This window comes from Micromys minutus (assembly GCF_963924665.1).
Source record: "Micromys minutus genome assembly, chromosome: 11".
NCBI classification, from domain to species: Eukaryota; Metazoa; Chordata; class Mammalia; order Rodentia; family Muridae; genus Micromys; species Micromys minutus.
In genome coordinates, this window is record NC_137980.1 from 55,055,806 (window position 1) to 55,113,867 (window position 58,062).

Below are 58,062 nucleotides of genomic sequence, written 5' to 3' on the forward strand. Positions count from 1 at the left end.
GGAGGCCACCTCAACCGCTAGCCCAGTAGTCCTCTCTACTGCCCCAAACACACTTGAGCTTCTTCATAGATGTGATGTGTGAAGACAGAGTATCCATCACTTCCTTAGACATCAGTCTCTATGGGTACACTGGGCCGCGGTAGCAGGACGTTGAATGGGACCATCTCTAAGTTCCATTTAGCTTCAATAGCCTTGGGATAGTTGAACAACAGGAATCACAGTCCCACCTGATCCTGTGTGTGGGTCTCCAAAGACCTTGAGAGGCTGGTCAACTGCTGAAAGTTCATGGCACTATGAAAGAGAGACCAGAACGGGGTGGGGTGGGGATAGAGAGGTGGGAGGGTGATCAGAGGGTGGGTTGCAGGCACTTCCAAGGGGATGTGGAGGTGGGCCTGAGGCCACTGTCTAGCCTAAGGACCCCTCGTGGCTCTGATACCACCATCCCGGACAAGGGGTTCAAGCCAGGCCTTTGGAAATCCTAGGACCTGTCTCTGGTGACCTCGTCTAAGAGGCAATGGCTGAGTGCTGCAGAATCTGCCTTGAGGGCCTGGCCTGGTGAATGGCTTCTAACTCTGGCTGCAGGCTCTCTCTGGCTAGAAGCAGAGCTCTCAGGACTTGTGAAGTTGCACCTAAACCTATTCCTCCTAAATGTAACTTTGCGAAGATGGAGTCAGGACAGAGTCATAGAAAGATCCAGGAAAAGAGTTTGCTTTAAGGTGCAGAGAGCCTCATAGAGGACATAGCTCAGGCTCTCTCTCATGTCCGTCTCTGTGTGGGGGATGGGCAGTGAAGAACAGAAAGGAAACAGAAGGAAATGAAGAAAAAGGTATATGGGAAGAATTGAAGTTCCAAAGAAGAATGTGAAGAAGGAAGTGAGGGGGGAGGGGAAGAAAAGGAGACTGAAGGATGTGGAGAAAGAGCTGGGCCGGGGAGACGGAAGGAGCCCACAGTGGAAGTGCAGCAAGCCAGAGGCAGAGGCCAGAGCTTGAGATAGTCACTGTGAGCCACGCTGGTGCTGCCTGCGCTCCAACTTCCTGCCTTTGCGCTGGCGCCGATCCTTCCTGTTCTTCTGCCTGGGATTTCTTTCTGCAAGAGAACACAGGTCCCGTCCAGGGAGGTCCTGAGAGATAAGGAAACTCCAAGTAGTCCCAGCAGGCCGCAGAGCTGGAGCTCTGGGCTCAGAATCACCCTGTCTTAAATTTGGGCCTGTCGGTGAAATTGTTCCAGAAAACTCCTTGGTGATTCCCAGGGCTGGGAGGACACTGATCTAGGGAGTGGCTGCAGTTGAGTGGAGCTGGGAAGCAGCCTGCGAGGATAAGTGCTCCTCAGGACTTAGGAAGGCTTCATGGGGGTCCATATGCTCCCCCCCAAGTACTACCTCACTGATTATAAGGCTTCCTGCTGGAGACTGATTTCCTTCTGCTCAACCCTCTGCCCCATTCCCCAGCCCCACAGCCAGAGACCCTGAGGTTTAGCTGCTGCTTGGTGTAGGCAGGATGTCACAGAGAGTAAATCCATGCAGTGGGAGCAAGAGCTTTCATTTCTATCTCTTTTGGTAAGTGGGGAAAGAGGCTGGGAGTGGGGGCGGGGCACAATGCAGAGGGCTAGACCCTGGTCTCATCTAGACTCCAGTGTGTCCCACAAGTCCTGGAGGAGTACGCACATGTCCAAAGTGAGGAAAGGTTAGTCTTTCCTCAGAGAAGGCTGGCCAGATGATTAACTTGCTCAGGAGCCTGGAGTTCCTGGAGCCGGTTCTGGTTTCTCTTTAGACAAGCTCATCTGGACTGAAGGCTGGCTGGGTGGCCAGTGGATGATGGCGGAGTGTGTGGACAGAATCTCAACATGTGTCTGTAGAAGAGCCGAATGTCCTCTGGCAGGGTCCTCTGCTGGCCTCTCTCAGGATCTCTGCTTAGCTCACGGTCCCTAGCCCAGTCTGTGTTTCCCTACACTGAGCCACACTGTCTGAGAGCCTCTGCAGGGACCTACCTGTTCCCTGGGGCCCCGCTTTTCCCAGCTGCTAACTGTTGTTACTGATTGACAGGAGGAAAGACTGAGGTTCCTCTTGGAGCCATAACAACCCTAAATTTCTAGTTTCTAAGGTGTCTCCTCACCCACGCCATTTTCACCCACTCTTTGTCTCAAGGAAGTCTCCTGGGGAGCTGTGTGTCCTTGGAACTGATGGGTCCATTCAAAGCACTGCTTTCCAAGGACATGCACAGACGGGACACACTATCTCTCCAGGGATAACTGTGCTTTTGCAAGGAGCCAGGGTCTCAGCATCTCCCTTTGCAGGGCAGACTCAGTGTTAACCCATAGACTAGGCTGCCCACTTTTGGGGCTCCCCACCAAACCTAAGTCCTTGGAGGCACCGCACAGGTCACAGGTGCGGAGTGGATCTGGGGACGTGTGAGAGCACTGCCTGAGGGTCCTTGTCAGCTCTGAGGGCTGGGATTGTGGATCTGGGGACGTGTGAGAGCACTGCCTGGGGGTCCTTGTCAGCTCTGAGGGCTGGGATTGGCACAGATAAATTATTAATGTCTTTACCCTTCCCCTATGCCAGCCTGTGAGCTGCCCATGTACAACTCTGTTCACACCACCATGATCCCACTCACCCACACCCCCTCCCATCTAGCATCCTATCACCTACCCAGGTAATCTCCCACCCATCCATATACCTTCCCACCCATATAGCGATGAACTCCCCAAACTACCTACCTATTAACCTACCCACTCACCCCTGCAACCTCCAACCATCCATCCATCCATCCACTCACCTCATTTTTTATTTACCCATCCACGCAGCCTCTCGCCTCCCATCCATATGCCCACCTGCTCACACAAATATATGCCTAGCCACTCATCCCCCATCTACCTATTCTCCCTCCGCCCAGACATCTACCCATCCACCAAAGTTAACATCTGGGTCCTGTCCAGCACCAGAGAGAGCCTTCATTTGAGAAAGGGCTTTCCTTGGGTTCTGGATGTCTGGTCTTGTCTAGGATCTATTCTCTGTCCGAACGGCTCACCGTGTATGTGTGGGTAGTGCTGAGGGGAAAAGAAACCCTGGGTTCAAATTCTGCCTCCACCATGTCACAGCTGTGTGTTCCACATGTCCTGGTTCCAGGTCTTTCACTGTTGACTAGAACATAGATTCTTTGCCTACTGATCAACACTGGGCTTCTAGGTCCACCTAGTCCTGGCTGTATGACCCTGGGGCATGGGCCTTAAGCTCTGTGGCCTTCCATCTCCTGAGATGGGATAATAACCACACCTACATTACAGTCACTGGTTCAAAGGCACCAGTGACTATAGAAAGTTTAACACATTATGCTCACATGGTTAACACCGCTTTTCTGTGTTAATGCCAACTCCTTCACACTTTATGACCCATGCAGCTGGCCTCTCTTATGTGGCTCTTATTGGTCTCCATTGGAAATCTGTGGTCTTACCCAGGGAATGGGTCCCTGTGGTACTTAGTGGGGTGGTACAGCCACAGGCCCCTGTACTACTGTTGCATAGTTGACAACATCAGTTCTTCAGCTGAGATCTCTGCGCATGTGTGCCTGTGGTTTTAATGGTTTGCTCAAACCTCTGTGGCTACCCTGGCTTTCTGCATCTGGGGACTGCCTTAACCGACCCATGGATGTTGGGCCAAGCACCTCCTTCTTGGCGTCTCTTGCCTTTTGGATTCCAGTAGGTGCTCCATTGTAGCCACAGCCACAGTTTGCAGGCTTTCCTGGAGACTTCACTAGAACAGCGGACTAAGTCCTTACAGTGCAGAGGTCTGGGCAATGCAGACCAGTCTTACTACTGGATCTCTTCTCAAGAAGTACCCAACAGGGGGATGCTTAGCTCACAGGAAGGGTTGGCAGGCAGGGGCCTTTCAAGTGGCCTTGCAGATGTCATCTATGTGTGTGGGGGGTATCTCTCTCCCTGGACTCAGTATTTGGGTATTTGGGTCTTTCCCGGTGAAACCCTACAAGCCTGGTGCTCACCTCCTGGGCAGGGCCTCTTTATAGGACATTTCCTGGACTCAGATAACACTCGGCAACTTGGCATCTCTTCCTGCTTGGCCTGGCCAGCCTCCCGCACCCGGGTCTCTAGGCCCCAGCCTGAGCCACAGGTCTTCCCATTGTGTATGCATGGACTCCAGCTGCCCCAAGGGCTCGGCTCACACTCCTCTGCGGGTGAAGGGAGAGACAGACAGGTAAATCAGTTGGCAGTGTGTGCTTCTTGGATTCAATAAACAGGGGTATGTGTACCATCTCTACATGCAAGGAACTCAGTCTGTTGCTGGAAGCAGAGAACTTACTGAAGGCTGTGCTAGAAGCCAGAGCTGGTTCCTGCCAGTGAGGCAGAAGGACCCCTGCTTCAGAGGAGGTAACAGAACTGAGTTAATATCCTTGGCCAGCAGGACTGGAGAAGCCAAATGGCTGGAATTCAGAAAGGTGCAGGAATTGGGAACAGACATAAGTAGCTGGTTGCTAAAAGGTTCTCAAGAGCAGAGCTCTAGCTTTGAACTTGACCACATGCCTTCGATCAACTGTAGAAGGCCAAAGCCACTGAAGTGGTGTGGTGAGGGGAAAATGTGCTCATGGACAGAAAGTCCTCAGAAGAGAGAATTACAGGTACATTCCACTCATTTCTGAGTGGAAGGGAGCACCCAGCCCCAGGGACAGTAACGTCCCATTATATAGTCCTAAATGCTGAGACCTGGAACAGAAACAGATGTACACAGCAGGACTGGGAACAGGTCTCCAGACTTCAGGTAGCTATTCTATCACCAGCCAATGGCTTCACCTGACCAGTCAAGACTGAACACCTTCTGTGAGACCAGCAGAAGGGCTGCTGCATTTAAGAGAAGCCTGCTTGCTCCCAGAACACACCATGTTGAGACACTGCACCAGGAAGGCAGGGTGCTTTGTGCACAGAAGGGGTGGGAGCTCAGAAGAGGCACTGGGTCCAGGAAGACTTCTTGGGGGGAGGCTGTGTTTCTGAGTCTCCAGTGGAGTAGAAAGGGAGGCAGGAGGTGCTTCTGGTAGATGAAGTCCCTCACAAAGTCCCCAGAATGCTAGAGATGGATGAAGAGGTCACAGATGGGGACCAGGCTCTGCCAGCAGCCAACAGGAACCACAGAAGGGCGTTGAACAGCAGAGGCATATTCTGGTCACAGGTGGGTGTGCAGGCTCAGAGACAGACCCAGGAGGCCACATCAAAAGAAAAAAAAAAAAAGATGTAGGGAGTGATTGATGGGGTGGGCCCAGGAACTTAACAATGCTTCAGAATTTCTCTGAAAGATTCCAGAGACCAACTGTATGTCCCCTTTGTTTCCCACTGATGTGAAAAGACAGTCTTAGCTCCCTCCAGGGATCCACCTGTCTCTCACATTGCTGGAGTCAGAGAGTGCCCACCATGCTTGGCTTTCACATGGGTGCTAGAGATCTGCATCTGCACAGCAAGCCCTTCCTCTCAGAGCCACTTCCCTGGCCCCATGCAGTTACTTTTTAAAACAATCTTCAGATGAAGACTTTCTTGAGATGGCCACGGGGTAACTCTGATCCTTGGTGCCTTATTGGTGAGAATACCCTTGGTGACAAAGTAGTGTCAGAGATGGTGTCACAGTATCCACGATTCTGATGGCACCAGCAACCCGAAGACCCCGTAACATTTCACTGATTGTTTCCAAGGCCCATGCCCTTCCCCCAATGCTAGGACAGGTGGCCAGGGCCTCACTCACCCTGGCATTCCCGGGTACTCTGGTGGGTCAAGGTGCCTGGTGGACAGGTGGGCAGACACTTCCCCTTGTATAGGTGGAACCGTCTTTTGCAGCGGATACAGAAGTCCTGGCTGAAGCAGCTCTCACATGTGGCCCCACATTCTGCAACAGAGGAGGGACCACATAAGTGAGCTGCCTGAGATGGGGTCCCACTGCCCTGCCTGAGGTGGGAAGGTCTCTGTGCAGCCCCAAGCTCTGGAACACTGGGGTCAGCATGCAGTAGCCTGTCAGCAGCCCTGACTTGGCCACTGAACCAGGTTACAGATGAGGAAGCCTTCCTTTCTCATCTAAGCTGAAGCTGAGCATAGCAAGTGATCCACGAAGCATCACATAGGGAGGGAGCCTCACTCTGGGCTGGGAGCGAGGCTCCCTCCCTTTACCCACAAGACTCAGAGATTAATTTGTCCTAGGGCACAGTAAAAATGGAGGAAAGGTTAGGGCTATTTTTCCTACTTGAGCTAGACCCAGAGAAGGGGAGGAACCTGCTAGAGGAACCATACAGAACCCAGATCAAAGTAAAGGTCCCCTGCCCTGTTAGTGCTGAGACAGATGGCTCAGAGGAGTCTCTTTGGCCTGGGGCTGCAGAGATGGTTAGAACTGGCAAGCTTGGGGTTGGGCCTGGTTCTGCTTCCTCCTAGGGTCTGTTTGAGGAGAGGGTGGGATACAGGAGACGTACTCTTGCACCTGTTGGCCTCCTGGCCACGGATCCCGAAGAAGCCGAGGGGACAGTCATGCACACACTTGCCGTACTGACGGATACCTTCCCTGCGGATGAAGAGGAAGAGCCTCTGCTGGCAGGTGGAACAGCCGTTCTCCTCTGAACATATGACACAGCCCGTGCAGTTGTCCCCAAGACCAGTGCCTGCTGCAGCCACAACAGGAGAGAGAGAGAGAGAGAGAGAGAGAGAGAGAGAGAGCATCAATCACACACGTGAGCTACCTAGATGGACTCATTGAACTACAACAGAAGACTACATTTCCAAGCATCTCTGACTACTAGATATCACATGATCAAAATCTGGCCAGCGGAACATAAAAGTAGGCAGTTAGAGAGCATTGATATGAGAAAAATCAATGTGTTCTTTGCTCTCTCACTGTTACCTGGACTTTCTGTTATAAGTGCATTTCCTCTTTACTAAAGCAATAGTGTGTGTGTGTGTGTGTGTGTGTGTGTGTGTGTGTGTGTGTAAGTATGTGGTGTGTGTATGTATGTGGTATGTGTGTGTGTGCGGTGTGTGTAGTATGTGTGCATGTGCGTATGTGTGTGTAGTATGTGAGTGTGTGGTGTGTGTATGTATGTGGTGTGTGCAGTGTGTGTAGTGTGTGTGTGTGTGTGTGTGTGTTGTACATAGGGATGAGTGAGACCATCACCTTCTTTCTCAGTTTCTGAACAACACTCCACTGTTACCCTCAGGTCCAGGAAGTCAAGGGGAGGAAGGAGGAGGAGGCTGCAAAGCTGGGGAACAGGTGAGTGATGCTCAGTAGGAGGGCTGGATGCTCTAGGCCAAGGCTCTCGTGGAGATCTTTGCCAAATCATGTGGAGTGCTAGTCTTCGTGTCTCAAATATGCTACCAGTCTCTTCTTGTGCCTCTGAGCAGAAAAGGGCCCCGAAGAGTGGGGCAGAGCAGCAGCAGGAAGCCAAGCAGTCTTCATGGCATGAGGAACCTGCAGCGAAGGAATCCATGGAGGACCCAGGTCATAGGGTCTGATTGTGTCTTCCAGAGGCATGTGCAGGAGAGAGGGAACACTGCAGACCACAGAGTTAGGAGGTGGGAAGAGTTGGAATCGCCAAGCAGGGGTCACTGAGAGCGGGTATAGAAGTTTCCAGAAGGCATCACATTGTTCTATTTTCACATCTCATCAAGCTGGGATACTGAACAAGCTGGTTGCTCACCTGAGCCCATGACTCCCCACAAGAGGACATTTTTGGCTTCTCGAGCTCCCAGCCCTCCTGTTCCCTCCTGTATTTTTCCCACTGAGGTGCCTCTGGTGTGTGAGGTACCAGGTCCTCCCTAGAGTAGAAACCAGGGGCCACCCTTCCTCCTGCCAGCAGAGGGCGGTACTCCCAAGGCCGGGATGATATCAGATTCTCCCATACACAGTCAGGGACTCATGGAACTAAATTGTCTCTGCTTAGACTTGGTTGTTTTCTCTCTCTCTCTCTCTCTCTCTCTCTCTCTCTCTCTCTCTCTCTCTCTCTCTCTCTCTCTCTCCCTCCCTCCCTCCCTCCCCCCCCCCTCTCCTATCTCCCAACTTAGAAACCTGAGAGTCTTCCACCTTCTCACCCTTTTCTGTTGCTTACACCTAAGGAGCTGACTGATGTGGGTGGCCCTCACAGGTCACACTGTAGCACGTGTGAACCCTATGACACACCCTGCTTGGGCACCAGACAAAGGTGCCAGTGACTTGGATGCTCTTCTTCCAGAAAAATGAATGTGCAGTGGGACGAAAAAGTAGACTTGTCACTTCCGAAAGTGTGACGCCATGATAGGGCCCTGGACTAGAGAGAGCAAGCCACATCGCCAGAGCCAGACGGAGCCAGACGGAGCCAGACGGAGCCAGACAGAGCCGGATCCCCCAACTCCTGCAGCAAAACCTGCTCAATTCAGCTAACACCAAGGACAGACAGGAACGAGAGGAAACCCTTCCCTCTGCTAGGTGTCTAGTCCTGGAGAGAAACCTAACGGTATCCAGTCAATTTGAAGGTGTGCCTCCTCACACCCAGTAGCACAGCATCTGAGCCTCACTACAGAATGGCTGTGTGACTGGTTAGTTCCATGTTGAGTTGAAGCAGGATAGAAAAAGTACGGGGACAGGAGGAGGGGAAGAAACCCCTCTCTCTGGGGTCTGGCTGAAGACACCAGCTGAGAAGCATTAATCTCAATGTAATCAGCAGTGTTGACTTGAGGCCTTTTCTCCTTCCAGAAATTTTCTAAAACCTCCTTGTGTAGCTCCAGTGGCTTGTGGTTTCACTTTATCAGATTATAACCCCACCCAAGAGACACCCCAGAATCTCAAGGATCAAAAAGGAACTGGATATATGGGAGAGTCAGGTACCTTATGAACCCATTGAGCAAGTTCTAGGGAGATGGTTTAATAAACAAGAGCATTTGCTGTGAAAGCAAGAGAACTGGACTCAAATCTCAGCACCCACAGAAAAGCCACAGCAGGCTGTGTACCCTTAGCGCTGGGGCGCAGAGACTGGCAGATCCCAGGACTTGATGGCCGGCTGGCCTAGCCAATGGTGAGCTCTAGGTGCTGTGAGGGACCCTGTCTTGAAAAGACAAAATGGAAAGTAAAAGGTGATACTCCATCTTCTCTTCTGCCCACTGAATGGATGTGCATATCACACACACACACACACACACACACACACACACACACATATACACATGCACACAACACACACACATATACACACATTTACAACACACACATATACACATGCACACAACACACACACATACACACACATTTACAACACACACATATACACATGCACACAACACACATATATACATACACACATACACATACAGACATACACACACACACACACACACACAGAGAAGCTCCTAAAGTCCTTTACATCATCATCTTTAGGACACTACAGTGTGACTCTTCTTTATGAGCTTCCCTCCCTCAATGACCTTGGGAGAATCATATTGTTTCCCCCAGTGCCTCTCTATTTCTTAATAAACTCCACTCCACTTCATACTAGATTGTCCTGAAATGCTTTTTTTTTTTTTTTTTTTTTTTTTTTTGTGTTGAAGCCAAGGGTCTGGTTTTATCTAAGGTGAGATTAAGGGAACTTCTTAGATGCCAATGGTGACTGTGGGGGACTGTTCCTATGTCCCCCAATAGCTGGCAACTCTAAAGGAGGAGAAGTTTACCTCAGCCCAAAGTTGCAGAGAAATCACAGTGGAGCAGAGCAGTTCCTGAGTGGGATAGTGTGGCAGAGGCTGTGTGCATCACAGTTCGACAGAAAGCACAAAGGGAGACAGGAAGTTGGGCTAAGGAAAATCTTCAAAGGCTACTTTTAGTGACAGGCTTCTACCGGGCTGGCCCCATCTCCTAACGGTTCGACAGCCTCTAAAGTTTCCTAGCTACGGAACAGCTTTCAGAACACCAGGCTGTGAGAAACTTTTCAGACTGAAATCGTAACAGGAGGTGGAGGATAAAGCCTGAGAGTCTGCGTTGCTGCCTCTCAGCCGCCCTCACTCGGGAAACCACAAGGCCAAGAAACTCTTGCCTATCTGTGCCAAAAGACCCCGAGGGAGATGTTTACTTCAGGGTGGCTTTAATAGCACACAGTCACAGAAGAGAAGCCACTGTGGGAAGAACAGATAAACACGAGGTGGGGTCGTCATACGCCATAGCTGAATACCCCACACACAACGCGGCCATGTGGATGCAGCTCAAAGCCAACACGGAGAAGAAAGAGCAAGCTGTGTGGTGAGTCGTGTAGAAGACACCATCTGTATCATTCAACAGCAGAACCATGACTTGTAGTATTGCCTATACATGAGGTATCTGAGAGATGAGACATATAAGGGGAACATGCACGCTTAATTCGGGATGGGGCACCTCCAGGGCAGAGGTGGGAGGAGCTGGGAAAGAAGAGACCTCACACATATTTGTCACATTTAATTCGAAGCAAATGTGGGCGTGGAGAGACCCGGTCAGTGGCTCAGTGAATCGCCTGCCATGAAAACGTGAGGAACCAAGTTCTGACTTTCAGCAGCCACACAAAAAAGCCAGCAGTGTAGACTGTGGCTGTAATTCCAACGCCAGGGAGGTAGAGACACGGGCTTGCCAGCCAGGCAGTCTAAGCAAATCAGAGAGATCTGGGATCACCAAGAAACTCTGGTAATAAACAAATGGGCAAAACAACAAACCAGGCAGAGAGTGACCAAGGAAGACATTGAGTGTTGACCTCTGGTTTCCACACACAGGTGCACATAACACAAGCACACACACACACACACACACACACACACACACACACATACCAAAACATTTATTATATTCATTTTAATCTTTAGCATAGACTTGAAATAGTTTGCAATAAAATCCATTTAAAGAAAAAAAATTTAGCTTCTCTGGTGCACCGGAGTAAGGGGGTACAGAGTTTTTCAAAAGCCTATTGTTTTGTGTGTGTGACTGTTTTGCCTGTGTGTATGTTCATGCACCATGTGCATGCCTAGTGCCGCTGAGGTCAGAAGAGGGCCACTTGAGTTCCCTGGGACTACAGTTAGCAGATAGTTGTGAGCCTGCCCCGTTGGTGCTGGGAATTGAACCAGGATCCCCTAAAACAGTGGCCAATGATCTTCACCACTGAGCCACCCCTTTAGTCTCATAGGAATGCATTCATTCTTCCCCATTTCCTCCAGACCCCTCCCCAATCTCCATCCCAACCTCAAGCTTAGGCAATAGGTGGGAAGGAAGCACCGTCTGGAAGAGAGGATCTGGAAGCAGTGGAGACCCAGCCTTGGCTACTCACCGCTCACAATCACCCCCCTTGCCCTCAGGAAGAGACCGCTGAGTTTTAACAGGTTCATCTAAGGAAGGTCATTTCCCAGGCCCCCTTGCACTGTTAAATGGTCACATGTCTAACCCTGGTCAGTGAGATGGGCAAGTCATGGGCCAAGAAGGGAGACACCGCTCTTCTCTCCTCTGTTTCCTCTGTCAGAGTTGCGGTTTCAATGGCGTGAGCCTTGGCGGATCCCTGTGGCAGTGGAATGTGGGACAGGCACTAGTGCATTCACCACGTGGACCCAGGGCTTTCATGGGAGAAGGAGAAAATCTCACATAGCTTGTTTAGGCCATTGGTCTTGCCAGTCCAGCAAGGCTTGTGTTGCTGGGCAGGTCAGCACAGTAGTGTTGGCAGCAATGGGGGTGCTTGCTCTGTTCTACATCTGAGGGAAGCCTATGGAGCTCAGCTGACACCCCAGTGACAGAGGGCAAGGGGCCCTCAACTGGCACAAAAGTGTTGCCATGGAAATTTAGACAAATTGCAAGTTACATCGTGTCATTGAAAGACCAGGATAAAGCCTGACCCCCTAACAGGTAAAGTAGAAGACCCCTAGCAGGTAGAGTAGAGCCAAAAAATGCAGGCTAGCCAGTTCTGCAATACTATTCTTCGATTCCAGGAACTGGCTGACCATAAAGAATTTATGGTCTTAAGGTCAGGTGACTCTGTTTCAGAAACTGACTGACCAAAAAACATAAAAGTTAAATAACACATTATAAACAATCTCGAGAAACCGGATGTTCCCCTCGCGATTCTTCACTGGTAATTTTCACCTTATAGGCAATCTTGAGAGACCAGGTATTTCCCTTACGATTCTTCACTGGTATTTTTGGTATTCTCCAATGACATACTCCCCCCCCCCATTGTGGTTTTCTTCTTTAAAACCCCCTTCTCCCAGCCACTCATGGTCAGACTCCTCTACCCCTGCGTGGGATATGAGTCTCGACCCCAGTGCACTGGTTCATTAAAAGACCTCATGTAATTTTAGCAAGGACAATCTCTCGTGAGTTCTTGGGGGGGATTCGTGTTATCCCGAGTCTTGACTGAGGGTTTCCCCTCTTTGGGGGTCTTTCATCATCAGAGTGCAATACTGGTTTTCCCTGCAAACTGAACTTGTGGACTGAGATACCCTGCTATCGGGGAGTTGCCATTTTCCAACTGAGAAAATCCAGGCCTCAGAGGAATCGCTCAGGGCAATACAGAATCAGGAGGCAGAGACCTCCGCTGGTGTCCCCTCCTAACCCCCAACCTGAGTGAGTGTGCAGCACCTGTCTGTGACCAGCAGCGGGGGACGAAGCCATGGCCTGGCTTCCATGGGATTAAACATAGCAGGAGTGGCAGCCACAACAATTCTGTCTGAGAAGACAAGAGTACCCAGAGACCTAGGCAGGGCAAAACTGTTCCCAAGGCCAGAAGAACTTACAGATTTCTCACCCCGACACTTGAAGTTTCACTGCAGACCCCGAGACTACAAGGGGCAGAGACTTCCTCAAGGGAAAACAAAGTCTCAGATCCAAGGAAACCCCTACTAGAACCACAGCATCCTACAGAAGATACTGAGTGATCATGCTGAAGGCAAAAGAACCCTATAGGAACCTTCTGGGAGGTGTGTGTGTGTGTGTGTGTGTGTGTGTGTGTGTGCATGCACACATGAGAAAGGGGGTAAGGAGGAGAGAGAAAGAGAGAGAAAGAGAGAAGGAGGGAGGGAGGGAGAAGGGGGTGTTCTGATTGCATCCTTGACCCAGAATTGGCTAGTACGCCCTCTAGTGTTTCTAGGTTTCAATGGCATCTTTTGAATGTTCACAGTATCACATCTTTATCATTAGAAAGAACAATGGTGTCCCTTCAAGGTCAGGGGTATACGAACACCCATGTTCGTAAAGTGCTCACATTATGAATGAAAAGTGATGACTACTGGAGTTTGGACAGAGCTGCTCCAGAAGGATCTAAACACTGGTTCTTAAACTTGACGGTATCAAAGTCCCTGTGAGGCTCAAGAAGTGGTTAGTTTGGGTTCAAGTCTGAAATGAGCACAGTGTCTTCACATTTCACAGTGTCTTCCTTGTTACAGTTTCCTTTCCCTGAGCAAAGGGGCTGGCCACCAGGCACGTGCTGTTTTGTCCTGGCTCTGCTCTGGCTCACCCAGGCCAGTCAGACATTCCTTTGGAAAGTGACTTTGGATGAAAGCTGGTGGTGTGGTCAGGACTGTGCTCGGTAGCTAAGGGCAGTGGCAGGTGAGGCGGTCCCCGGGTCTTCCCCAAGGTAAAGTGACCACTGGTGGGCACTGGCACCTTTTCTAGTAAAGGCTAGACCTCAACTCACTTGACGTTTGAGGCACATGTGGGGTCATGTACACTTTGGCACCATTATCTGGCTTGAGCAGACAGACCCACCATCTGTCATGAGCATCATCCCCTTAGTGACCGCTGCTCCAGACCCAGCTGTGTGTCCCAACATGTGAGAGAGAATGTTGTGTGTTGTTTGTGTGGTGTGGTATGTGGTGTGTGTATGAGTGTGTGGCATATGTGTTTGTGTGGTGTGGTGTGTGATATTTCAGGCATGTTTTCTTTTCTGCTCTTTAGACCCACGGAACTGTGGATGGTGGATGCTGGCAAGTACCACACACACCAAGAACCTTTTGAGAGTGAAGAGCACACAGCGGCAGAGCCAGGAGCTCCATCCAGGTTTCAAAGGGAGCCTTCGTCCCACTGGCCTGTCCCAGTGACCCTGACCACTCCCCTTATTTCTCAGGGCACTTTGTCAGCTTTTCTGTTACTTGCAACCAAATGATTTCTGACTAACACAGAAGCAGAGGGAGAAAGAGAAATAAACAAATGAGATTCAGAGAGGGAAGCATCAGCCAGGAACCTCACAAGCTCCAAAAAGCAGCAAAGCTTCTAAGGGCCATCCAGGCTCCCCCGGGGCTTGGCTTCCTCCTGGCTCCGAAGAAAGGCACCAATTTCCACTGATGCTTCTCTGTCAGCCTGGAATCAGAAAAGACCTAGCTCGATAGGAAAAAGACCCCGGTGGGCAGTCCCACTGCCCTCCATGGCACTCCGGGGAAACCCTGGGTCCTTCTTCATGACAGGTGGATCTTGGCCTGAACCCCTACCCTATCCTGGATCAGACACAAGCCTATAAGTAAGCACAATTGGGCTCTAATTGCAACCTCATGATGTTTCTTGGAGCATGAGAGTCAACACCCATGCGATTCTCTCACAATTGAGACTGGCTTCCCCCAGTGGAAATGCCAGTCGACCCCACAAGTATTGCTCCACCTCGTGCTAGCAGCTGAAGAGGTCTGAATGACACCTGAGCCACCTGTCTTTCTCCCAGTGCCTAGGGCACAAGTTAGCACTTGGAACTTTACTCTGTAGGACATGGTAACCACTTTAGGCTTCGTGATTTACAAGTTGACTCTGGCTTTTAACTCTGAATGCACTAAGAAACCCAGTGCCGAGCCATCCAGCTCCTCTCTCACTCAATGGGCAGTTGCTGAGCTGATTTTGGGGGGAATTCAAGGGAGTCAATGGATTCATGCTTTGGGGGTGGCACAGTGTGCACCTGGGAAAGGTCTGTCACCATCCTGAGCCCCACCTTTTCTAGGTCAAAAATAGCATGGTGGCACTTATCTTGCAGGGCTGCAGTGATGGAGGGAGACAGTGCGTGCTGTGAGCTCAGAGGCCAGCACATAGTCAGCATCTGAAAACCTGCAACCATATTTACCAGGTTGAAGAGGATGGTGTCATTTCTGCCTCCCAAAACATTTACAGATGTGTGCAGGTGACCAGATGGACATCCTGGTTCTTCTGCTTGGTGAAAGAACGTAGACAAGCCCTTCCCACTGATGCCTTGGTTTCCCCACTTGAAGACTTGACGTAGCAACTTCCAGCCCCAAAACCTTAAAGGGGCATATCAGCAACCCGGCAGACTACTCCACATACAGTGGAGTGCCCATTCTGTCTACACTGTCACAGCCCACAGTGGAACTGTGAACCACGGTGTAGCCACTTGTCCCATGTAGGGCAGGAACATGGGAAAGACTAGAAGATAAAGATCAAGGACTGGGGACACGGTTTTCTGTTACCACTGGTCTTATCAGGTGGTTTTGGTCTTGGATGAAGGGCGGGTTTGTTCTTTCCTCTGGGGACAAGGAATGGCAAAGACCCTAGGGTCAGAGTCATCTGTGTCCTGAGATTGGGCCCTAATGCTTCATCTAACAGGAGCCAATGCCCCTGTTAGATTTGACCATTTGGAAACTGACTTAAGGTCACCTCAATATCAACATACACCACAGTCATCTTTTCCCCAGGGCTCATGTGGATTCCTGGGACAATGACACACTGGCCCAAACAGGTTCATCTCAGCAGCCCACAGTGTGTCTGACATTAAAACGCCCTTGGTACTCAAGCCAAATATACAGCCTTACACCTTTTTTTTTAAAAAAAAAAAAGAATAATTGGAATAGATGGCCAACTTTATAAAATCAACAAATTTCATATAAAAAGCTGGAATTTGGACTTCTGGAAAAATCCAGGGCATCTGCCAGTTCACACTGCCGTGACTGAGGCTGCCCACAGTGATGGTCTCGGGTGCCATCTGCAGACCCTCCAAGTCCTATGCCCATCCTGGTGCCAAGCATGAGGGAAGCTCCAGGTCTCACTGTGACTGGGGGGTCAGTCACACCCACTACCCTCTCACAGACAATGGGACGCAGAGGATCTTCTGTTAGTTTTGATTCAAGATGAAGGATTTTGCTGTGCTGCTGAGGCTGACCTTGAATTCTTGGGAACCCCCCTTCAGCCTTCCAAGTATGTGGAATAACAGGTGTAGGCCACTACACTGGGCCAAGCAGGATCCATTCCCTTTGGTCATACATAGCTTCTCCTGAAGGCGGTGGATCACCTCCAGCTGGGCCTAGCTGTCGACTCTATACTTTGGAGGGCTGTCAGGACCCGGAATGCACATAGTTTATGGATCCTTCCTTGTAGTCTTGAAGCTGCACTTTTAAATCTACTAGTGGAGAGCAGGTTCAAGGCTAGACTGCATAGGTTCAAATCCCAGCTCTGACCCTCCCCTCTTATCTGTTACCACGAGCTGGCATCCTAATCTCTCTGTGCATCAGCTTCTCATTTGTAAATCAGGAATCCTGTGAGTTTGGCTCACAGATATGTGTGAAGCTGCTGGGTAGGACAGACAGATAAGAGGGTCTCAGTGACATCGCTGTGACCTTTCCCACCTGCCCTGCCTCCACCAACTGTGGCTGTGTTTCCGACAATCGCTGCAGAGTTGTTTATTTCGATGCCAACATTTTTGGGGGCAGAGTTGCTTCATAATTGGGGTGTGCCCAATGAAGTATGCCTTGCATGAGAACATGGTTTGTCATGGTGCGCTAAAGACTTAATACAGCCAGCCATCCTCGGGACTCCCAGGGTGAGAAGGTGGGGGAGGAGGGCAGGCAGAGAAAGATTGTGGTCCCTGCTCCAAACTAGTCTAAGGAGGACCAGGACAGGACCTGGTCCCTGCTCTGCCCTTGGGAAGAATCCAGAACCCCTAAAGAGGAGCTGCAAAGAGAGGACTAGTCAGCACATCCCAGATATCCTCTTGGCAATGAGGGATGCATGTCACTGATGACCAAGGGAAATGAACAACATCTGGGCGCCCGCCTGCCCACTCTGACTGCCACATATGGGAGGCAGTTGCCACCGCTGGAGGCTGGCTCCAAGGGCCAGCACATTCCAGCCTGGGGGGCAGATTGCACCATCCAGACTCTGGAGATAGCTCCCAGCTTGGAGGCTCCCAAAGAGTGCAGGCTTAGAGGCTTCTAGACCACCAGTCCCTTCTCAGCACCAGGATGGGACATGTAGAGGTTACATACTCAACAGAAACCAAGGGTCAGGCCATCACCCATTGCTTCAAACCAACACTTAGTGAGAGCCACAGACCCTTCACCCAGGCCTTGAGAGCCTTCCTAATGGCAGGCCAACTCTACTGACTTCTCCAGTGTTAAGCTGACCTTAATGGAGGTAGAAAACCTGTCAAATGAGGGCAGGGACAGCACTGGCTACCCAGGCCCGACTCAACCTCTGCCTTTCTAGTCTCTGTTTGTCTCTCCCAGGAACCATGGAACAGGTCAGTAAGGGCTTCTGAAATGAGAGGACAGTGGCTTGGGATCACTCTGTCTATAGGAGGAAACTCAGTTGTGGACAGTCCCTCCCATACCTCATATGACAGGAAAGACAGGGTTTGGTTGGGTCCCTGTGTTCCCTCAGTTGGTGGATACTGGAATCTGTGAGCACCTCTATCAGACTGAGATGGCCCTGGAATCAGCATGGAGAAACCTTTAGCCTGTGCTCAATGGTGCCCCTGCCTGGTGGGGTGACTAGGATATAGACTAGAACAAGCTGCTTATACCCAACACCAAATCTGATTTCTTCTCCTATCTCTGCACACCCTACCATGGACCACTGTTAGCTACTCAACAGGAGAAGAGAGACTGGTGTCCCGGATGGGAAGGAGCAGCACAGAGCCCAGTCAGCTTCTGAACCAGCTGTAGAGACAGGATCCCTCTTCTCAGGGCCTTGCTGGTGTGAACACACTGAGATAGGAAGCCAGATACTACAAGAGCCATCAGCTGGCTTCTCCCAGGTCGCCTCACCCCCAGCTCAGCCTTCCGATAGCTTCCAGCGTAGAATCACCACTGAGCTGTTCCAAGGGGAACCGCTGGAGAAGCAACCAGCCTGCCCTATATGTCAAGTGTGTAAGAAGTGTGTAAGAAGAAACTGAGAAAATGGACCACAGAAACAGCTTGTGTTGTCAAGTGCCTGGGGTGTGAGCATGAAGACTAAGGCTAATCCTAGAACCCACATAATAAGTGGGACATGGTGCAAGCTTGTTATCTTGTACAGTTGACAAGTGGAGACAGGGGGATCCCTGGAGTGTGCTGGTCAATCAGCCTAGTCTAACTGGAGAAATCCAGGTTCCACGAGAGACCCTGTCTCAAAAAATCCAACATGGATAACTCTTGGAGGAGTGATATGAGGTTGACCTAAACCCTCTACATACACAGGCACACATGTGCACCTGCACACCCACTCAGGAACCCACATGAGTGTGTGCATGGCCCTAGGTCATCACAGACTGCAGTGATTGTGTATGAAGCACAGCAGTGCAGAGGCCAGAGCCCTCCAGCTGCCCCTGGGGGTTGATTCCACTGGCCTTTCCCAGCTGTGAAATATAGAAGGCAGGATGGGGAAAGGGAGGAGCTCGTGCCTCAGTCTACCTCTAGAGCAGCCCAGAGGTTGAGCTGAAATCCGGGCACAAGAAGAGGAGGGCTGTGCTCAGGTCAGCAAGAAACATAGGCTTCAGAGGCAGACTGCCTGAGTTCTGCCCCAGATGAGTCTCCCTAAGCCTCAGTTTCCCTTCCTGTAAAAGAGGGATCACTGCCCCCCAGACGTAAGTGTGATGGCCTATGTGGTATGCTCAGAACATCTGTCAGGTGGCTGGCAATGGGAGCTGTGAACACATAACCCTCATACTTGGGTTTTATTAACTCATAGGCCCCAGGAGGCTAAGGCACATCGAAGAGTAAGTTACCTGGGGCTACACAGACTCTGAGTGAGTGGGTGTAGAGCCAGGCAGTCTTAGAAACTGGAGGTCACTATTATTTTAAGTGCTGAGAATGTAGACTCCCACATAGCTTCTACCCGAACATCTACCCCTCATGAAGTAGATGGTGGCTTTGGAACATCTACTTACAGCATTGAGGGAACCTGGCCCTACTGCCAGTGAGTGGCAGGGCAAGAGTCACGGTCAGGCTCAGGCCGATACAAGGGTGGACCCTGTCCATAAGGATTGGGAAGACTGAAAAAGATGGCAGAGCCGAGAGTCACATTTGGCTCTCCACTACATCCACTCCAAGGGGGAATATTTAGAATCTAATCTTTCCCTATGGGTTCCCTCCTCCTCTCAAATCCTACAATTAGGAGAAGCCCTGATGTGACCTCTTTTCCAGGGCTGTGTGTTCTTGGCCTAAGGTTAAGCTATGCTTCATTTTTTTAAAAAAAGATTTATTTATTTTACACATGGGAGTGCACTGTCACTCTTTTCAGACACACCAGAAGTGGGTATTGAATTCCCAATACAGATGGTTGTGAGCCACCATGTGGTTGTTGGGATTTGAACTCGAGACCTCTGAAAGAACAGTCAGTGCTCTTAACCACTGAGCCATCTCTCCAACCCTAAGCTATACTTCTAAGGATGAGGTTCAGTTATCCATCCATCTCTCCATCCATCCACCTCTCCACCCATCCATCCATCTATGCATCCACCCATTCATCCATCCACCCACCCACCCATCCATCCATCCATCCATCCATCCACCCATCCACCCATCCACCCATCCATCCATCTATGCATCCACCCATCCATCCATCCACCCACCCACTCACCCACCCACCCACCCATCCATCCATCCATCCATCCATCCATCTATGCATCCACCCATCCATCCACCCACCCATCCATCCATCCATCCATCCATCCATCCATCCATCCACCCATCCACCCATCCACCCATCCATCCATCCATCCACCCATCCACCCATCCATCCATCCATCCACCCACCCACCCATCCATCCATCCATCCATCCATCCATCTATCTTACTGTTCTTCCATTTACTCATCCCTTCATTTATCCATGCATCTACTCTCCCTTCTATCCGCCCATTCATTCATCCATGCATCCATCCACCCATTTGTCCATTCAGTATTTCTTGAATATTTACCTCATATCAGGCTCTTTCTAGGCTATAGGAATCCGCGGGGGGGGGGGGCGATGAAAACAAGAAACTATATTTATATAGTTTTATACTGTATTTATTAAAGAAAGGTAGGACAAAACAGATTTTGCCTGTAAAGGCTTTGAAAAAAATTACATGTACTAGACTAGAAATGTAAACGTCCACCAGACTCCTCCTTGTTTGCCAGTGGCCCTCACCCCCACCCTAACTCCCCACCATGCCTGCTGCACGTGCATGTTTTGTGGGTGTTCTGTTGAATAACCTTGCTCCTCTAAAAACTAAAGCAAACAAACAAACAAACAAAAAACCTCCCTGTGCTTTTCCCTTAGCCTAGAATTGGGGTCCACCCCCCTTGGGAGGAAACAGCTCTCTTTGGCACCTTTCATCCCTTCCCCTGAACCTCTCTAGCCTGGAGTGCCTGTCCACAGAACACAGAAGAATGGCCCAGTTGTGACTGGGGCAGCAGGCACAGCCCCTGCTCCCACATGCAGGTAGGCTTCTGATTTGGAGGGGCCTGGAAGACGGGGAGTCTGGAACGCCACACCCCAACTACACCAGCATTTGCTGTCTAACTTGATCCACTGAGGACAAACAAACTAGCGAGAGACGGAAAGGGTGGGACAGGTGGAACAACCATATTGTCATTTGGCTCATTTATCTTCCCAGCATCGGGATGCCAGTGTAGGTGACAGTTTCTACCTGGAGGGGTTCGAGGACCACAGTGGGGCGCTGCCATCCTCGGAGCACAGGTGCACCTGGCACAGCTCTTCCTCTCGCTCACCAGGACAGGCCCTGAGTTTTTGAGCTCTGGGAATTTTGAGGTGACAGCTGTAGCTAATTTGGTCCCCACTATTTATGCTCACAACACAGTTTGGACATCATCTCCAAGGACCTGTATGTGAAAGACCCAGTCCCCTAATGAGATGTGGGGGAGTCTTTTGGAAGCACGATCTAGGTTACTGGGGCACACGTTTGGCCTCCCCCTCTTTCTCAGATTCTCCCTTGTGAGGGGAACAGTTTCCCTACCTCTCCACCATAACTGTCACATACCCCATATGGTGGAGAGGTAGGAAAACTGGGGTATGGAGCTGCCCAGAGGGGACTAGAAACTTCAGAACTGTGAGCCAAGCAGAACTTTCTGGTTGTGAGTTAATTCCCTCAGGTTACAGGGAAACCAGCTGGAATGGTAAAACCTGCTACAGCTATGTCCCCACGGGGAAGAGGCCTGTCTGTGACGAGGGACACAGGCATGTGGAGATGGTACAAGAGGCCAGTTGGCATCTGGCATCCTGTACAGGAAAGAATTCTGAATCAGACGTCCGCTTTAAAATGTCAGGACCAGTCTGGGTTCTGTTGTGTTTGTTCTTGATAACCTTAAATTTGCCTGAAAGTTTTGAGAATGGCTCAGTTACCAAGGATTGCGTTTTAGGGTTAAACTGAATTAGAGGAAAAAAAAGGTGTATATTTCCTATTGCGTGTTCAGTCTGGTCATGAAGCCAGCTACAAATCAAGCCATGGATAGTCATCTGCATTATACAAACAACTTTAAAATTTCATTTTTCCAAGACAGAGTTATTCTGCATAGCTCTGGCTGCCTTGGAACTTGCTCTGAAGACCAGGCTGGCCTTTAACTCAGAGATCTGACCTAAAGGCCTTTGCCTCCACCATCTGGCTACAAGCAACTTCTATAAATCAGTAAGAAAAACACAACCCAAGGGTGAGCAAAGAGATTCCAAGCAATTAAAAAAAAAACCAGTTTAGTTCCTACATGGTAAGTGACTCTTTATCACTGACAGGTTTCAAGTTGAAGATCAGAACAAGGACAAAGGCTAGAAGGTGGCTCAGTTGGTGAAGCGCCTACCTCTCACACATCAGGACCCACATTTGATCTCCAGAATCTACATTTTAAATGGTCACATATGAAGGCATGAGCTTTTACTCCTAGTGCTGCAGAGATAGAGACTAGGGGGTCCCTGGGCTCACGCCCCTGCTTGGTGAGCTCCAGGGCAGAGAGGGTCCTGGTCCCAGAGCACAAAGTAGGTGATCATGTGAAGAAAACCGAAGTATATGTATGTGAAAGACTCTGTCTCCCACTGAGAGGCTGGGGAGCCATTTGGGGCAGGATGTAATGCAAGGTTGTCAGTTACTGGGGCGCATGTTTGGCCTCTCCATCCTTTCTCTTCAGCTTTCCCCATCATGGGCTTCTCCACTACTGCTGCTCTGTACCCCGCCAGGGGCCTCTAGAGACCCATGCACACACATGTTATAAAAAAGCAAAACAGACAAATAGTACTGTGACCTATTGTATAGGCAAACTGAAAATGACCAGCAACACCTGCCACTGTGGCAGGGGGCAGCATGGCAGGGAACAGGATTTTACTGAGAGCACTCCTTCAGTAAAGGGTCCTCAATGAAGGACAGAAACTTTTCAGAGGCACTCAGTGAGTCCTTGGAGTCCAGGGTTCAGATCCTTAGACTTGGATGCATGCTTCTTGCTTTTCATCTCTCCAGCTACCATTTTCTCCCTATCTGGACAGTGGCCAGCTCTGCCACATCCATTGCCACAGCCTGTTGGGCCTAACAAAAAATTGGGCTTTGCCACTCCAGCCGGACATCAGTGTGCAGACATGCAGAACAGGCAGGACACATACAGATGCCTACAGGGGACTTACTGTAGTTGACTTGTTCAGGTTCTGCATTAAAAATATTAAGAAAAAAATATCCATGCACAGAACATGCAGAGACATTTTCTTGTTTTTCCATAAACAATACAATGGAATTATTTACAAACAGTTATATTGTCTCTGGTCTTGTCTGTTTGACCTCAAGTTTATAAGGTGTCTTAGTTATGTTTCAATTGCTCTGACAAAACACAATGACCAACACAACTTAAAAATCAGAACATTTAATGTGTGGCCCATGGTTTGAGAGTGTTACGTCCATGACCGTCATGACAGGAAACATGGCAGCAAGCAGGAAAGCTTGGTACAGGAGCAGTAGCTGAGAAGCTACTTACCTCTTGATTCATAAACATGAGGCAGAGAGAGCTAACTGGAAATGGTGTCGGCTTTTGGAAACCTCCAAGCCTGCCTCTATGGTATACCTCCTCCAACAAAACCACACCTCCCAATCCTTCCCAAACAGTTCCACCAACTAGGAATCAAGCATTCAACTACATGAACCTATGGTGGCTATTCTCATTTAAACCACCACATATGCCCATGTGTTGTGTTACGCAAGAGGCTTTCACACCTGCAGACTGGGGTCTTGAGGTTGTGGAATATCACCACAGAATGATTGTTTTCTGTCAAATACTATTCAAGGCCCAGGGAGACCTTAGTTAACAAGATAGCCAGTTCACAGTGAAGGTTTCCACCCTGAAGGAAGTGGGATTCCAACACTTCTTTGTAACATACATTTTCGGTAGAGGGACCAGCAAGTATAATGGTCCTTAGGCTGGAGAGATCAGAGAGCAGTGACCAGGAGGAGGAATGATTTCTGAGGGCAGAGGGCAGAGGGCAGAGGGCAGAGGGCAGAGGGCAGAGGGCAGAGGGCAGAGGGCAGAGGCCCAGACCATTAGAGTGGGCTTACTGTAATTGATTTGTCTAGGTTTTGCATTAAAAATATTACAAAAATACATGTTGACAAAGCAGGCAGGGACTTTTTGTTATTCCCTAAACAATATAACAGATCTAGTTACAATTACATTGTTTGTGGCCTTGTATATGACCTCAAGGTTATAAGCCAGGTTTATTTTAATTTTCCTGGGAAGTCACTGGACAGGCATGCTCAAACCAGTCTGCTATCCTGAGCACACATCCTATCCCCTACCCCAGGCACTGAGGAGAGGGGACAGGAGAGGCAGCGTAAGGAGGGATGCCAAGAGCCCTGGCAGAGACATGGTGGTCATCCATGGAGTTGGGAAGAACAGCAGACACAGGAAAAAGGAACCATCAAGCTTGCTTGTGTGTCAAAGAATTAAAGGGTAGGTGGCTCTGTCCACAGTGTCATACCCAGCAGATGACAGGTCCTTTACCTCTTATCCTGAGCTTCAAAGGGACTTTGAAATTCATTGTGCTAGCTAGTTTCACATCAACTTGACACAAGCTAAAGTCATCTGAGAGGAAAGGGGCTAAAATAAGAAAATGCCCCCAGTAGAGGCTGTAGGCAAGCCTGGTAAGGGCATTTTCTTAATTGGTGATTACTGGGGCAGCCCAATGTTGGGTGGTGCCATCCCTGGGCTGGTAGTTGGAAAGCAGGCTGAGAAATCCACAAAGAGCAAGCCCCTCTGTGGCTTCTGTATCAGCTCCTGCCTCTAGGTTCCCACCCTATTTGAGTTCCTGTCCTGATTTTCTTCAGTGATCAACTGAGAAGGAATTGTCTGCTTTTTGATCGTGCCGTTTCATCATAACAATAGGAACCCTAAGACAGTCATGGTCACCCCTCTCAGAACCTCCGTGCCCCAGACACCCTCACTCCTCCCAGTCAGGGATTTTTGTTTGTTTGTTTGTTTTTATAGCAGTTCTTGGCTTTTAGGAAACCACCAGGCAGAAACGGACAGGGAAAGGTTGGAGTCTCTACTCCAATCTGCGTTCCACCTGTCTGTTTGCTGTGCATGCTTTGACCAGCCTTTTACCACTCTTCAGAACCTGCTTTGTGCCTTCCAGATGAGCCACAGCCAGTGACCCTCAGGTGTCCGCCGCTATCACTGTCTGTTATCCTGACAGACAGCAGTGACATTCAGGAGTGACGTATTTGCATCCAAGCAGAGCTGGGAAATGTGAGCCCAGGCCTGTCTCAGCCCTAGCCACAGGTTCTAGCCTGGACCTGACACTGGCTATCCTGATGGACACCTCCGCGTGCTAGTGTGCTAACTTCACTTCAAGGCTGTTTTGTGAATCAGCCCACAGAGGCATGGCCTGGGCAGGGCATCAAGAGTAGCTGTACCCATGTCTCCCTTGCCATTAGGCCTAGAGTTTGCCTGAACTCACTAGATAGCTGCACCACTCAACGCCAGAACCCTTTCCAACATGTCTTTCTGTTCGTGCCATCAGCTGTAGGGAAGGTGGAGGGAGGCTCTGGAGACAGGGATGAACCCCCATGCGGTCTGGGGTCCCAGCCTTAGCTTGATTTCCTCTTACATTGTCGTGGTACAGCTCCTTCAGAAACAGGCATCAAAGCCTCCCGTGGGTCACAGAGTGGAGTCTGGGCCCTAGAAGAAATCAATCCAGGGTATGGAGGTGGTCCAGCCTGGGCAGCAGCACCTAGGGGAGCAGGTCTCCCCAGCAGAGGCCAGGCATGTACAGAGGGATCTGGGGCAGGACATATGAGTTAGACTAAGAAAGGAGGCTTGGACCAGAGATTGCCTTGGGATATCCCATCTCTGTCTCTGTGTGGCCTTGGCTATCTGATGCCTGTCCTCCTGCTCCTCAAGCAAGGAGGTCTGCAGGACCAATCATTTCAGAAGCCATATGATGGATGGGCAAGGAGAGGACTGGTATGCTGGCACCGGGTCTACGGAGCTCAGCCATCAACCATCTGGATTTAAATCCTGGTTTGGCAAACCTTACTTCGTCACGCTATTGTTTTGAAACATGAAAATTGCTGATATCCCGTTGTTTTCAACCCCACAAAAATGGTAGCTGCATATGCTGCAATGAGCGTTTCAGTTTTAATTCTGTGTGCTGCTCTGTGGGATGTGGGTAACTCAATCTCTGTGAGTGGTGGCCGAGAGGCTGCTGTGCTCAGTAGTTAGAGCTTAGATCCTAGGGCCACAAAGGTTCTGAGCCTTGGCTGTGTGGCCTTGGATAAGTTACTTAACTTCTCTGGGGTCACATATTTTCTAAAGCCAAGAACCCTCAGCAGCTGGCTGGTCCTCTCAACGTAGGTCAGGGAATAGCCTCCGATTCTTGTTGAGTCTTTGTTGGAGGCTTCAGAAGGAACTGCTCTTACCCTGTCTGCAGAGGCAGAGTGCAGTGGAGAGAATTGTTGGTTGAAGAATTAGAAATTGCCATTTCTGTAGGTCAAAAAAATTAGGCAGTTACCCAAGGAGACCAAGGGACATGTGATTTTTGGCAATGAGTAGACTGTGGAAAGAAAGATGTGGACAAGGTGCACGTTGAAGGAGTTACCATGCCAGACTGTTTCACGTCGTAACAGAGTCCACAGACATGGCTCTGGGTGAGTGACTAGCCCTGAAATTATGACAACTTTACCACATACCTTAAGCAAGTCCCCAGACCGTGTGTGGCAGCCTCACATCTGCAGATCACCGAGGAACCCTGTGAAGACTCCTGGTTATTGGCTGCCTCCCTCCAAATGTGGAAGGTGTCCTGCTGCCTTCTGACACCGATCTGCTCAGGGAAGGCAGGCTAGCAGCCCTCAGCTACACAGTGGCAACAGAGGCTCTGAGGCGCCATCTTAGACTCTCCAGACTCTGGAACAGATGTCCTTGGCCACTTGTTCTCCTGTATCTCCATGGCCACCAATAGCTCATGACCTGAGGCTGGTTTTTCCCGGCTGCCACCTCCATATTTACTGGTGTTGGTCTCAGGTTTTCTTTTTCTTTTCTTTGCCTCACCACCCTTCAAAATTCTACAATCACAATCAGGAACTCCAGAAAGAAAGTTAAGCATTTACTGCCCTGAAAACTGTAAAGTTCTGTGCAAGAGGCTGGCTAATGACTCGGCGCTACACGGTAAGCGGGATTTGCTCCTGTGAGTTTTGGAACCAGAAAGACCCAGGGCACACACATGTGCACGCTCGTGCGCACGCGCACACACCCACACCCACACACACTTGCTATGTGACTGAATCCCCTCTGAATCAGTTTTCTTTCTGTGTACACCGGGGAGGAGGAACTGTATCCACCAGACAGGGCTGTGTTACGAGAACACGATGGTGTCTGTCACAGTCACTGCTCTGGGGTGTCTAAAGCAGAAAGGCCCTCGGGACCCAGACTGATGACTCCTACCTTCCAGGGGCTAACATTCTAGTACACTGAGAAGGGCAGGGCACCAGGCTCAGGGCAACTAGAAGCAGAAGATCTCAGGAGCTGTTTATGGGTGTGGGTGTCCTGGAGGGAGTGGAGCTGTAACTCAGACTTCCTGGGCTTACTGACCAGCTCCTGGATAGTGCCATGGGGCTCACCGTGGGAAAATAGAGACCTTCTACCTTCATAAGGTCCCATGTCTTACATCTATCCTATATTAGGTCAGCTCCAAAGGGTTGAGTGTTTCTGACAGGCATAGATGAGGGAATGGCACCCACATTCTGATAAAGGAAGCACAGATTTGCAGAGGCTAGTAATATAGATAAAGCAGTTGGTGTGCAAGTCTACTGACCTGAGTTCAGGTCTCTAGAACCCATGGAAAGCCCAAGCAGGTGAGGTGGCTCACTTACAATCCCAATTCTCAGGAAACAGAAACGGGATCCTCCAAGCAAGCTACCTAGCTAGACCCGCCAGAATCAGCAAGCTCCGGTTTCAGAGAGAGACTGCCTCAAATAAAGGAGAGTCATTACACAAGACACCTGGCAGCAGCTTTAGGTCTTCACACATGTGGGTATGCATACATATATGCACACACACCATGCAGGCATGTATACCACACATACATAAACACACACGCACACAAAATAAATTTTGTATCAGCACATACACTGTTCACACACCCAAACTCATAAGCACACATACCACATATTATACTCACATGAATGTGGCATTACACATATTTGCATGCACGCCTACATACCTGTGCACAGAGCCCTACACACAGGCAAGCAGTAATATACGTCTTAATACTTAAAAAAAACAGTCTGTTATTTTCTGCAGGGATTTTGGCATGATCCTGTGTGGTCCACGTTTACCCTAGTTCTTTATAGAAGCACCCACGATCCCACTCCTCCTTCTTCCATCCCATTCTTTTCCATGTCCTTTCATTAAAAAACTCTGATTGTAGCTTACTCAGCTGACAGCTGATTGCCAAGAGCTTCAGATCTCAGTATAAATACCCTCATGAGGAATAGCAAACCTCTTACACGTGACACCCCAGCTCAGCAATGTCCCTTCAGAGTCCTCAGCTGAGCCTGGAACAACACTCAGCCTGCCTATCAAAGGCTGGGCTGAAGAGCACTGGAGGTCCTGTCGTGGCAGTCTCCCTGATGGACTTCAGGGACATGCTGGCTATTGTGACATCAGTGACATACAGTCCTCTAGACCCATCAGACCCTGGCCAGGGAAGCTCAGCAAATGTGGTATCCCCCCTCCATGGCCAACACTGGCCCTATCCACAGTGTGATTTCCATCTTCTCCCTGCCATGTGGTCCCTAGAGTGGCCGGGCTCCCCTTTCTCCTGCAGCGTGCCATCCTGATGCCCTGCTTGATGACATGATGAAGCTCTTCCTAGACATGACAGTCAGTCCCAACAGAGTCCCTTGCTAGCTCTAGGCACAGGCCAGGGTGCCTCCAAAGCTATGGTTCTGTGCCCCAACTCAGCTGCTGGGAGTTCGCCACAGGCCACTGGCCCCCAACTTCCTTGCCTGAGAAATAGGTATTCCACAAGGCACGGCAGAAGTCCATCCCCCTTCTGCTGCGCTCTGGCCAACTCTCTCTCTCTCTGTCTCTCTCTGTCTCTCTGTCTCTCTCTGTCTCTCTCTGTCTCTCTCTCTCTCTCTGTCTCTCTCTCTCTCTCTGTCTCTCTCTCTCTCTCTGTCTCTCTCTCTCTCTCTCTCTCTCTCTCTCTCTCTCTCTCTCTCTCTGTGGTCTCTTCATCCCTGGGAATAGGGATACAGCTGGATGCCTTCCCAGTGCCATGGCAGGGTAAGTGGAAACACCTCTCTTTGTACCCAGGTGGTTTCACAGAGGCTGAGAAGGGACAGGCCAGGATCAGCTGCCCGCCTGACTTCTGTGTAGGCTTCTGCTTTCTAGATTCAACCAGCTGCTGTTTTACCAAGAGATCTGGGACTTGGGGCAGGACTCCCCAACACCATTCCTCAGCACATATTAAGGGACAAGCCTGCTTTGCCTCAAGGGAACTGGCTTCCCTTTCAGAGCCACCACAATGTCCATCTGAGCCTGGCCCTATGTGCATACCGGCTCTCAGGGGACACACCTTGCTCTGCACACAGCCACTGCTCTGACCTGCAGGCCAGAGGCACAGGCAGCCTGTGAGAATCCCTTGTCTGTCCAAGTGTCTGCCTCTCCTCTGGATCTGCATGCAGGGCCAGAGCTGCCATTCACACTCTGCACAGGACATTCCTTGCACCCACCTAGCAGGCATCTGGAGTGGATGCCACCCCTTGTCATTTCATGGTAATCAAGTGGTCCCAGGGGAACAAGAAAGGTTCTCAGGGAAGCTAATGTTCAGGTGTCCCCTACTGAGCCCTCTCTGCCCTACGGCCTTTGCACACTTCCCCTCTGGGATACTAGTACATGTATCCTGCTGCCCAAGGAGCCAGGTTCAGTAGTTCACAGAGGCTGTGGGCCTCAGCCTTATCTACAGGAAGCTCCAGATCTATGAACTGGGGACACATATAGAGTCCCCTCAGTTTGCTCCACTGCCCCACTGCCGGGCACACCAGCGGATTTCAAGAGAAATGTCCCCATCTGGTTTTAATTCATTTATACTTAATTAATCAAAGTGTTTTGTAAGAGACCCTTGAGGTCCAAGAACCCCTTTCAAGCCCTTTCCTTTCATTCTAGTTTGTAGAAACAGAAAAATTAGGTTTCATCAAAACCCAGTGATGACGCTGGAGGCAGAGGAGCCCAGGTCCACAAGAGGCAGACCCCAAGGGAGGCAGTGAAGAACTGGCATGTCTGGGGCAGGCAGGATACTGGGCCAAAGGCTGAGGTCAAGAGCAGGGTGAGGAGGAGGAAAGCAGGGAAAAGTGAGCCTCCTTGTTGGCTTGGCTGTCTCAACACAACCTGGAAGGGGAGGAGGCTGCCTTGTGACCCTACATCAACAGATGACTGAGCGAGCGAGCGAGTGAGCAAGCAGATAGGGCTCTGTTGATATCCATGCATCCAAAGGACAAATTCTCTAACCAAAATCAGATCAGAAGGCCAGTGTTGATAAGACCCCGGGGACCACATGCATCGCCTCCCAATTCATGTCTAAGAAGCATCGTGTGATGTCTAGGATTGAGAAAGGTCAGCCTCTCCTCATTTCCTCTTCCTGGGCCCATCAAAGCCCTAGATAAGCCAAGAACTCAGCCAAACCCAGCATTTCCCAAAACCATTTGCCCATGAGAACTGTGACTGCCTCCCAGAACAGGCTCTAGGGAGGTATAGCCTTCACATCAGTGCCAATGGGGAAACTGAGGCTGTGGGCAGAAGCAGAGAAGAAACTCTTTTGTCCAAGGTCACATGGCATGAATGATTCAGGAGAGGGACTGGAGCCCAAGGTTGTCCCCTTTGTATCATATGGACTGTCACAACCTCGCTGAAGATGCTGGGCACGTGTGCACACCCGAGTCTCAAAAGCAGCCTCTTCATCTAACTGGACCAATGCAAGGGGCAACGTTCTGCTCCCAAATTCCTTAGGAGGTGCTGGTGAGCTGGGCTAAAGGGAAGGACAAATAGTTTTCATGTCCCCTACCCCCTGTCCTCTTCCTTTCATCAGTGAAAAGCATCTTAGAAATCTAACTCTGTTCCCTACCAGGTAGGTAAATAGGTTCCAAGGAAAGAAGACCAACCCAGCTCATAGGATCTCACAACGCCACCCAGGCAGAGCTGGGCCTGCTGTACTATTATCTGCTGCGCACCCTTAGACAATCCCCCTCTCTGAACTTGTCTCCTCTCTAAAATGTAAGCACCTCTCTCTGCACTCACTGGGCTTTTGTAAGTATCGAACAACATACCAGCCAGGAAACTGGGGTGATCAATGGTAACAGGTATCACAGGCACCCGCATAGGCAGCTAACATTCTTCCTTACTTCATCTTAGCTGTGGTTCTCCTGACGAGTGGGAGACTGGAGTTTATTGTTTCCATCTTAAAGATGGCAAAAAGGGATGGTTTAAAGCATTGTTTCAGAATGGAGAAGTATCTTGGAGAATCTCATAGAGGTATGGTGGCGCTCTGAGGGTCTTTCTGGAGGTCACTCAACTGGAGCATTCAAAGGAGGGCCACAGATCCAGCTAGGCTGGCTCCAGTGACTGGGCTCTGAGCAGTGAAGTGAAGGTCATTCTCGGGCTTTTGGACCCCCAAGTTCCTGCAGCCTACACCTCTGTTCTCTCTGCTCTTCATCCAACACCCTTAGCAGTTGGATCCCTAACCCACGGCCCACCCATCCCTGCTCACCCACAGCCCCCGTGTTCCCTGCTTCCTTACAGGATCTACAAGTGGCTTTCCATGCAGAGGGACTAGAAGTCCCTATGGGTAAGGGCACTTTTGCAACCTACCATTCAGTATTCTCAGACCCAGGCTCTCAGTCAGAAACCAAATCAGAGCTCCCACCTGCCTGTGGGGGCTGCTCAGCAAAGCAATCTGCATGAATGTGAATGTTGGGTTCCTGCTCTCTAGAGTGAGCTATCACAGGGATCTGGGAAGCAGTGTGTGGCAGACTCTTGGCACAGAGGCCAGCTGATTCACAGCCGGACACCCAGAGCCCCAGGGCCTGCCCCATTCAGACACAGGGCTTGCTGGTCCTCTGGCCCTCCCAACCAGTGCAGGTTCTGTCAACTCTGGCTCTGCAAGGACAGTCTCAACTCACCTCCAAAACAATCTGACTGTGGCATCGACCTCAATATTTACAGGGCCCAGGCACAGTTAGTCACAGGTTCAAGTTTCCTAATGGCTCCAGAAGGTCCTAAAGGAAAAACCCTAAGGCTCGAGAGAGGACAAACGTCTTCCAGGTCATTCCCAAAGACTTCAACTTGAACATAAGTCTCAGTCATGCTGAGACCTCCAGAGAGGCTAACCCAGATCAATTCTGGTGGGGGAGGGTGACAGCAGGGGTCAGTAGCAGTGACCGAGCCCCACATGGGCCCTGGAGTCATTGATCTTCATGTGACCCCCTGGCCCAGCCTGGATGCCTGGACTGGTTTCTAAGTCACTAGCCCTGTCTTTTAGTACATTGTTTCCAAGGATGGTTCCTTGGGGTTTTGGTGTCTGTGGAGTTACCCCTGGGACACAGCTGGGAGGCTGGGGCCAGTGAGCCCGACCTCTAGACCTCTAGATCTCTAGACCTCTAGTCCCTTTCCAATAGTGCTTCCTAGGTCTAAGTTGTTTGACAGCACCCGGTGCAAACCTTGAGTCAACAGTACAGACGTCAGGCACCAGAGAAATGCCCATATCTGCTGGGCTACCACGAGTCGACCTCGTAGTGCCTACCCCACCACCAGCCCGGCCACATCTGTACCTTGCTTCTTCCTTCGGTACAGGGCGAGCATGTCCACTGCGTGGGCGAGTAGCAGCAGCAAGCAGAGTGGCGCCCGCATTTGGGCAGCCTGGTGCTTCTGGCTCCTCGACGGCCCGGCAGCCTCTGTGCTGGGACAGCTTGAGGCACGCGTTGAGCATCCGCGGGTCGCCGGTCGCTGCGGCCACCAGGGACCCGCCGGTGCGCCCAGGGCGCGTTGGGTCGAGTAAGGGCGTCAGCGCGGCCGCGCGGCCAGGGCGGGGAGGAGCCGGCGGCTGGGCGGTGCTTAACCCTCGGGGGGCCCGTGCGGGTGCTAGCTGTTGTCCAGCTCTACCCCAGTCTCCGGGTCCCCCGCACGTGCACAGGCCGGCTCTAGGTACACACGCGCACACGCAGTACTGCACGCTCACCGAGACAGACCCTCCCTCTGCCACTTCTGGTTTTCCCCTTCTCCTGCCTCCAGGACCCTCCTGGCTTGTTTTTCTTCTTATCCCCTGACTGCCTCACCTTCAGCACCCCACTCTTACCAAGCGCTTGGTCTCTCTCTTGCTCCCTGTACCCACCTGTCTAGGTTTGGGTTCCCTAGTGTCTGCCTTCTTCATCTCTCTGACCCTCCCCTCAGTTTCCTTTTCTTTCTAGGTATCCCAAACACTTTCTGGTTGCAGAGCCTTTCCTGCTGCAGCCTCGAGGAGCCCCTACTCTTTGACCCATTGTCCAACATCTCATAAATTTTCTTACCAAGGGGCCTGGGACCCCGGGTGTTTTTTTCCAGCCTTATCTCCGGGGTTGGGTTGTTTTTAACCTTTTCAGTGCCAGATTGCTCCTCCAATAAAACAATATTCTCCTGCCTCCGGTTACGCTGAGAACCAAGCCCAACTGCAGTGAAACTGCCACAGAGAAAGTTTAAGGGCCGTGAACTTGGCCTTCTGTTAAATATAAAAGCTTTAGAGTAACTTTCTATTTTCACCAATTGCTCTTTGAAAAGGGGAAGGAATACCAAAAGCTGCGCAGCAGACCCATAGCCTTTCAGATACAGCTCAGCTCAGCACAGTCTCATCACAGAGGGTTGAAAGAGAGCCTTGGAGGCCCAAAGGACAATCTTGCCTCCTGTTTGCTAGAAGTGTGACTTGATAGCAGTCCTGAAACTGCTGTCCTGCCCACTTCTACACCCCTGGTCCACAGGCACATGCCTACCTCTGGCCAGCCAGGTTCCGAAGTCTCTCTTCTCCCTTTCAGCCCAAATCTCCAGCTTCGAACAGTATTTTGCGTGCTTTTCAAGCCTCTTACATGTGTTGTCTGCTTGTGTTTGTTTTTGTGAGACAGTGTCTTATGCGTCCCAGGAACTCATTAAGTAGCTATGGATGACCCCGAACCGAGTGTCCAAGTGCTGAACTTACAGGTGTGTAATACCATTTCTAGCTTCCTCTCACATTCTGAGCAGCGCTTTGTCCTGGCCTCTCCATGGATCGGTGGCCTAATTCTACTCCGCGGCTGACTCTTTCAGAACATAAATTGACCCTGTTCCAGGAAGTTCTCCTCTTTTCTCAGTCCCGTACCTCTTCTGGGCATCCGTATCTCCCTTAACACTTGGTAAACACAGATATTTCTGTCCCTCCCCTTGCCCCAGTTCCCCACACCGTCCCTTGATTCCCACTCTTCAGGTACAGGACCTTTCCAGGGCTCTTGCTGTGACTCTGTCTAGAAAATTCTTCCCTTAGTCCCCCCAGACCTTGGCTCTGCATGGCCTGCCCCTGAGCTCTCCCGTCACCGCAGAAGCACCAGATGCGATGTTCATTCTGTCTCTGCTTTACTCCCCACTCTATGCACTGCCACGCACACCGGCTGCTTCTGGCCGCAGCTTGCTTGCTTGTGAGTTGCACAGGGTAGCAACCATCTGTGTATTATCCATGTTCCCAGGACATAAGATGATTACTCGATACTTTTGAAATGAATAAATGTATGAATGAGTGAGGTGTACGAGCAAATGGCTGAGCATTCACTAATCCCTAGATTTATTGTGGGACTTTATTTATTTATTTTATGGGAATGGCCCCATGGGCTCAGATGTTTTAGTACTTGGTCCCTGGCTGGTGGTACTGTTTGAGTAGGTTTAGGAGGCATGACCTTGTTGAGGGTTATGTCACTGGGGGTGGGCCTTGGGTTTAAAAGCCATGCACCATTCCCAACTCTTGTTTGCTCTCTGCTTCTGTTTTCGACTTGCAATATGATTCCTCAGTGCTCCGCTTCCAACCGCGGCCACCATTTCTGCCATCTTGTTTCCGCTGTTATGGACCCTAAGATCAAATGACCTTTCCTTCTGTTAGTTGTCTTCACCACGGTGTTTTAACACAGCTATGGAAAAGTAATCTTGTGAGCCCAGTGGACTTCCTGGGCCCTCCAGAGTCTGCTTTTAAGGATTTAAGGTCCCAGACTCAGGATCGGTTCCCTTAGATGCTCAGAGGAGCTGCTGTTTCTCTAGGGGTAGTCTGGACACTTCAACCTCCCGTTTGGACCCAGCTACCCAGGGAAGACATCGAGGCTGGGGATGCTGACGGTCTGTCTAGGTCTTGGCCGAGGATATTAGGAGATCCTGGGTGCTGTTGAGAATGACAGTGTACAGTACAAGCTCCCAGACTACGTCCCTCAGACCTGTACCCTCTTCCACACAGCAGTCCCTTCTCAAGCATGGCTCCCCCACCATGGTTTCAGGTTATGTCAGTTGATAGAGTCTGCAAATATGAAATGGAAAATTACGGAAACAAGTATTCATAAGTTTTAAATTGTAGCCTGTTTTGAGTAATGTGTGCCTCCTGTTTCATCTGGTCCTAGATTTGAATAATGTCGCTCTCTAGTACATCCATTCTGTGTACACCACCTTCCTGTTAACCGCTTTCTAGTACATCCATCCTGTGTACACCGCCTTCCTGTTAACCACTTACTGCTTGTGCTCAAGTCAGCCTGTGTCATTTATTATTTTATAATCATAATATTTATAATACATAACTCAGTAACTGTGACTAACATAACATTGGGCCCATTAACATTTCATCATGCAGAGGGAGGGGTTTAAGAGGCCCTACTACACTCTGAGGATGGAGGAACCATCAGTTGATACTGGAAGAAAGGACACTTTTCCCAGTGGTGTACTGTTCGTAAGTGGTCCTGTAAATAACTCCTCACCTGCATTCCTGGGTTCACTGTAGGGTTATTGTGGGGTCCTGTATCTGCTCCGCCACAGGGCATGGCTGCCTGGGGAGGCAAGGCGCGGGAAATTGGACCATGTCTGGCTGTAAGGAAGCCTCAGGGCACGGTGGGTGGGGAAGCTCAGTTTGAGAAGAGGGGTCGGACAGCTAGAGCGGGCCCAGGGGTCCCCAGGCCTGTGATGAGGCCAGGGTCGTGCTGTCTGGTACCCAGGCACCGCTGGATGCTGCGGAGGAGCTGAGAACAGAGTGGGGCCTGGAGCTGGATCTGGCTTGGGGCCGAGGGAGAGAAGGGGAGCTCTGGCTGGTCCTGCGGGGATAGTCCTTGTCTTGATGGTGGCAGACTTGACTTGGTGGAGGTCACGGCTGGGAGAACAGAGAGGTCTTCTATGGGAGATTAGATGGCAGCTCTGTGGGCCTTACGTCATTTCTTAATGGTCCCAAGTAATGACCCTCGTGATTCACATATGCCAGAGAGAAGCCAGGAAGCACTTCCTTTAGGCAGAGAGGTAAAAGTCTGGGTATATTATATTCATGTAACTTTTATTAAAGTATATTTCCAGGTTTTTTGTCTTTTTATTAGCTGGTATTGCTAATCTTGTACTGTGCCTCATTTAAACATGGAACTTTATCATAGGCTGGGTGTATAGGAAAAGCAGTGTATATAGGTGTGGTGTATATAGGTGTGGTATATCTCGTTTCAGATGTGCACTAGGCATCTTAGGGATGTGCATCGTGGGAAAGGGGGACTACTCTACATGGCTTCAAGTTTTCTGAAAGGGACAAGGGCTTGTGGACAAGACAGAGCTGTGCTTTTATGTTCTATGGACCGAAACTCTGCTTCTGTGCAGGGGTGGCTGGGAAACGTAGTCTAGTCCAGTATCTGGAGTGCACACAGTAGGAACAGGAAGACAGGGAGGACATCTGCAGCCAGAACACCTGGGCTTTCCATCAGACCGACTCAAGGCTCCCCAGAGCTCAGATGGCTCCTGCTCAGATGGCCACCAACCCAGGTTTGCCAGCGACTGTATTGCTTCCAGAATGCTGTGTTATCTCACCGCATGGAGCTTGGTTTTGGCATCACCACAATCAAGATTCTTAACAGAGCCACCACCACAGGACTCCCACATGGTACCCTCATGGCTCTGCCCATCCTCTCCTTCCTCAGCACTAATCCCTAGCAACCACTCATCTGTTCTCCATCTCTGTAATTATGTCGTTACACAAATATTATGTAATGGGATTGTGAAGTGTGTACAGTTTGAGAGAGGCTTTCTGCACTCAGCATAATTTCCTTGGGAGTCACCCCATTTTTGCTCATGTGCTATCAGCTGCTGTTGGCCGCTGAGTGGTCCTCCACGGTGACAGACGTGGGGTGCAGCCATCCAGCCCTTCCCTCTGTTAAAAACATTTGTATCACTTTTCAAAGCTTGCTTATTAAGAATAAAGCCACTGTCTTTAAAAAAAAATGTACCAGATAAAAAGTGCTGTGTTGGATATTGTGATTTTTCAAATGTTTTCTCCTGCTCTGTAATTTGTCTTTTCATTTCCTTACCAGACTCTCTGACGGAGCAAAGGCTTTTAACTTCAGTGGGTCAACTTTATCAACTTTTCCTCTTCATAAGCTATGCTTCATGTTCTAGTTTTCATTCCCGTTGCTGCAAGAACAAAACAAAACAAACACCAGCAAAAAAACCAAAAAAACCCGTGACCTTTCAAGAGCAACCTGGTAGGAAAGGGTTTATTCATCAGCTCAGGAGGCAGGGCAGGAGCTCAGAGCAGGAGCTAGAAGAGAAACCACAGGAAAGGGTTTATTCATCAGCTCATAGGGAGGAGCTCAGAGCAGGAGCTAGAAGAGAAACCACGGAGGAGCCACCGCTGCGCTAGCTTTTTTATAGGTGTTGGGATGCTATCACCCATAGCAGACTAGGCCCTCTTACATCCATTAGCGGTTAAGAAAATGTCCCACCAGCCAGCTTTATGGAGACAGTTCCTCCAGTTTCCCTCTTCCTAGGTGTGTCAAGTTGACAACCAAGATTAGCTTCACATTTTAATGCTCAGCTCCAAGAACATTTCCTGATGCGAGTGTCAGGGCTTTCTCCTAGGATTTCCTAAAAATCATCTGATGGTGGCGTGTGCCTTTAATCCCAGCCCACAGCAGGCAGAGGCAGGGGGATCTTCCTGACCTTAGGCCAGCCTGGTTTACAGAGCTCGCACCAAGTGAACAGCCAAGCCTACACAAAGAAACTCTGACTCGAAAACAAAAATAAAAATAAAAACAATATGTCTGTGTTTAAGTTCATGATTCATTTTGAATTGTTTTTGTGAAAAGTTTGGGGTTTGGGTCAAGGTAAATCTTCTGTTTGGGAATATCCAGTTGCTCCCAGATGCTAATAATAAATAAATAAATAATAATAAATGATATTAATATTAATAATAAACAAATAATTATTATTTAGCATTCTGCCTCCATTGGACTGTTTTAACTCTCTTATCAGAAATAAATTGGACATTTATATGATCTATTTCAGGATTTTCTATCCTGTTCTGCGGACAGGATATCTTTCGCCTATCGACATTACATTGTTGGGGCTTGGGAGGGGCTAAATCAGTTTGTGCTTGCCATCCGAGCATGTGGACCTGAGCATCTGTGCAGGAAGCTGAACTCAGCATGTCTGTAACTGCAGTGCTGGGGAGGCGGAGTCAGGCAGTTCCTCGGGGGTCCAGCCCAATCAGTATGCTTGAGATTTAAGATAGGAAAAAACAGAAGACTCCAAACCCCTGGCCTCTACATGCAAAACATATGCAGGCGCGCACACACACACACACACACACACACACACCACACACACCACACATACTACTACTCCTAGTAATATTACATTGCCTTGATTACTGTGGCAATATAGTAAGTCTTGAATTTAGTTATGTCCAATCCTCTTACTTAATTCTTTTTCAAAATTATTTTAGCTATTCTGTTTCTTTTGTCTTTGTGTATGCATGGAAATGAACTCTTGGAATGTGTTTATTTGAGTCCATAAAAAGTCTTACTGACAATCATATTATTTTTTGCCTATCAATTTGGGAGAAATATCTTCAATCTACTGCGTTGTCTCATCTACAAACATGGCATATGCTTTGTCTACATTGCATCCTTTGGTTTCTTTCATTTTCATTTATTCTTTTTTGTTTGTTCACTTGTTTCTCTTTTGCTTTGCTTTGTTTTTCAAGACAGGGTTTCTTTGTGTAACAGAGTCATGGCTTCTGGACTCACTGTGTAGACCAGGCTGGCCTCGAACTCACAGAGATCCACTTGCCTCTGCCTCCTGAGTTCCGGGATTGGAAGCTTGTGCTGATCCAGCCTTTGGTTTCTTATGTTAGAGTTCCATTATTTTAGTATAGCGTTCATATCCGAGTTTTGTCAGGTTCAAATCTATTTCATTGCTTTGTTCTACTGACAAATTTAAATGCTGTTGGATTTTTTTTCTTAAAAAAGATTTATTTATTTATTTTATGTAAGGGAATACACCATCATTCTTTTCAGACACACCAGAAGAGGGCATCAGATCCCATTACAGATGGTGTGAGCCACCATGTGGTTGCTGGGAATTAAACTCAGGACCTCTGGAAGAGCAGTCAGTGTTCTTAACTGCCGAGCCATCTCTCCAGCCTCACCTGTTTGATTTTTATTTTGCTGTCTCCATCTTCATTACTAATGTATAGACAATTTGGTGTATTGGTTTTATATCTTTTCACTTGTTAAACTTACTTACTAGATCCATGAGTGTGTATATACTTACAGAGCTAACATACACATACTTACCTAAGTATTCTGCATATTTTTTTCACAGACAGTTGTTTTGCTTCCAAATAGGGAGCATTTTTCTTTCTTTCTAAATACAGTGCCTTCTATTCCTCTGTTTCTGCCTTACTAAACTGGCAAGAGCATCTAGCACTATGAAGAGGACAGATGAGAACAGATATCCGTCCTGCTCCCAGACTGAGTGGGAAGGCCTCACCAGTGAGTATACTACCAGTCAGGCTTTTGCGGATGTTTTTCATCAAGTTGTGGAAATTCTTCTGGTTGCTGTTTTCTGGTTGTTAAAATTATGAATGGATTTTTAATTTGTCATTTTTTGTGTACACTGATAGAATATTCACGTTATTTTTGTTGATTGTTTTTGTTTTTGTTTTTTGTTTTTTTAATTATGGTATCATACATTACTTCCTATAGTGGCACAAGCTCCACTCGAGCATAGTTCTCTTAGTTCTTTTTCTGAATGTTTTTAAAGAACTTCTGTGAGTCTATTTATTAAGGCTAATGCCTGTAGCTTTTCTTTGTGTTCCCTTTTGATCTGATTCATTGCTTAACACAGTCTTGGAAACCCCAGAAGAGCAAAGAAGACAGAATGGAATTGTACAGGCTCTGATGACTACCCTGACATGATTTAATTGATTGATTAATTAACTAAGTAATTAGGGCATTAAAAACTAAGTCTCTCCATGTATCCCCAGGTGATCTGGAACTCACCATGTGGATCAGGCTGTCTTTGAACTCGCAGAGATCCACTTGCCTTTGCTCTCCCAGTGCACAACCACTGTGGCTTTACCCTGTCATTGTAACTCAGTCCTTGAAGGTCGACAGGAACTCTGCACTTCACTGCAGCATCGAAGACTGTTCAGTCAAGAGGTTTAAAGGCTGAAGTTGTGACTTGGTGACAGAGCACTTACCCAGTGTGTCCTAATGTTCTGGTTTTCATCCCTAGCGCGTAAGAGCAAACAAACAAATACATGCATAAAAAGAAAAGATGTAATAATACTTGAAGCTTCCTGACATTAAAGCCCAAATGTCTAGGATATAATAGAGAATTATTTGTCATAACGAGAATCGGGATAACCACAATTTTAACGAGAAAGTACACTCAGCCAATGATGCTAATATCAAGATAATTAAGATGTTGAAATCGTCTGATGAGGCTTTTCAAGCAACCATCATAACAATGTTCTTGTAGGAAATTACAAATTCTCTTGAAACAAATAAAAACATAGAAAACCATGACAAAGAAAAAAGGGAACCAAATAGAAGCTGTGAATCTGAAATAATAATAATTAATAATAATAATAATAATAATAATAATAATTGAAAAACACAACTTGCTAATAGACCCAGTAATAGAGTAGGAACAAGCGATGGTGGACAAACCCCAGATACCTCCCACAAGGGACAGGGTAACCCAAGGCATTTCCCAGGCACCGTCTCCCTTCCCCCTCCCCCAAAGCCAGCAGAAACTGAGAATTGCAAGCTTGGCGGAGGTAGTTTTGATGGAGCAATAACTCCTTCAACATCCATCTTCATTCCCTGTGTGTCAAGCTTTTGAGGGTCAGGGTCGGGGAGAAAGAGCCCAGACCTTCCTTAAGGCTATTCAGGCACATGGCTTCAAGCCGGCCTGCTCCTCCTATGCTAACCTCTGAGAAATCCCAGCCTTCACCCACCATTGGTTTCCCTATTGTTATTTTAATACCAGTGTGAAATAGATTGAAAGATTACTCACAAAATACAGGTTTGGGGCATTTTACTTGAAATTTCTTTCCATAAACAAACAAGTTTGATGAGATGCCTCAGTACCACCCCCAGACTTTCTTAAACTTAAGTGTCCTTTGTGAGTATGGAGTTGACTTTGACATGGCCTCTTGGACAAAGACAGACTGCTGGGAGCCACGGTCACTTGTTGACTTATGTCTACCCTCTGCTCTATAAAGAATCCTCTAGACACTTCCCACCTCCTTTCTCAGTTCCCTCAATCAGCATAGGCTTGGAAGTCATGCTCCCTGATTAAAGCAGAGACTCCTCAAATGAAGAATGGCTTCAAACAATTTAATTGATCTCTGCCTCAGTCTCACCACAGAAACCAGGAGTAACATCAGTCCACAAGATTGCAATAATGGACGGGTGAAATGGCTAATGGAACCCTGATGACCTGACTCTGAGCCCCAGAACCTTCTAGAAGATGGAAGGAGAACAGCACATTGGCTAAATTCATGACGTTCATAGATGACAGCACAAAGCTGTGCTGTGGAACTTTAGCTACTGTTAGGTTCATGGGAAGAAGAGGAAGCAGAAACTTCAGGGACTGAGGTAAATCAGTGTGACACTCCAATGTTTCTCCAGGGTTACAAAGAACTAGCATCTGGTGGGCAAACTGTCTCATGGTCTCAGAAGGACAGGAGTTGGGCTCCATTTTGACCCAGGATGGATCCCGATCCTTGTCAAACACTGAAGCTTGATTCCAATCCTAGAGAGTATTCCAGTTTGCTTTCTGTTCCTGTGATAAACTTCATGTCCAAAGCAGCTTGGCAGAGGGAACGGTCTATTTAATCTTATAGGTTATAGCCAGTTATTTAGGGAACTCGAGGCAGGAGCTTCAAACAGAAACCACGGAGGAACACTGATTACTGGTTTTCTCTGTGTTCACCTTCAACTGTGTTTCTTATACAGCTCAGGCTGCCTAGCCAGGGATAGTATCAACAGCCCACGGTGGGCTGGGTCCTCTTACATCAATTAGTAATCAAGCAGGAGCTCCACAAACATGCTCACATGCACAATTTCATGGAAGCAGTTTCCCAGCTGAGGTTTTGTCTTTCCAGGTATGTCAAACTGACGAGCAAAATTCGCCATCACATTGGTGTAGAGAACATGCTCCAAGGAAGAGTTCTGGCCACATCGTTAATTATAGACTGAAGCTATGGTAAAAGTTCTAATCTCAGGTAGAACTCGGAACCTTGAATATTATTTTTCACCAGCCCTTGGCTCCAGTCTAGATTGGGCTGTGATGTTTATGGCATACTGACCCCTAATCTCTGAGACAGACTGAACCTAATTTTGACCCCATGTTGACTCTGGATTTTGACTTCATGCTGAGTGCCAGCTCTGGTCACTGTCTAAGCCCACTGGGGACCTCCGACTTAGATGTCCATCTCTCCTGTCACCCATCTTCTCCCAGAATTAGCTCATCTGTCCAGGAAGCAGTAAACCGGGAGATTGAGCATTCCTTGGAAAAACTCCAGGTGTCAGGGAAAGATTCAGAAGCCATCACATGACTAAGACCCTGTTTCACCTCCTGCCTGCAATTCCCAGGCGTACCCTAAGTAGAAGAGCCCCGAAAGATCCAAGTCTTTTGATGCCAGGGTGATGACACCAGCTATTGTCTGGGTGGTTTTCAGTTTTGATTATTGAATAAGTCATTTATGGTTTTGTGTCCAGCCTTGCTCAGCCTGGGGTAGCATTTTTCTTTTCTCTGCTGTTAGAAGTTGTGACATTCTTTCAAACAAAGGGTGAAATGGAAAAACAACAGTGAAAATATTTCCAAAATATGTTCACAGTCAAGTTGATTCCTTGATAATTGACTAAGGAGAGAAGAGAAGGATTGAAAAGTTTTCCATCAGGAGGGGACAGTAAGCCGGTGGTGGGTGGGAGACAGGAATGTGGAGCCTGAATGTGGCTGTCAGTCTTTGTACTGAAGAGTGAAGGCTGGAAGGAGACAGGGGTAGAGAGCTGAGCCCGTGGAAGTGGGGAGGAAAACCTCTGTGTCCTGACTCTGGAAGAGCAAGACCATGAGCTACTGTGTGTCTTGCAATCTGGAGTCACCAGGACCTGCCCAAGGACAAAATGGCTGTGCATGCTGAGAAAGAACAACTTTTCCCCTTGTCATTATTTAGGAATACTATTGGTAAAGTAACAGGACAGTTTGATGAGTCACAAAAACCAGAGTCAAGCCATGGGCTGGACACTCTACTTATGTGACTTTGGGCAGACTACAGAGCCACTTAGCGCTCCGGTTTCCTCGTTTTTAAGATGGAGATAGAAACTGGGCTTTGAAGATTAAATTTTTTAATACACGTGGTTCCTGGTGAGTGACAGGTGTGTAGCCATTCTTCCTGTTGCTGTTCAATAGTGCCTGACAAAAGCAACTCACGGTTTCAAGGCACAGCCCTTCACAGAGTAGCCAGGGAGCCTGAGGCAGCTGGTCACATTTCATCTGCAGTTAGGAGAGCAAACCATGGTACTTGGTTTGCTTTCTTCTTTTTATTCAGTGGGGGACCTGACTCATGTTTAGGGTAGGCCCTCCACCCCAATTCACCTAGAAATTCTCCCACAGATATGCCCAAGGGTTGTTTCCATGGTAACTCTAAGTCCATCAAGTTGACAGTCAAGGTTAATGATGACTTCACGTGTAGAAGGTTAGCTTGTTAACGGGTAAGCAAACTATTTGATGTGCCCACGCAATGTTCAGGCTACAAGGACAAAACAGGTAGGTCTCGTGAGTTGTAGCATGCACATTGGGCCCAAGTCTCCTGCCCTGCGTTCCCTGGTGCGGGCGGTTGGTTGATGTGTTCGGTTACTCACAGCAGCCTCACTGCAGCAGAGACTGGCTGAAGTTGAGGATGATGTCGGGAACTTTCAGATTGGTGGATAGTCAGACTAGAAAAGAGGGGATATTTTTAATAAAGTCACTTGAGTTTTAGCATCTAGGGCTGTGGGGGCATCCAGAGGAGGTACCAGGAGAAGCCTATAGAAATAGTGCCTGGAGTGAATTGACCAGGGCTTATATTATTTCATTTATTTAACATGTCATTACATTTCATGCATTTAGCTGGACAGCTCCACAGAGGTCCTATGACGTCTTGGGTCCAGGATGCTGGAAACCAGTCCTGGTTTCTGCCTCTGGCTCTGATTCCCAGAGGGGTTTGTCTACTTACTTCATTAAGTGTGTGGACCAGGACTTTCCTCTTCAGTCTGTCTCCCATGGTACACACTGTAACTGTCGCATCTCGATCCCCTCCATACTTACCTGTCCATGACTGAGAAGCCTTCTGTAAACACCGGTGACTCTCCTAAAAGCTCCCAAAGCGTTAGCCTTGGACTGAGGAATTAGAGTGCAAGAAGCCCTCAACCAATGAGATATGGGGAGGGGTGGATGATCGGTAACCCCAATACATGTAACCCCCGCTTTGGTTAAACTTGCAATAGAAGTATGTCCTTTGTTACTTTAGGCACTCTTTGGGGCTGGGCTCTGTCACTCACTTCAGCAAATTTGCTTGATTCTGTGTTGGAAGAGTCTGGTGTGTCTTTTTGTTACTCTGAGCCATAGGATTTTGTGAAAAGCCACAGCCAGTGTCCCTATCATCCAACCATGACGTTGCTTCAACTCAACCTGAGAAGCCTTGGTCACCATCCAAGCTTCTTGTCACGTATTCAAAGACCCTGCGCTGGGTCTACCCTTTGTATTTAGTCCATGCTGTTGTCTCTGGCCTAAAGAAAACTTTCTTTACATTACTGCTTGTCTGAGTTGCATCTGCTCTTCCAGACTCAGGTCAAGTTTCTCTCCAGAAAATCCTCCAGACCACATTTGCCCTAGGGCCTGAGCCTGCTCCTGGCTTGTGGTACAAATATCATTGGGCTTTCTTTGCCTGTTCCTCTAGCTAGGTTAGTATTTCCTCTGGGCTTGAGAACTGGGAATATTGTGTAGTGGACCTCAGGTGGCTCTCTACACAGGGTCATTTGCATGTCTTCATTGTATATCATCTGATGTCCCAGGATAGGCATGCATGCTAAGCATTTCAAATAGGGGTAATTTACTGGTTATAGCATCCTTAAGTGACATTACTTGCGTTTTTTTTTTTTTCAGCAGAAAAAGTCATTTATGTCAGGGACAGAGCTAGGACAAGGCCTCAGGACTGGGCTCATTGGGGTCCTCCTATGAATAGAAAGTGGTTCCTCTGTTCATCTGCCCCTCGTGTGGCTTTCGTCTTCCCCCAGACCAGTGTTATATGAATCATGGGACTGACATCCTCCTTCCTTCCAACCGTTTTATTTGTCCAGACTCACCCAGCCCACTGCCCCAGTCTCTCTCTAGCCATCTGGCTCTCACTGTAGGTAGACTCTGAGGTATGCTTTTTGTGATGTTCCTTGGTTGCATGCCTCATATTCTCTGGCTTTCCTTTGCCCTTCTGAGATTGATGGACACATAAAATCCGACTCTAAAGCCAGAGTCACATGGACTGAGCAACCACTGGAAGGATTTTAAGTACACTTCCGGGAACAGACACACTGCTGCCACCATGGTAGCATCAACAGTAGTGATATACTCTATTGGTCCCCAGTGTCCACAGAGGCCACCACTTTGAGCTCCTATTCAAGCTGCTGACTTGTTGACAGCTGGGTTGCAGTCTCTCCTTTGGCCTCAGCTTTGTCATCTCAAGAAAGCTGGAGGAGGCTCAAGAACAACGTATCATCAACTTCTTGACGTTAGTTGTTCCAAATAAGTTGTTAGATCATGATACCTCCTCTAATGGGAGTAAAGATGGTGAGAATTACAGAATCCTGGGACTATCATGAGGAAAGCACTTCTAATGCCCCAGGGAACAACAAATAAGCAAGCAAAAGAAAGACCCATGTTATCACTTGTGCGTCGGAGAAGCCCTGTGAGGTGGAATTTGTTGTGTGTTAAGCAGATGTGCAGAGAGTGAGTCAGAGAACAAAAGTAGCTCAGCCAAGGTCATAAGTGGGAAGACTGGAACAAAGGCCAGGGGACCTTGGGACTTCAAACCCATTACCTTCCATCTGCGCCTTCATTTGCCCCCTACCACTAACCTGAGATCAACTATCCTTATCCCCAATCACCCACAACCACCTGTGATCACTCATCCCCCAGTCTATGGAAAGTCTGGTCCTCTAAGAAAAACAGCCATCATCTTCATGTGATCAGCAGTGCCTGAGTCAAGGAACCATCAGGTTCGGGTTTGTTGACTATTGGTGTGCCCACAGAGAAGGAGAGACTGGGTGGAGACCATCACCAGAGAGTCTAGCCACTCCGACTCGTCATTTATACTCCATTCTGCCCTACTTCCACATGGCCTTCGGACCTTGGGAGGCTCTAGAGTAGATAGGGGATGGGGAAAGCAGTTCATTGAAGGGAGCATTGTCTGTGTCCCTGTTGGAAAGCCATTATCCATGTTGGGTGAAGACTTTCCAGTGCAGCTGTTTTGTGTCATCCTTGCTTCAGTGGCCAACCCATTACCCATGTCCTGTAAGCCCAGTAAATTCATCTGCTTTCTGATGTGAACTTTGGAGGAATCAATACTTTGACTTATCATTGGGTCCTTATGGGGGGCTGGGCATTATTTATGTCTCCCCAGGGAAGGGGTTCTTGAAACAGACAGCATCCCACTCCCATCTACAGACACCCATCTGCTTTGGGGTCATTTATCTTCTTGTGTATTAGACAACTGCTCAGAGGTTCAAGTTCACCGGTTGCTATTGCAGGGACTCAGATCTGACTTTAAAAGAGACAAAGCCCTGTCCCACAGAGCTCACATTCTGGTTGTGGGAGACAGACACCTGTCAAGTGGGTGCACACTCTACCAAAGGTAGAAGACTGCAGCAAAGAGAGGTGAATCCGGAGTATAGATCCAGGAGACTGACTGGTGGCTTATGAAGCCCTCTTTGAAGATGACCTTTGAGCAAATGTCTAAAGAAAGTGAAGGAGGAACTCCTACAACAACTTGGGAGAAAGGAAGCGGAAATGACTGGGCAGAGACTCCGAGGTGGGAATGAGCTAGAAAGGCTGGTGTGGATGGAACAGTGCAGGGAAAGAGAGAAGACATGAAAGGGGGAAAAGAGCTGACAATCACTGGGCTCAGGCCACAGGAGTTGTCCCACAGGGTCTTCCCGGTGCTGGAATGAGTTAATGAGTTCTCATCTGCTGGACACGGGTGCTTCCCAGATTTCTTTCTTCAGTGGCACCCAGAGTGGAGGCCAGAAGGTTGAAGTCTGTGCATCAGCCTCTGCAGGAACTGTCTTTTTACTACAAGAGAGAATCACAGCCCCAGACTTTGCTTCATCAGCTCCATCTATGGAGGAGAAAATTGAGCTGCAGGGTGGTTGTGTAGGCCTTGCCAAATTCATCCTTGCTCAACTATGGATATTAAATGTCTCAAAATACCCTTGTGTAAAGAGCCAGGTCATTAGAGTGGCACTATTGGCAGGTGAGAGGGACCTTCATGGCAGGCCTGTAGGTCTTTGGAACTATTTTTTTGGGTTATGGGACCTCAGTCTCTTCCTTTTCCTCATGACCAGATGAGACGTTTTTGTGCCTTATGCTGTTGCCGTCTTATGCCCTTCTGTAGGCCTGAAGGAAGTGGACCAGCCAGTAATGGGTCAGAAACAGAAAACCATGAAGCACAGCCAGCCTTCTTTCTAAGTTGATGACCTCAGGTGTATTGTTATAGCGATAGAAAGCTAACACAATTCCCTATCTGGCCTTTCAAAACCTTATTTGCCAGAGTGCTTATGAGCTAGCCGACCATGGAAGACAGGCCCTAGCAGATTTCCTCACAGATGGTTTGGGAGGGGATGCTAACCATCCAGCCCAGCCACCATCCCAAGGCTGATCAGCAGGTGTGGCTCCAGACCACACTTAGAGAATATGAAGCCAGTTTCTCAACTGACTTTCTTCAGACAGCTCTTCTTGAAAGGAGAGGGAAATTAGCCACGGCTACCTCTGCCTGATGTTTAACCTGAAGCTTGGGAACAGATGTGTTCTCTGACCCTTGACTGAAAAACTAAGCACTTTTCCTGGAGTTGTCATTGTGTCTGGGGGCTGAAGCCTGAGGCTTCCCTGTGTCCACCATGGGTCAGTAAGTAACTAGCCCCACTAGTCATGGTTTGGAGAGGTGAGGGTTGTTTTTATAGATGGAGTTCTCAGTCGACAGTTTCTGAGGCAGTCTGGGGAAGAAGGGGAAGGAGGAAGTTGCTAATCTGCTCATTGGGAACAGCAAGAAATGCAAAAAGAGAAACCCAGCCGCTCCCTGGCTGGGGAGAAAGCTTGGTATGGAAGTAATTCTGCCACGCCGGCCTCCTCCGAGCACTGCCCAAATGCCTTTTCGATTTCCAAACTTAATTAGGAGCCATTGCTGCAGTGTGAGTCAGCACTTAATAATGAGGGTGTTTATTAAGAAATGGGTGGAAAGAGCACAAGACGGTTGGACAATTCAAATCCCGGTTGTTTAAGTTGCTGGCTGTGTGGTCTTGGGTGAGCTACTTGCCCTCTCTGAACCATTTTCTTGTCTGTAAGTTAGAATTTACTTGGTAAGACCTGGGGGAGTGCTAATGGATCAAGTCTATCAGTGGGGCTGGGGAGATGGCTCAGTTAGTACAGTACTTGCTGTGCAAACTTAAGGACCTGAGTTTGGTTTCCCAGCACCCGTAGCCAATTCTGCAGCACACATCTGTAAGCCTAATTTAGGAAAGGCCGAGACAAGATCCCTAGGCATGCTGGTCAGCCAGGGTCAGCCAAAACTGTAAGCTCTAGATGCTGTGAGAGGCTCTGCCTCAAAAGCTAGTGCAGAGAGAGTGAGAAAGACATCTGGGGTCAGGCTGACTATGTGTTTAACACACAGCACCTTCCCGACTGTTCTCTCAAAATGAGCAGGAGTATTTTCACGGTCTCTATCATGAACTCGTGCCTCTCAGAAGGCCCCAGCCTTGCCAGCAGTGGAAATTAGGTCTAACCTGACATACTTTCTGCCCTCTCAGGGTCCTCACTCTCCCAGCAGAGTCAAGCACTGTGGTAAAACATCTTCAGATGAACTGGGGAAGTCCAGAAGGGTGGGGCATCCTGGGTTGGGGTCTTGGAGGAAGGACCTGAGGGAGAATGCTAGCCAGCATCTGAAGAGGTGGGAGCCAGGGAAAGAGCTAGACAAAGCAGAGCAGGAAGATGACCACCAGAGCTACTGAGAATGCAGAGGGGAAGAGGGGCACTCGCTCTATTAGAGGAGGCTCAAAGCCACCATGCTGAGCTGCATCTGGGACAAGCACAGCTTCCCAGTCCTCTTGAGAGTCCTCTGCCTCCTGGGACAACAAAGCGTCCCTCAGCACACTTGCCCATCACACAGGCCCTTTTCTTTTCTAAGGAGCCCTGCTCTGATTCCCATTGCTCTTCCCTGCAAGGTGAGGGCTTTTCGGTGTGGGGTTGTTGAGGAAAGTCTCCCTCTTCAAACTGTCAGGAGGTTGCTGCTGGGGCCTATTTATGCCTCATTTTAATGAAGCTGCTGAAACAGGAGAGGAGGACACCCAAGGTCAAACTCTGGTTTACATACACTCTCTCTCTCACACACATGCTCAGACACACTCACACACACTAACATACACACTCACACACACAATACACTAACACATACATTCACACACACACATACTCACACATACACTAACACACACACTCACACACTAACACACTCACACACTCACACACACTAACACACTCACACACTAACACACACACTCATACACTAACACACACACTCACACTAACACACATACACTAACACACACACATTCACACACATACACACACACATTCACACACACACACACACATGAATACACACAAATTCTGATTTAAGAGTATGTGTTTAAAATACACACAGATGAGTGAGCAAATTGAAAAGCCTTCCAGACTGTCAACACCCCATACAGAACACTTAGATGAAAAAGAAATATTGGTCATATCTGGGTCCCCAGGTCCCCATCTCACTTGCCACCCTTTAGGGCAGCAGTTCTCAACCTGTAAGTTGCCACCCTTTGGGGCGTTAAGTGGCCCTTTTACAAAGATTTTGTGTCATATCATACAGCTCAGATATTTTCATTGACAGTAATAACATTGCAGTTATGCAGATAACAGCAAGATAGTTTTATGGATGGGGTCACCACACACGAGGAGCTGCAATAGAGGGGCCCAGCATTGGGAAGGTTGAGACTCACACTCTAGAGGCTGGTCATTGCTACCCTCTTATGCCCTCTGGCATCTCAGACTAATTCCACCTGTCTTTAAACTTGAGGTGCAGGCAAAGCAGCCGTCAGTGTGTATCCCCCTTCTTCTGAACCACATTTTCCCATGGCCTCTACAAAGGTGAGGGTAACTTTGTATCAATTTTCTATAGCAATGTATTTCTGTGTATCTAAAATATTCAAATGGAATTGATCACTTGTATTTCACTTATTAATAATTATAATTTATTCCATAAAATTGACCAGTACCAGCTCTGTGTGACACTAGATGGGGTGACAACTCTTGGTCTTCCTGGGGGTTGCTGCTCAGGTCTCAGGCTGCTCTTTCCTGACCCTCAGAACGGGTGCTGTTTCCTGGGGGTTCTTTGATCTGTGGCTCATTTTTCATGCTAACAATAGCTTCCAGGGTCTGTCCCGTTACTGGGGGCAAGTTTTCTTGTTTCATATTAAAACAAAATGTCTCATTTATTTGTATTCAATTTTATTTACATTTAGTTATTAATGGGAGCAGTGCCCATGCTACAGCCATGTGTGGCAGTCAGAGGACAGGCCTCAGGAGTAAGTTCTCTCTTTGAACCATGTGTATCCTGGGAACTGAACTCAGTCCTCAGGCTTGGCACCAATGGCTGACCCGTCTAACCGGTCCACTTGCTTTGGTTATGGACATCATCAGCTTGTCTGAAGCAGGAGCATGTGGCCTGCTCCAAGTTTCTTCCTTACCAGATGACAGCACGTGCTGAAACTTCATCTGAAGGACAGTCGTGGACACCACTCTCATTGCATTGAGATTTACTTGTTCTTTTCAACAGCTTCGTGAATTACACAGTTCGGCTGCTCCATTCTTGGATTAACTGGATTAATGGGTCCCCTTTGATGCTACCTTGACCTGTCTTCATGCAGATCTGTTTTCATAGGTACTGTGAACAACGAAGAACTGACTTTTGAGAGCTGGAATCATGGGGCGGAGGGGACATCTGCTGTGCTCTCACCAGGCAGATATGTCCAAATGGTCTAATCCTCCAACTGGGGGACAGATGGTTGTCCTACACCTGGACAGACAGTGTTCTGTCCTCTTCTGCACCTGCCTCCTGGTACTGCCCACTTCCCAAGTCATATCCTCTGGGGATTTCTTTTTCTTCTGCAGAGTGCCATCCAGGACCACACATCACCTTCAGTTGCTGCGTTTCTTCTGGCTTCTCTGCCTTTATGGCACTGAGAGTTCTTGGGAAATGTAAGAAACTGGTTCACCGAGTGTGTGCGTGTCTCTGAACTTGGAGTTTGTGTGGTAGTTCACTGAGTGTGTGCGCGTCCCTGAACTTGGAGTTTGTGTGGTAGTTCACTGAGTGTGTGCGTGTCCCTGAACTTGGAGTTTGTGTGGTATTACCTCAAGTTTAGATTTAAGGTTCAGTGGGTAAGAGCAGCTGCTATACAAACACAGAGATCTGAGTTTAAATCCCCAGAAAGGGCTCAGTATGTTACACACAAACCTGTAAACCTGGTGTGAGGAGTGGACCAAGGTTTGCTGGAGCTTGCCAGCCTAGCTTTATATTTACTGAGAGACTATCTCAAAAGTATCAGAAAGTAATAAAGCAGGACACTTGATGTCTTCCTCTGGTGTGTGGGCATTCATGTGTGTACACACATGCAGGTGTACATGGCACACACACACACACACACACACACACACACACATGTACCACATACACACAAATACAAAGAGAAAGACTACATTCATATGCATGTGGGACTGAAGTAGTTCAGAAAGGAGGCCCAGTCACACTAGGAGCCGTGAGGTCCCATTGTCCCTCCTTGGAGATAATTTTGAAGACCTGGCCGAACAATATTCACTTTATCTTCTGCCACATTGCTTCTTTCCCCTTTGCTATTAATAATATAGCAAAGAAAATATCTTCAATTATTTCTTTATTGCTTGTCAATGCCTTGTGCAACAATGTCATGATACAACTGGAAAGTGCTGGGACTTTTAGGACAGTCACTTGTCATGAACACTGTCATGAGCTGCCCCAACAAAGGTCTAAGCCATGGGCTAACTGACCAGACTGTCCATACCCGGGCCAGAGCAGGCCCTTTCTCTTTGTAAGATGATTGGCTTTCCAGAATACGCCCAGAGTCTATACACAGGAGCTCTGTGCTCCTCCCAGAATCTTCAGCAGTCTTCAGAGCCCGGTCCATGTGAGGCTCTCAAACATCTTGGAACGGTTGGCTGGAGAAGAGCTGTAGCCACAGAGGCAGGGTGTAGATATGTCTGGGAAAGGAGGAAGTAGGCAGACTCTCCTCTTCTCTGGGCCTTTTTCAGAATGCTCTCTATCCAGGCAGGTGATAGGCTCTGGCCTACCCTTGACTTCAAGCTAGGTGAAAGGTGCTCCAAGCAGGTTACGGCTACCTTGGCCTACCTGAAAAAGGGTCACTTACAGATTCTAAAGCTCATCCTCCAACCATAGCTAAGTTCCTGTTTAGTTGTCTGTTTTCAACAGGCTGGCCTTGAAATCTCTATGTTGTTGAGGATGGCATTGACCTTCTGATCCTCCTGCTTGAATGGGAGATTACAGTAGTGAGTCATCATATCTATGCCTATGAGGTGTTGCGGATCAAACCCAGGGCTTTAGGAATACTGTCTGTGTAAGGACATGGCCAACTGAGCCATATTCCAGCCCTCTGCTTAGTTTTTACTTTAAACTTATTTTATTTATTAAGTGATGTGTGTGTGTGTGTGTGTGTGTGTGTGTGTGTGTGTTGGACAGAGGGAGGTGTGCATGTCACTGCACGGATCATGCATGTAGAGGTCAAAGGACAACTCTGTGGCGTTGGTTCTCTCCATAAACTTTGCGTGGTCTCCAAAGATTGCACCCAGGTTGTTAGTTTTACATCATTAGGTGGCCAGCGCCTTTACCCCCACAGCCACCTCAACAACCCCTCTATTTCGTTTTATTAGCTACTAGTCACAAGTTTTCTGAAGCAATCCCGCATACTTACATCTTCTATGGTAACAAACAAAGTTAGCAATAGTAGTAAATGCCTTCCTGCAGCCAAGAAGGGTCGAGCGAAAGAGTGAAACGTTGGGTAGCTCGCCTTGGAGGCATGGCAGGCTAACCGATTCATGCCTGGGGAAATGACAGCAATGTCGTCATGGAAACAGAGCGCTTCCTACAGTGAGCAGAGCATGGCTATCCTGTCCCCTCACCTCCGCTCTCCCTGGAAACAGTTTGTTTCATGAAACAGATAAAGAAACAGGGACTTGAGGGTTGCACTTGGCTGCCCTGAGTCCTGCAGGGAAAGAAATGAGAAAATTGATCTGTCTAGTTGATTTACTCTCGTTAAAATGTCCATTTTGTGTATGATAAAAACTTGTAAATGTTTTTGCTTTGTAAATCTATAAATATATGCTGAAACTCCAAAATACACTGAAAAGCATATTCACTGTCGGACAGCGAGCAGTCTGACTACATGATCCCAGCACGCACCGTCCCATGTTACAGATGAGGAACTTGGGTCATGCAACCGAACAGGCTGTTGAGGAACTGCCTCCATCATGCGGGCCTGTGAGCAAGTGCTTGGAACATTTTCTTGACTTATGGTTGATGTGAGAGGGTCCAGCGCACTGTGGTTGCTGATAGCCCTGGGTAGGCAGTCCTGGGATGTATGAGAAAGTCAACTGAGAAACTCATGGAGAGCAAGCCAGTAATCAGTTTCCTTCTGTGACTCTTACCTCTGTTCCTGCTTGATTTCTGCTTTGGTTTTCCTCAGTGGTGGACCGTGGCTGGGCTGAGTGAACCAAGTAGCCCTTTCTTCCCCGACTTCTTTAGGACCCTATGATTATCACAGAAACAAAGAAGCAAATGCAATGGGCACCTGGGTGGATTCTTAGCTTGGCTGTAGTGAATAGTGCCACAGTGAACACAGGTTACAGGTACCTCTGTAGTACTCTAGGTTTCTTCAGATACGTACATGGGAGTGGTGGAGCTAGGTCATGCAGTACCTTCGGTTCAGTTCTTGAGGAACTGCCATATTGATTTTCACTAGTGGCTGTCTTAGCTTACAATCCCACCATCAAAGATTAGGGGGTTCCCCTGATACCCTCACCAGCTTTTGTTATCATTTGTCTTTTATCATAAAAAATATGTATATGTGTACATATGAATGTATGTATATAAGTATGTATGTACATATGTATGTATGTGTTGAGTATATGTATATGTCTGCATACATCCTAAGCATACATGTGAAGGTCAGATGGGCAACTAGTGGGGTCAGCTCTCTTCCTCCATCATGTGGGTTCTGGGATCTGAATTCAGATCATCAGACTTGGAGCAAGAGCCTTTGCCCATGTCTCTGGCCTTTATTTGTTTTCTTAATGACAGACACCTGACTGAGGTGACATGGAATCTCAATATAGTTTTAATTTCCATCTCTCTGATGGCTAAGGATGTTGGGCATCCTTCCCATTTATTGTATATATGATTAATATAATATAATATATATGCATATCTCCCTGGCCCCTATAGATGTATAGCTACAATGAGCTCCTGCTATACGGTATCTGTCTCTTCACTGTGTGTTTCCTTTACTGTATGGAAGATTTTTAATTTCACACAAATCACAGTCAATCCTTGCTGTTATTTCCTGGGTCCTTTTCCATAAGTCCTCACATAAGCCACGGTCTTAAGAGATTCCTCTCAAGTCCAGAGACTTACACTGCGGCACTTGACACAGTTTGAGTTGATTTTTAACAGAGTCAGACATGTGGATCTAGTCTTATCCTTCTACACGTTGGAAATTCTGCACAGTGTCTGTTGAAGAGGTGATCTTCTCTCCTGAAATGCAGGTGTTGAAGCTGTGTGTTTCCCTTCTGTTCCATGTGTCTAATGTCTGATCTTTCTCTCTTTGGGGAGTGTGCTTTCTGTTAATCCTTTACAAAGTCATGTATAACAGCTTCTGCTCTTCCTCACTCCAGTGTACGTCTGGAGACATTGTCATTCCAGATGCCTTATGCAGGCTTCCTCCTGCAATTAGGATGGGATTTCTGCTTAGTTATAGCCCCTTTCCATCTCTGTCTTCTGTCTTCTCATGGGCAGTGATAGCTTTCCCTGCGTTGATTTTTGTTAGTTTTGTCTTCAGTGCTTTGCCGTCCTGACTGTAGATGCTGTGTTGGCTCCATCTTAGCCAAGACCCCCCTTGAACTCTCAGCCCTACCCTTCATTACCACGGCCATTTTAACATAGTTGCTTTCTTGGGCACTTGATCCAGTCTCTGTTCACCCTGAAACAGCTCTATGAGTGCCTCCGCAAGGGATCTCCTCACAGACAAACATGTCTGACGGTTAATGAGGTTGCTATTTTCCACCCCAAGCTCTGGGCAGAGTGTCAAGAAACTCCCATCTTTTGTTGTGTTACACACACAGTCACCTGTATTTCAGGTCTTCGGCCAATGAAAAACAGCAAGCACATCACTGGGGAAGCTGGGAAATGACTCCTACCTTTGGGTCTTTGCTTCCTTCAGCTCAGGGAAGCCCAAGGTTGGCAATGAATCCAGGCCGTCTTCCTGGAGGACAATGGATCTGTGATGAGATCATCTCTACTACCTCATCTGACACAGCTGAGTGGGCTGCCAAGCACCAGACATCTGAAGGAGACATTTAAGGGAGGCTAGACAGAGCCACATGAAGCTAAGCTACTATGAACCAATCTACTGTGGCTGGTTTGGGTCACTAAGTTTTGAGACAATCCCCTAGAAATGCTAAATTCAGTCCCTGTTTTTGGAAGGGACCCTTTCCCCTTTCCCCCTTTCTCTATCCCCTGTCTTCTCTTCCTATCCACATTCTAACAGTGTGGCCATTTAAAATCAGTCCCACAGTTCAGACAAGCATTGCATTAGGAAGTGGAGCTCATGACCATGAGTAAAATCTACCTTTTCTCCCTTAGGTTGGGTCTGTCAGGTATTGTGGTCATGAAAACTGTAGACTTGATATGGTTCTTAGTGAGTCCTCACACAGGACAGGAGGGAGGGCAGAGGTATTCCTAGCACTCTAGGCTGAGGTCCTCCTCTGTCTGGGCCTGGTGCACCTCCTTTGGGGGCCTCTTTGGTCTCTCTTTCCAGTGAGCTTCCCTTGCTGGTTGGCTCTGAGTGGAGCCCTGGGTGGACCAGACAGCCTAGCGCTCCTCAGCACAGCCTCCCCAGCACCTCCTCCCATCTGGTCCCTCCGGTCCTTGAGCCTTTCAGAGAAGCCACTCCATTGTGTGCAGCACCAGAGCAGAGCTGCTGAACACCTCTGTCCATTGTATCTGCTGTGGGTCAGGCTTCACACCGCAGCAACTGAGTTTGTCTTTCTTTTTCTTCTTACTCGAGGGAAGTTAAATTTATTTAGTTCTTATTTTGAGGCAGGGTCTCACTGCGTAGCTCTGGCTGTCCTCAAACTTATTATGCAGTCCAGGCTGGCTTCCAGTTTACAGAGATCCACTTGCCTCTGCCTCCTAAGTGCTGGGATTGAAGATGTGCATAGGGGTGGTTATTTAATTTTATTTTATTTCAACAAGAAGAACAGCGATGTCTTTAGTCGGCTACTATCCCAGGCCCTTCTATCAGAAAGCCAAGTGGAAAAATACCCTGGTGCTGGGCAGAACCTCAGCAAACCAGTTCATTAGTATTTTAAGTGGAAAAACACTGCTTTGAGGGGCAGAAGCGTGCCAATAACATGGGTTCTGCGATCGTTACTGGACAGTCTGTGTCTTCCACAAAAGGCATTCTAGTTTTACAGATGCACTGGGCACAGTTCAAAAAGCGACAAGTGATGTGTTGAAGAAAACACAGATAAGCCACTGCAGGCTGGGCAGGCAGCAGGAAGGGGCAGCACTGGACCCTGGCTAGGAAACCGGGAAGTAGGAAAGCAGGTGGGGGTTGGGAGCTCAGCCTGCTCCTTTTAAGGCTTTTAAGGTGGAAGACACGCCCCACCAAATAGTTGCCACATCCCCTCTCTCGGTAGACCTCTGTTCAGAGTCACTTTCTTGGGGGGGGGTCCCCTGCCCTCCTATGACTGCTCAGCTATGGTCTGCCCTATCTGTGCTTGTCTGTCAGCCTGGCAAGGAATGACAGCCACACTGGATGCCACATCTAGCTGGAGTGCCTGCTGACCCCTGCGGCCTACGGGCTCCCGGACCGGGTGAGGATGCCTGTCTTCTCCCTCTCTTGCCTGGAACACTACCCGGCACATGGCAAAAAGTTGTACTGTAAACAAACGTGCAAATGGGTGACTGCGTGTGCTCCCAGTTTTCCAACACAGACACAGATGGGAGCTGGGGCACTGATGGGGTCCACTAACCCCAGAGAAAAACTCTGCAGATGTCTCCATGGTAGCTCTTTCTCTGCAGGACCTATTTCAGTGTCCACAGTAATAACTTCCTCTTGGGGTGTCAAGAGGCTACAGGAATGGGAGAGATACATTGTCCTCTTCAGGAGAGTAACTTGTTACCTTCAAGGTCTGCCCATGATCCCTATGGTCTGCCTACTGGCCTGGCCTGGCCAGAAAGTGCCCTG

General features: G+C 48.6%; 1 protein-coding gene across 1 annotated transcript; it reads right to left on the minus strand.

Moving 5' to 3' along the window:
- Positions 1-994: 994 nt before the first annotated feature.
- On the minus strand, positions 995-32,548 carry RSPO4 (R-spondin 4; the record flags this gene model as incomplete). Its single annotated transcript, XM_080925411.1, has 5 exons — positions 995-1,086; positions 3,996-4,181; positions 5,738-5,878; positions 6,453-6,641; positions 32,470-32,548. The coding sequence occupies 5 exons, from the start codon at positions 32,546-32,548 to the stop codon at positions 995-997; spliced, it is 687 nt and encodes a 228-aa protein (XP_080781537.1).
- Positions 32,549-58,062: the final 25,514 nt, after the last annotated feature.